This window comes from Rutidosis leptorrhynchoides, chromosome 9, assembly GCF_046630445.1.
Source record: "Rutidosis leptorrhynchoides isolate AG116_Rl617_1_P2 chromosome 9, CSIRO_AGI_Rlap_v1, whole genome shotgun sequence".
Classification (NCBI taxonomy): domain Eukaryota; kingdom Viridiplantae; phylum Streptophyta; class Magnoliopsida; order Asterales; family Asteraceae; genus Rutidosis; species Rutidosis leptorrhynchoides.
In genome coordinates this window covers 27174945-27247033 of record NC_092341.1, presented here as the reverse complement: position 1 = coordinate 27247033, position 72089 = coordinate 27174945, and the positions used below count along the sequence as shown (strand labels likewise).

Here is a 72089-nt window from a genome sequence, read left to right as displayed (position 1 = left end):
TCTGACAGCTATTCCGATATGGATATTCACCTGAATTCCGAAGACAGTGTAACTGGAATGGATCAACCAATTAGCCATCATCTATTCTGGATGAATTGGGGATGGGTTCGTAGCTTACTTAATTATTGGAGACAAGAAGAAGGCGATCCCTTCCATCCACCACATTGCCCTCTTGGCGAAGAACCTGAAGCACTTACCGGCGAACCTGTTCGAGACACCATTTTCTCTCTCATTTCCAGAGTATCTCGTCACGATAATATACTATCTTAAATTCTGGATCTTATTCATCAGCTCGTCCGAACCGCCAATCATCCCGGTGTAGTAGAAGAAGTCAACGAGCTTCGCGCTCGGGTAGTGGCTTTGGAGAATATGGTGCAAAGGTTACAAGCACCAGCAGCATCACCGGCATCAACAGTACCACCGACAACAACACCAACAGTACCATTACCACCACCAACAACATCCGCATCGCAAACCTCAACTTCACAATCTGTTCCACGAGCATCAACGTCATACGCACCATAATTACCAAGAAATACCAGCAACAATAACCGATGAAGTATTAACTCATTTTTCCCTGAAGAAATTTTATGTATATTTAATATATATGAATTTTGAAATCAAAATAAATCTTTTCGTACTAAGCTATTACGTGTGAATCTTAACTGGTAGGTACTACTCGGTTAGTTCATATTACTAATATGCAATGATGTACATCCTTCCTTAACAACTTAACCATAGTTAACTACAATCTCTGTTTCAACCCAATGAATTCCATTTCATAATAAACCAAGTGTATTAATCAATTACATAATTGATTTTACATTTTCAATTTCGATATACTCGAAACTTTTCAGAAAATATCATCTGTGCCTTGTAAGGTTCACAAAAATTCCACGAGCACCAACATCCTTCACTGAGGAATATCAATAAGAATAAATAATGAAGTATCGATTACATTAGCGAAATACTCCGCAAAGATTATGTAATCTTTAATGTTTTAGAGATTAATCATTTCTAAGTCAAGCCGAAAATTAAATGAGCTTAATATGATATTAATTCATTAAATCTGTGTTACATCTGAAGAAAATATACATACATATATTTTCATAAAGACGGTAATAAAAATTCTTTTGTATAAAGTATTAATTGTGAAATCTTTAACGGGTAGGTGATACCCGGGAAATATATAAGTTCGCAATTAATATGTTACACTGTACATTCTTCAACTTTGATTCAAAAATTATTAACTATGCTCACAGCGATATACAATCGTTTCCATACAAATTCAATTACATATTCTGATATTGACATAGCAGAATCCAAGTCAAGATTTAACAAGTGACATCATTCTTAGATCTCTACATCTTTCAAAGCTATAATTTGACTTCAAAACGGTGAAAGATCCTTTAGCATTGTTATTACCGAAAATAATCTTGCAATTTTTTTCAAAGTATCCAGTTTTATCACACTTCCAACCAGTCAACTTCAACTTTTCAGATTAAGCCTTATTGTAACCTTGATATATACGTTTTGTTACTGGGGAACCTTTCATGTTCCACCACATTAGCAGTAAATTTACCAAAAAACTTTATTAATCCTAGACCTTTCGAAAAATCCTTATACTCATTGAAATCCTATCATGTACTCATCCATATCTTGTAACAATAATTTCCATACCAACCACCGGGAATTAGCAATCAGTATTTTGAATCTCGCAGCATTTTCTACGACAACAGTTATATATATATATAACATCTATCTTCTAGACTTACATACTTCGAATGTGAAGTTTATGAAAAACACCTCAAACTACGAAACTAGTTCTCCGAATTTTGGAAAAATGCTGATGAAACAGCAAAAACTGTAAACGACTTTAACAGTCGAAAGTTTGATGATAAAGAGTAGTGTGTTGGAAAAGCACAGAAAAAGAGAAGGTTTGGAACTGGAAAACGGGTTGAGCAAAGTATGAAGGAAGCTGTAGACAAATCACAAGGACGAAATCTACCTTCAAAGAATCCAAATGATTTAGTGTCTGCTGAAACCATTAGTAAGAACCTTACTTCTTATTCTAAACCTTCACAGACAGATTTTTCGCATCATCCTCTAATATTAGAAATTCTAAGATATCATCGTATCTTCCATTATAAATATCCTCCATATTTCTGAAGATATTTTCATAACTATTCTTATCTAAAATCATTTATCTCTTCACGCTATCTGTGTTACATCATAAAAGAAACTATTTTAGTTTCTAATTTCTGAAAATTTCGAAAAATGGATGTTTTTGAAGTAGTGTTGGGAATTGAAGCATGAGTTAGTATAATATAATGACACTTGATCAACGTGATTATATTACAGTAAGTCATGCTGAGTTTCTAATGGAACTTGATAAAGGTTCACAGATCATACCCTCATCATGAACCATGTTACATAACTCTTTCATTCTATTTAACCTCTAAACATATCAAGAAAATATTTTTCTTGATGATTCGGTCTTTTTTCGAGGTATTCAGGTAATTTGACAAGTCAGATTGTGCCATTACCGTTTCTTTCTTAGAACATTAATTATGTTCATTTCAAAATCCATACCTACGAATTTTGGACCATTATTCGCTTGACTTAAAGTCGGGAAGAGAAAACGAAAGCATGAAGCTCCGAAATATAATGGAAAATATAAAGCCCGAAAACAACCCTGAAATTACAAACCGTGTATATCAATGCGTATAGCAATATAAAGACACGGGAGAATGAAAAACAATATAACCCCAAGGTAATAGTAGAAGAAAATAACCTCCTCTGGTGGCAGATGAAAAAGAAGAATGAATGATATGATAGCCAAGAAAATATCAAGAATCAGAACTGGATGAAGCATTTTCACAAATCTTTTGTAAGTATGAAATAAGAAAGAAGATTATAGGAGTGGTGAAAATAAATGAAACGGAAGAGGTTAATTTATAGCAAAATATTAGACATAGCAATCGAGGCAGATTACACATTTAATCAAAGGAAATCCTAATTTCCTTAAATTCCGAAGAATCAAATCTTATTTAAATTATGAAGATTTTCTATTCCTTAAATTCCGGAAATCAATCGTTACTACATCAAGAGATAAGACGAATCTCTATTATCCATTTCACTCTATTACGATAACTTCTCTCATACGCTTCGAGTAATCAGATTGTTTTATCCGTATTATTCAATGGTGATAAAATTCTATTTACTAACTCATATTCGTCATGAAAACATTTTTATTGTCAGCCATGACGACCTCACTCAAATTTCGGGACGAAATTTCTTTAACGGGTAGGTACTGTGATGACCCGAAAATTTCTGACCAAATTTAAACTTAATCTTTTACGTTTCTGACATGATAAGCAAAGTTTGTAAAGTTGAATCTCAAAATTTTTGAACTATTCAATTACCTTTCGATTGTTCTCAACGATTCACGAACAATTATATGTAAGTAGATACATATATATACCATAACTTGAAAACGTAACAAAGTGTTGAGTATATGATACTGTGCATTAAACTTATTGGTTTGATTATCTGATTGATATATTTAGATACAGAGTTAAAAGATTATGCCAAACGATTGAATTAAAAGATAATTATTGAGTCCCTTAAGGATTATGATATTATTACGGGTCTCTGTTGTAAGGTCCACGTTGATTTGGGAAATCATTCATTCTTAACGGTATTCGGAATAAATGGTAAAGTGTTTGTTTAAATAACGTAATTTGGACACATACAATAATAAGGAATATCAACTGTTGGAATTAGATATAGGAATAACTTGCGATATGTATTTTAAAATGTGTTTATTAATATTGAAAATATATATTTAACAATAAGATAAAATATAATATTAACTTGGTCATAAAAATGAATTGTTATTATATATATATTAACAAATAGCGAGACGATGATTTATAGAAGTAAATGATCAAAATACTCGAAAGTTTAAGATATACTTTGAGTGGTATAGTTTAGGGATAATTTAAGGCTATATTTTGACAAAGGTACGTGACACGAAATGTAAAATACAAGTTTTCTCAGCGTACGAAAGGACATTTGAAAAACCGGAACCGGGAAATAAGTCGAGTGATGACGTACGACTTATCGGAACAAAAATTACAAGTCAACTATGCCTGTGAATTTAATATAATATATAATTAATTATATAAATTAAATATATTATATATATTATATAAAATTATGTCGACAAACAAAAAGTTAAAAGTTTGTGAGCTGGATCAGAGGGCCATGCGATCGCATGGCCTTGAAGCACAAATCTCATGCGATCGCATGGGGTACTTTTTCAGAAAAAGTTCTATAAATTGCGCAGTTTTTGGCTCAATTGAATATATATCTCTTTCTCTAGTATTATTACTCCGTAATATTTATTTAATTTATTTTATTATTATTATTATTATTATTATTATTATTATTATTATTATTATTATTATTATTTATATTATTAAGATTAATATTATTATTAATCTTATTATTATTAGTATTATTAATTATGTATTATACATAAAATACTACGACGAGGTCATGAGTGGGTTATTTTCAAAATGGTTTTCAAGCGGGATAGAGCTAAGGAAATTATGGGTTATTGCCAAGGAGGTTATGGGTAATGTTCGGGGGTATATTTATGAATCAAACCTAGTGTTTATCATCTCCGTTACGTCTACGTACTTTCCTACAATATTGAATCTCAATACTGATACGTTGAGATCTACGATTAATTGGTAATCCGAGTTTCGGTCACATTTTGGTGAACAACTTTATATGCTGCTAAGGTGAGTTTCATTTGCTCCCTTTTTAATTGCTTTTGCAATCTATATTTTTGGGCTGAGAATACATGCAATTTATTTTAAACGCAATGGATACAAGTACATACTAAATTCTACACTGAGTTTAAACCGAAAATCCCTTAGCTTTGGTAACTAGTAACTGCCAGTTATAAGAACTGGTGGGCGCGAGTAGTAGTATATGGATCCATAGGGCTTGATATCCCCGTTCGAGCTAGAGCGCTAGCCTTTTAACGGACGTATGCTATATGAGAAGCGTACACGTTGGTTTGTGTGTATTATTAAGATGATTATACAAAGGGTATAAATTATATATACGTTAAGTTTAGTTACCAGGGTGCTCAAATTTGTAGAATATTTTGATAAACGTTTCTGGATGAAACAACTGAAATCTTGTGATCCACTTTTATATACAGATTATACAAAACACTAAAACTATGAACTCACCAACCTTTGTGTTGACACTTGTTAGCATGTTTATTCTCAGGTTCCCTAGAAGTCTTCCGCTGTTTGCTTACATGTTATACAAGCTATGTGCATGGAGTCTTGCATGCTTTATTCAAGAAAACGTTGCATTCACAAAATCATCACCATGTATCTTATTTTGACTGCATTGTCAACGAAATTACTATTGTAAACTATTATTTACGGTGATTGTCTATATATAGAAATCATCAGATGTCGAGAACCTTTGATTTAAATATTCATTGATGGTGTGCCTTTTCAAAAGAATGCAATGTTTACAAAACGTATCATATAGAGGTCAAATACCTCACAATGAAATCGATGAATGACGTGTTCCTCCATATGGATTTGGAGCGATCGTCACACAAACCCTAACCCATACATAAATCAAAGTAAGGAAATCCAAGTTAGAACATACCACTACAACCAAAACGTAGCTAGAGAAGAGATGAACAACTTTAAAACTCGAGCTAAGACCCAAAACTAGCTCCTTCTTCCTTTGCTTGAACTTTCTCACACAAGAATCACTCTCTCTCTCTCTAAAATTAAAATGGAAAGGATAAGGTTGTTGGAGTTGGAGTGAATGATACCCCAAGATCTGACCTACTGGTCTTAAACTCATCTACAAGTGAAATTACCAAAGAGCCCTTCAAAATATTAGATTAAAATAGGCAGAATCCGGCTACAGTAACCAGTGCGCCACGCGCACCATTTAGTGTGCGCTGAGCATACCTATGCCTGGGCAGTTTTTGACTTCTGTTTAATTACACAAAAACACCCACACTCTATGTACCCTATTTACACTGCTGTACAATAAAGATCAGGGTCTTACAACTCTCCCCCACTTGAATCGGAGCGCGTCCTCGCGATCCAAGCCGCATGACAAGAGGGAAGATAAACCAACACAAATTCTTCGGGCTCCCACGTGAACTCAGAACCTTTACTACGACGCCATTAAACTTTAAAAGTTCTCACTTCTTTATTCCTCAACCGTTTGACCTTCTCATCGAGTATAGCAATCGGCTCCTCAATATACTCTAACTTATTGTTTAGCTCAATCTCGTCTAAAGGTACCCAAGATGAATCATCCGCAAGACACTTACGGAGATGGGAAATGTGAAATGTATTATGGATCCCCGCAAGCTCTTCGGGTAATTCCAAATGATACGCGACTTCACCAACACGAGCTAAATTCTTAAATGGCCCAATAAATTTAGGAGCTAATTTTCCCCGTTTTCGGAACCGAATAATACCATTCCATGGCGAAACCTTAAGCATCACCATGTCGCCTTCTTGGAACTAAATTTGTCGTCTTCGCTTATCGGCATAAGATTTTTGTCTATCTTGGGCCTTTTTCAAATGAGTCCGAATCATATCAATCTTGCTATTCTTCTCTAAAACCAAATCGGTACTCCCGATTTCTCTTTGACCCACTTCGCCCCAAAAAATCGGAGTTCGACACCTTCGCCCATAAAGCATCTCGTAAGGTGGCATCCCGATACTAGTATGATAACTATTATTGTACGAGAATTCCACCAAAGGTAGGTGCTCATCCCAACTACCACCGAAATCAATAATACATGCCCGTAACATATCCTTCAAAGTTTGATTCGTACGTTCGGTTTGACCGTCCGTTTGAGGATGATACGCCGTGCTCAATTTCAATTGTGTACCCATATCTTCATGAAACTTCTCCCAAAACCGAGATGTAAAACGGGTATCTCGATCCGAAATAATAGATATAGGAACCCCATGCCTTGATATCACTTCCTTGATAAACAACTTAGCCAAAGTCTCCGACGATATAGCTTCCCGAATGGAAAGAAACAAGGCACTTTTCGTCAATCGATCAACTATTACCCAAATCGAGTCAAATTGGGTTCTCGCCGTTTTTGGTAACTTAGTGATGAAATCCATGGTAATGTGCTCCCATTTCCATTTCAGAATTTCTAACGGTTGTAACTTACCATACGGATTTTGGTGTTCGGATTTCACTTACAAACACGTGACGCATTGTTCAACATACTTAACAACATCACGTTTCATGCCCGGCCACCAATACTCTTTCTTCAAATCGTAGTACATTTTCGTCGTGCCCGGGTGAATGGAATACTTTGACTTATGTGCCTCATCAAGTAGCACTCGTCGGAAATCTCCCATTCTAGGCACCCACACCCGTCCTTGAAAGGACAACAACCCATGCGGGCCTAAGGTAATAAACTCCGTTTGGCCCACGATTCATTTTTCGTGCTTGTTATTAACAAAAGCTTCAATTTGAATCTCACCAAGCTTTACAAGAAAATCGTTAGTAATAATCATGCGTAACGATCCCACTCGTATCACCGGATGTTGACTCTTTCGACTTAACGCATCCGCAACCACGTTCGCTTTCCCCGGATGATATAAGATTTCACAATCATAGTCCTTCACCACATCCATCCATCTACGTTGACGATAATTCAAATATCTCGTTTCGTGTTCCTTTAATTGTCGAGAGGCATAAGCAATGACTTTACCTCGTTGCATTAGAACACAACCGATCCCATTTAAAGAAGCATCACAATAAACCGTCCTGTCATCTACACCTTCCGGCAATACTAAAATCGAAGCTTGACACAACTTCTCTTTTAATAATTGAAAAAAAAATTCTTGCTCGTTCTCCCAATTAAACCTCGCGTTCTTTCTCGTCAATTTCGTCAATGGAGAAGCAATTTTAGAAAAGTCTTGGATGAACCGACGATAATAACCGGCCAATCCGAGAAAATGGATTTCCGTAGGCGTAGTCGGTCGTCCCCAACTCTTTACCGTCTCGATCTTCCCCGGATCTACTTGAATACCATCTTTGTTCACAATATGGTCAAGGAATTGAACTTCCCTTAGCCAAAAATCACATTTGGAGAACTTTGCATACAACTTCTCCTTTCGTAACGTCTTCCACACACTCCGCAAATGATGTTCATGTTCCTTCATACTCTTCGAATAGACAAGTATGTCGTCAATGAACACAATTACCAACTTGTCCAACATAGGTTGGCACACTCGGTTCATAAGATCCATGAATGCCGTCGGTGCATTCGTAAGACCAAAAGGCATTACCACAAACTCAAAATGCCCATAACGCGTTCGAAAAGCCGTTTTCTCAATATCTTCCTCACGGACCCGCATTTGGTGATAGCCGGACCGTAGGTCGATTTTAGAGAAATATGTTGCACCTTGGAGTTGGTCAAACAAATCGTCAATCATAGGCAATGGATAACGATTCTTGATCGTTACTTTGTTCAACTCCCGATAATCGATGCACATCCGCATACTACCATCCTTCTTCTTTACGAATAAAACCGGAGCGCCCCATGGCGAAGCACTTGGTCGAATAAAACCCTTTTCAAGCAACTCTTGGGTTTGATTTAACAACTCTTGCATTTCCGTTGGTGCTAAACGATAAGGAGTTTTAGCAATGGGGGTAGCCCCCGGAACCAACTTAATGCGAAATTCAACTTGTCTTTCCGTCGGAACACCCGATAACTCATCCGGAAAAACGTCTTCAAATTCATTTACCACCGGAATTTCACGAATGGGTGGTGGCTCATCACTAGTATCAACAACATGGGCAAGAAAAGTCATGCCACCACTAACAAGGAAACGACGTGCCCGTGCAAAAGTGCATATCGGCACAATTCTTCTTCGCTTATCGCCATGAATAATTAACTCTCCCCCACTTGGGGTCTTCACATGAATAGATTTTTCATGGCATGCAATTTCGGCTCTATAACGATCGAGCCAATCCATACCAATGACAATATCAAAATCACCCAAAGTCATCGGAATGAGATCGATTTCAAAAGTTTCGGTACCAAACACAACATTACAATTTTTACAAACATCAACCCCTAGCACCGTTTTACCATCCGCTATTTCGACTTCTACCGGATGACTTAACTTAGCTAGCGATTTATTTAACTTAGGCACAAATCGAGGCGACATAAAGGACAAATTAGCACCACTATCAAAAAGTATCCGTGCCGGATTAGAGTTAACCATGAAAGTACCTGAGACGACTTCATTGGATTGCTTGGCCTCATCATTGGTCATTAGGTAATTGCGACCCCTAGCCATACCCGCCGCCTTCTCTAACTTCTTAACATGGTCATTATTCAAATCGGGACATTCCGGCCTCTTGTGCCCTTCTTTACCGCAATTATAACAAGTGAGTTTGGTTGTAGAAGGTGGGTTGGTGCAATCACGGGCCATATGCCCCTTTCGTCCACAATTGTGACAAGAAAAACGGAATTCTCCGGGAACACTCTTCTTCACACTACTGACACTCTCGATTGCACCCTTAACCCTCTTGTTCGAATGACTAGTAGCTTCGAACTTCATCTTGCCAAAAGTAAAGCCACTCTTTCTCAACACGAGCGCCTCAGGTCCTTTGGCCATATTGAACAACTCATCGAAACTTTTCACCACGTTCACACTAATCTTCTCTTGATAACTATCATTCAAGATTCGATAGAAATCTTCCTTCAACATTTTATCATTCCCGACATACTCCGGGCAAAATTGGGTTTTGGACAAGAAAACGGATTTGAGAGTGTTCAAATCCATCGACCCTTACCTCAAGGAACGTAGCTCGTCCTTAAGCCTTGTAAGATCGGCCGAAGTTCGGTATTCTTCGAAAAATTCCGCCTTGAATTCATCCCAAGTGAATTCCATGCATTGTTCTTCACCATAAACTTGGATCTTTGCGTCCCACCACAACTTTGCATCGCCCCTCAACATACTACACCCGTACCTTGTCTTCTTATTGAGAGGACATTCACAAGTACGGAAGGCCCCCTCCATATCGGAGATCCAACGGGCACTCTTAAGAGGGTCTCGTTCACCTTCAAAGGTGGGAGGTTGAGAATCCTTGAAGTTCTTATAGAAAAAGTCCCGTCTTCCCACATTATCTTCGTGAAGAACGGCCTTAACTTGCTTCTTTACTACATTGACTAGCTACTCGTCAATCGTATCTAGAAACATTTTCTTAACATCCTCGAGGAACTCCGCCTTTTGACGTTTAAAGATGGCCTCCACCTTGGCCGTAAACTCGGCGTCCTCACTCGTACCTCCATTATCATTTTCGGGTCCATTTCTCGTCTTCATTCTATAAAATGAAATAGGTTAAACGAAGAAACGAAAGGACTTAACACGTATGTATATATATATATATACCATACTACCCCATCTTGCTCAACAATCGTCGTACATTGCTTGTTTAACACGATTTGAACCCGTAGCAATGGTAGCTAATCATTGTTACGCGAGCACGTCGCATTAACTCACACGATTCAATAATAAAATAAGTTTTACGAAACCGGGCCCACATATGCCGTAATACGAGTTTCGTACAAAAGTATAAGTTTCAACCGAATTAGTTTAAATTCCAAACGACACTAGAGCATGATGTTTGGGGATTAAACTACCCAACTTCTCGGTCAAACTTCAAAAGCTAACACATCCAAAAGCGTCCCCTATCAAAACAAAGAGGGATCTCTAATCCAATCGAACGCCCTTACCCTTGTCAACGCCCGAGCCTATAAAAAGGTAAACAACGAGAGGGTAAGCAAAGCTTAGTGAATGCAATAATTATACATACACATATATAACCTACTTACTTGCAACACTTACACAATACCGCATACAAGCTAGCAATTCGACAACTATGCAAACATTGTGCATATACCAATAACCGCAATCATAATAAGCTAGCGATTCCAAAGCATATAGTTCACAATTAAATATGCTAGTACAAAATTCACACAGTCATGGTTAACCAATCATACTAGGGAACGGTACTCGGAAAGGACCGTCGGAGTTCATAACATCCATTAGTGTTACTTAAACACCGCGTAATCACTAATCCCCCGGGTGATGTCTTGAACACCGCGACTAACTCACCCCCATGACAATGTGGCGTCTTGAACACCGCGATGATTCCACATGTCAATCAAACAATGAGTGGTGCCTTGAACACCGCGGCATCCACTCCCATGACAATGTGGTGTCTTAAACACCGCGACAATACCACACATCAATCAAACAATGAGTAGTGTCTTGAACACCGCGACAATACTACTCGTTACTTAGAATGTGGTGTCTTGAACACCGCGACAATTCCACATTCATACTACACAAATAAATACATTATATATGCACACACAAAATTATTCCACTCACCTTAACGATTTGGTGACGATTTTATACTTCCGAATGCTTCAAAGCAGAGTACCTAATACAATAAGTACTCAATCAACACACACACTAGTTGGACTAATCACCAACAACTTACTCATGTGCATTTAATGAATTAAATTCATTAAACGCCCCATTTACATCAAAACCGACCATTTAAGGTCAACGCACCCATTTCGGGTCATCTACTAGCCCACATAATACCCATTCATTTTATTAACTAGGTGTGCTAGTAAATAACTAACCAATTATGACTCATAAACTCATTTATCATTTCAAAACCCTAGGTTAGCAATTCTTGAGTCCTCATGACTCGATCTTACCCAAGAACACCCAAAATCACCAAATATGGGTTTTATGTTCTTCATTACCCAAACCCTAACCCATACATAAATCAAAGTAAGGAAATCCAAGTTAGAACATACCACTACAACCAAAACGTAGCTAGAGAGGAGATGAACAACTCTAAAACTCGAGCTAAGACCCAAAACTAGCTCCTTCTTCCTTTGCTTGAACTTTCTCACACAAGAATCACTCTCTCTCTCTCTCTAAAATTAAAATGGAAAGGATAAGGTTGTTGGAGTTGGAGTGAATGATACCCCAAGATCTGACCTACTGGTCTTAAACTCGTTCACAAGTGAAATTACCAAAGAGCCCTTCAAAATATCAGATTAAAATAGGCAGAATCCGGCTACAGTAACCAGTGCGCCACGCGCACCATTTAGTGTGCGCTGAGCGTACCTATGCCTGGGCAGTTTCTGACTTCTGTTTAATTACACAAAAACACCCACACTCTATGTACCCTATTTCCGCTGCTGTACAATAAAGATCAAGGTCTTACACGACAGGGCATGCTGCACTTCACATTTTCACTTGTTTTGTTGTTTGTCTTCATCCTGATCTTGATTTTGGCTAAGTCTTCAATAAAATCTTCAATAATGATCCTTAATACCCAATTTTAACCTTTATCTTCACTTAAGCTGAAGCACACTAATATAATCTTCAAAATCCTCAAAATATTAACGAACAAACAAGATAACACATAAAATTGATATATGAATATAGCGTTATGAACACGATTATGGATTGACCCTGGGAAGGTTTTACCGACCCATATTTCAGGAATTCACCCCGCTCCGCATGCCCCTCGGGATGGTTTAAGGATCGGGTTCCTATAATACGGTTTGTGTTTCCATCCGAAAGCGCGTGTGTGCGTGAAAAATGCATGGGTGGGTGGTGTCCGATCCTCGTTAGTGATTTTATATATATATATATATATATATATATATATATATATATATATATATATATATATATATATATATATATATATATATATATATATATATATATATATATTCATACACACTTCAAAAAAGCGGAGAGATGATCCACTCGTGGCTTAGAGAAATGATTTTGCTCCATACACTAGACATTATTTCGTTAATAGAGATGACCCCGGCATCGTGACGGTAAATTGTTTACAGTAATACACTGTTCCACTATATACAATAAACACACTTTCGATAGTTTATAATTACAATACGTATTGAGAGTTTGTACCAACTTCTTATAAAACAAATATAGTTTTAAAGGGAATAAAAAGACCACATGGCCATGAGAAAAAAAAGAAGATAAAATAGAAACGTTAGCATTTGATATCTAAAAGCTACTAGAACTAGTGTTTGAGAAAAAGTTCATAATATTTTGTCATTTTACTTTTAATGTTAAAAGTTCCAGTTACTTTGTCAAACAACTAAATACATATAAAAAACTAACATCTATCAATTACTTTGTACGAACTACCAGCTAACATCTACAAACTACCAGTTAACAACTATTAGCTACTAGCAAGCTTTGACAAATATACCGCAAGTGATCGAATATATTACAGAGTATCAAACAAGTGTGATTAATTACACTTGATTAGAGATGGATCGTTTATATTCTATTGTAATACTAATTCTACATTTTTATTGTAATTTTAATTCTAATATATATATATATATATATATATATATATATATATATATATATATATATATTAAACATGTAAAATTTAGTTCAAAATTAAATTAGATGACCAAATACTTTTAATGCAATCAACAACTTAAAAGTAGTAGCAATGTGTGATATATATATATATATATATATATATATATATATATATATATATATATATATATATATATATATATATATATATATATGATCGGTTAATGTTCTTTGTATTTGATTTAACTGTTTTGAGATTGTTGTTAACTCTGACTGTGAGGTCAAAGTCAAATTATGTATTTTTAGTGATGTGACAATGTCGTGAAGTGAAATTATATAAAAGGGAGCGTCAAAATTGATTGTTAAATTTGTGATGAGTGATGTGATAAAATATGTTTGGTAGTTGGGTACCGGAAATTGGCTTCTGATGACTAGCTTCTACCGCTAGCGCTTGGACTTGGAAGCTCTCTGCAGGGGAATCTCCAGTCACTGCTTCCCCTAATATCCTTCAAAAATCCGACGTGGAATTGGGGCTTCTACTGAAAGACTTCGTTCAGATAATAAATATATTAAAAATATATAAAAATTAATGGTGAATTATGATTGGATGAAAAATCTGACACATTTTTTCCCCATAAGGTTATGGTCATTGACTTACGTCCCTTCAGCGTGCTGGGTGACGCCTCATTAAAGGTGTCAGAGGCTGCTACCAAAGATGTCACGTAAGTGACGGATAAAAAGCTCACACCCTTGAACAATATTTAACAATATTATGTTATGATAATTATGATAACAAATAACAAGTAACAATATTATGATAACTATGATAACAAGTAGTATGACAAATTAATGAAGAGACAATAACATTACTGAAACTCATTATTGCAAAATCAAGCCCAAATTATAAATCAAACACATCATGTTAAGGTCCAATCTTTCTAAAGATGATGACAATAGTACTCATAATCTTTTGCACTATCTCCATAAGAAAATAATCAGAACTAAAAACTAAAATGACAAAATGCATTGAATATGGTATCCATTTGTGTATTTTGACCATCAATTAGCCACATGGGTTGTTTCCTATAATTAGATAGTTTAACGTGATGCATGTAGCATGTCCTTTGTATTTAGTACAAATCATACAATTTGATGGTTGGTTTGAACACTACATTCTTCTGAATTTATTCCAAATACATAAAATAAATAATGATAGATGGATACATCCATTCCCATAAATAATTCTTAATAATTATATTGAGACATATTAATTAGTTGGTGATATGTTGATTCTCGCTTGTTAACCAATAGTGTTTGAGACATAATAATTGATGCTGAACATTATTCTAAAGTATTACTGTAATCCTTTGCTTAATTAATTGCACTTTTAGGTTTAGATAGTCATAATCGTTCTAGTAATTTAATTTTAGTACTCCCACACAAAAAAATAAAAAATAAAAAAGACACTACAACATGTAACATATTGTATTTTTAAGGATAGGTAATAGGGAGTATTTTTTATTTTTATCTCGAAAATAGGGAGAATATTTTTTACGAAGTGAGTGGGACCATACACCTTGATCGACGGCTAAAAGATACGACCAAAATCCCTATAAAGCACCCCCATATAAAAGCTGCACTCTCAGCTCACTACCCTCACCAATCTTGTTCTACTGTTCTCACTGAGACATTTTCACAAACACCTTCAAGACACCTTCATCAAAACCTCTTGAAATTAATCAATCCACCATGGCTAGATCTCAACAACGATACCGAGGTGTTCGTCAAAGACATTGGGGTTCTTGGGTCTCCGAAATTCGCCACCCTCTTCTGTAAATTCATAATCTCTAATGTTACTCTTACTATTTTCAGCAAACTGTTTGTTGAAATGCCTCAAAGAAAGTTTTTAAAACATGTTCTAATCTTTTATTTAATCAGTTTACAAAACATAACTAGTTTACCCATATAAAACTAGTACTGATGTGGAGCATGAGGCCATCAACAATGTAGTTCTAACTTCGAAAAGTGGATTTTCTTAATTATTTTTCATATAAAATTTGTTGTCTAATGTTTATATTAATTTGTTTGTGCAGGAAAACAAGAATATGGTTAGGCACATTCGAGACAGCAGAAGACGCAGCACGAGCATACGACGAAGCGGCTAGACTTATGTGCGGCAAAGGAGCGCGAACCAACTTCGCTTACAACGCAGAAGGATCACATTCATCGTCTTCAAAATTATTGTCTACAACATTGAGAGCTAAATTACATAAATGCCACATGTCATCACTTGAAATTACAAAGAAAACAGTGGTATGCAAAAAAGAACAAGAAACACAACAGCAGTCCACTTGTACTGAGACAGGGGAGTTTATGGAAGATAGGGGTAGTTTTGGAAATACGGTGAAATGGGAGGGTAAAATTGAAAATGTGGAACATTACAAGTCTCCTGAAGATGAACATATTGAGCAAATGATTGAGGAGTTACTTGATTATGGGACAATTGAGATTTGTTCTGTTTTGGGAAACTAGGCTACTTATGTTTCTTTGTTCGAATGAGAATGTTGTCACGTGAGGAGTACAAGTTTTGCGGTCCAACAATATCGGGTAACACCCGATGGCGGGTTCGAATTCGAGATCTTAAGAGTTAAGATGATACTAAGAAAGTAGCAAGCATTTGGACAAATCATATGAAAATGATGATAGAAATATTTGGTCATTTGTCATATTTTGGTTGTTAACTAAATTTCACACTTTGTACCAATGATAATACTTTTGAGTACCATTTTGATTTTTGAGTACTAACTGTGTGGTAAAGGTACCATGAAGCATAATATAAGATATTATTGTATTTTCATCTCTATGTGTGATGTGTAATTTTGTTGATTACCGGTTCTTGAACAATGTAGTTAGAGATAGTAAACTATGTACACAACCTCTCTCATATAGTACTATTTTTAGGTTAAAGGAATCAAACTCAAAATTATGTAGAATTCCTACTAATGTGAACAAGTTACTACATGCTTAAAAATAATAGTATTAGTTTGACTATTGTTACTTATATAATACTATGGTTTAGAGGTTGCAATTTACTTTTGACAAAAAGTGGTACTCCTATTTTCTTTTGACCCACTTATGAAAAAAAATAATAATAATATGGTCGGATATTAGATCTCTTTATCTTGGTTACACAAAAGCTAAAAGGAACAACTTATATTGCTAACACTTTTTTTAGAAGAAGAGACAAACTTTAAAACTCTTTTTTGTCAATTGTCATTCAACAAATAATGCTTTAATTCATTTTCAAGGATATATTTGTTTCAAATTATAATTTGATATAAGTATAATATAATATTGAAGTGGGATATATAAAGTTATATTGGTCGGTTTATGTTTTCTAAAATGTTATAATAATTTAAATTTTTTGTACAATACGTATTATCTTTTTTATCGTCACTAATTGTATATACACCATATTCACATATTAATATTTTGTATCGAATCAACAATTAATCACGCTACTTAGGATTGGGATATGTTGATCTAAGTCTGATTGTGAGCTTGAGTTTATTAGAATATTTAAGACTTTCATAGTTTTTAATATCAATAAATAATGCATTAATAAAATATAATTCTCTAAGAAAATATGTTTACAACGGTTCAAGAAATTTATTAGTTTCATTTTCAAACGAATAAATAAATTAAAAAATATATTATAACATAATCGAAAATTCGATTTCCACTTTTTGATAGCATTCATATAAAGTTACACATCAAAGCGTCAAAAAGTTTCATTAGCAAAGTTGAGCATTAGTTGCAAGTTGTATCATAATTCATAAGAAACTACAAAAATACTTTGTCATACGACTCTCGAACGGTAGTCTTACTATCAGCCCCAACACTATTATATTATGTTATCAGTTTTATGAGCCCGTGCGTTGCACGGCACTTGTATAAATTAGTATATGATTACGTTAGTATTGATACTTATCAAATGTATAATACAATTATAATAAAAAATTATTTATCACCGATAACATTTGTATCGAAAGTATTACTATCAAAAGCATTGTATACGATAACGTTAGTATCGCACACACTTTATATAATGTATGATAACATGAGTATAAAGTATTGAAAACATTAGTATCGTAAACGTTAGTATTGAATACAATTACAATACAACAATCAGTTGTTCTCATTCATCGTTGCAAAGGTATTTGAACATAGAGTTATGCATTTATGAGCCCATCCGTTAAAATACGTATCGCAATTGTTAAAAAGTTGATGATATACTTAAAATTTATTTAAATATCGTATTTTGTATTTAGTATAGATATTTGATTGTTTATTTAGAGTAAGTTATATACTTAATTTTATTTAAAATTTATTCATTTATTTTTTGTACATTTCACAGACACATTTGTGTTATAGGGTATAATTTATGCTCAAATTTAATCTTATGTATTAGGGTGCAAATCTTGTTTAGTACTTTATTTTATATTAGATAAACTAAATTTTAATTACTTATATTTGAAAAGTTTTAGATATATTCATATTACATATATATTATTTATTAAAAATAAATAACCTTCTTGGTGATATATTAAATTTATTTATTATTTATTTAAATAAAAAACAATTTGTTGATGAGATGGTGGCGGGATGATCATTGATCAGAATGGGCCGCCGCTAATGGGTTTTTAACGTGTTACGTTTTCCTATTTTATAAATATAACGATTAGAGAATTAAAGTTTAGAGATAAAACGTTACTTCCATTTTTATATTGATATTATTTTATTTATATAATTTAATATTTAAAGTAATTATATTTTATTTAGAAAATAAATAGTTTCCTTATTTGAAAAAATCAATTAAATAGATGGGAAGAACAATAGAATGACACGTGTCAAAAATAAATGAGGAGTTGACACGTCAGCATAATGGCACGTGCTTTATATAATGTATATTTTATTTAGAAAATAAATAGTTTTCTTATTTGAAAAAATTAATTAAATAGATGGGAAGAACAGTAGAATGACACGTGTCAAAAATAAATGAGGAATTGACACGTCAACATAATGGCACGTTGTAACACCGTCCATTTTTTTTATTTTATAAATACATAGCGGAAACTTTACTAATATAATAATTACATATCCATACTTATGTTTTATATTACCACACGGATATAATAAATCATTTGGTGGTACGTTGAACAACTATTATTATGTTATGCAAAAGACATCATAGTTTGATCTTCAAACATATCCAGCAAAACAAGCTCATCCCAAAACCCTAGCGTATAAGCCTACCTGCAGGGAGAAAGTGAGGGAGTTAGCACAAGACTAAGTGAATGGCACAGTCCTAACATGTATAAGCATATAGCATCAAGCTAGCCAATACACAAACAAGTCTTGATAACAAGAGGATCGGCGGCCTGGCCGGACCCTTAACTCCAATTGATCAAGCTGGAGTATACCGATAATTCCGGTTACTGTCTCCCTCGCATAGTATCCAGATGCAGGGGGTGCATCGTTCAACTATACTACGCGAATAGTAACTCCTGAACCAGAAAGACTCATTCATGCCTCTTGCTCAACTTACAAATTTGGCATAACTACAAAACCATACCTGCCCCACATGTAAGCCAGTTGCCGCTACAAAACCCGCAATCGGCAATATCACTACCAGACTACTAACCCGTAGTCGGCATCCAGGGTGGGCACAACAAGTCACAGAATATAGCACAATATATCATATACTAAGTATTCAGGTGAGTAAGCAAAGGAAACAGTAGCATAACCCGCTACTAAATACTTATAAATATTAGGATAGTCCCACTCACCTGGAAATACAAGAACTCAGTAGTCTTATTTCACTGAGCCTTCACCTTTTCCTTTATCACCTGAGAATATCATTTCTCTAGTTGGTAACCATTTCAATTAGATTATACATCGGAAGAAATAAACACATCAATATAGCAAATGGGTCAGAATAGCACTTGACCCAACCATACAAACCCTATCACCCGCACGGGTGGGGTCTCACTCGTGCGACTGACCAGCTCACTCGTACGGATGAGTATCCTCACTCGTACGACTGACAAACTACACCCACGAGTGAATTTACCGCTAGGACACGGGTATATCAATTAGGGGTTTCTTCACTATGAGGAAACCTCTCCCGTCTATCACACGGATATTTACCAGTTATCTAAAACTCAATGTACCTCATTAGGTGGCCCTAACAAGGTCCGATTCACATAACGAAACTTGTTCTGTGACCCTTGTTACAAAGCGCACATAACTAACTAATCAAATAATTATTAACCCATAATTATTAAAATCACTAATATTAATAATTAATATAAACTAAGGGTAATAGTCATTTACCGCTAGGCCCGATTCGAGGTTGTTACACACGTGCTTTATATAATGCATAGATATTATTATTTATTATGTATATATCATCAGAGGACTTTAACTTGAAATCAGAAAATATCATATCATATATACCGAATAAAATCTCAATCGGTTTTTGATTCCTAAACTATGTTGTAGCACATGAGTCACATGTATAAACATGTTACCCACATATATATAGTCATTTGCCATAATGTTTCAACTTGGCGTTCTGATGCACATGCATATATATGTGGCAATGTTCATATTCATTCAACAAACAATACACGTGATTGTTATAATAATAATAATAATATAGATATGGATAGTCAATTTTGGTGTATACATATAGTCAATTTTGGTACACAAAGTATGTATTTTTATATTGAGATTTTAGGCTATAAATACTCATGAATGCAAGCATTAAACTTGCACCATTTCTCACACTTACAAAGTGTTTCTTTCTCTCTCTCCATTATCATCTTTGTTCTTACACTTCATTATTAGTATTCTAAATCAAGAATCAAATCACTAAAGGTAGTTATAAGCCTACTGAATTATAACATCAAGAATCAAACCACTAAAGGTAGTTATAAGCCTACTGAATTATAACATCAAGAATCAAACCACTAAAGGTAGTTATAAGCCTACTGAATTATAACACGTTATCAGCACGATAATCTTAATACTAAATATGGTTGGCTCTGCCACCAAAATGATATATGGTCGGTTATACCACCAAAATGATATATGGTCGGTTATACCACCAGAATGATATAGGTCGGTTATACCACCTGAAAAAATATATGGTCGACACTGTCGCCAAATTTTTCATTTATGTTTACTAATATTTATATTTTTGTTATATAACATTTATTTATGATTGCTTACACATGGTCGACACTGTCACCTACTTATCATTTATGTTATATTAAATTTATGTTTAATGTTTATATACTTATGAATATAAATTGACTCTAATTTATCATGATGTTTGTTTTAATTTTTGATAATAGAAAATGTCGAATCTGGAAAAGCTTAAATTTACTCCTTTAGAATCAACTGGAAACAACTACATGCCATGGGTTATAAAAGTAAAAATGCATCTTAAATCAATGGGCATTCTTGAAACCATAAATGAAAACAACACTTGTTCTGAAAAAGAACAAGCTACGGCATGTTGCTTTATTCATCAACATATTGATGAATGCTTACAAAATAATTATGTGACTGTAGAAGATCCCCATGTTTTATGGGAAGGTCTCAAAAGCAGATTCAATAATCAAAGAGAAATTTTACTTCCAGCTGCAATGGAACAATGGAGAACATTAAGGTTCCAAGACTTTAAGAAAGTAAATGAATACAGCTCAGCTCTGTATAATACATGTTCACAACTTAAATTCTGTGGACATGAAATTAGTGATGCAGACATGATGGAGAAAACTTTCTCCACAATGAATGCTGCAAACATCACAGTGCAAAGAAATTTGAGAATGCTAAAGTTCAAAACATATCCTGAACTTAATTCATATCTCTTAGTTGCAGAGCAAAATGATGAGCTATTAATGAAAAATCAGCAATCCCGTCCTACTGGTACACTTGCAATCCCTGAAGCAAATACTGCAAATAATTATAAACAGGGACAAGGACGCGGGCAAGGTCGTGGTTATAATAACCATCACCATCATCATGCCAAAAGCCATAACTATGGTAGAAACCATCCTTATGGTAATGGTAATGGGCGTGGACGTGGTCGTGGTCGTGGCCGTGGTGGTCAAAGAAATAGTAATCCACGAAAATATAAATATCAACCACAAAACAAGCCCATTAAACAAGATGTTGAAGAAAATTCTTCTAAAAATTCTGAAGAATCTTGCTACAGATGTGGTAGAATGGGCCACTGGGCTAATACTTGCCGAACATCTAAACATCTTGTTAAGATGTATCAGGATTCGCTGAAAGGTAAAGAAAAGGAAGTAAATTTTGTGGATAATATTGATCCAACAGTCACTGAGAAACCATCTGATTTATATGAAGATTTCTTGAATGTTTAAGTTGTGTGTCTTTTGAAAAATAAACGATTTAATATCGTCTGTCTTTGTCATTATGTTTGCTAAATGTTTCAGTACTATCTATTTGCGTTTAAAATATTGTGTAATATTAATGTACTCACTATTTATTTCTTATATATGAAGTTCAATATGAATTTTGCTGGAATACAACATCAATCAAGTGGTGGAGATCTCTGTATAGCAGACAGTGGAACTACACACACTATACTTAAATCCGAGAAATATTTTATTGATCTAAAACCAACGGAAGGAACTATACATACAATATCAGGACCTGCTAACTTGATAAAAGGGATAGGAAAGGCAAATTTCATACTACCAAATGGTACAAAATTTTTAATAAATGATGCCTTATTTTCTCCCAAATCAAGCAGAAATTTATTGAGTTTCTCCGACATATACCTTAACGGGTATGATTATCAGTCAGTGACAACAGAAAATGAGAAATATTTAAGTATCACTGACAAGAGTCATGTGGTTGAAAAACTGCCAAGACTTAGTTCTGGATTACATTATACACATATAAATGTACCAGAAATACATATGGTAGTTAACGAAAAATATATTGATCCTGGTGTATTCAGTTTATGGCATAACAGATTAGGCCATCCAGGATCAACAATGATGAAAAGGATTATTGAATGTACTCATGGACATCCACTAAAGGATAGAAAAATCCATCATGATACAATGGTTCCATGTACATCTTGCTCTCTTGGAAAATTGATAACTAGACCCTCACCACTTAAGGTTGAGAAAGAATCACCAATGTTTCTTGAAAGAATTCAAGGTGATATATGTGGACCAATTCATCCACCATGTGGACCATTTAGATATTTCATGGTTCTAATAGACGCATCTAGCAGATGGTCTCATGTTTGTCTGTTATCAAGCCGTAATGTGGCATTTGCAAAATTTCTTGCCCAAATTATTAAATTGAGAGCTCATTTTCCTGATTACACCATTAAAAGGGTGAGACTTGATAATGCTGGTGAATTTACATCTCAAGCATTTAATGACTATTGCATGTCTATAGGAATTGTTGTTGAACATTCTGTTGCTCATGTGCATACACAAAATGGTTTAGCCGAGTCATTGATTAAACGTTTACAGTTAATCGCTAGACCATTGATAATGAGAACAAAACTCCCTGTATCTATATGGGGTCATGCAATTTTACATGCTGCTGCATTGATTCGCATCAGACCAAGTGCAAGTCATAAATATTCCCCCCTACAACTTGCTTTTGGTCAAGAGCCAAATATTTCCCATCTTAGAACATTTGGTTGTGCAGTGTATGTTCCAATTGCGACACCACAACGTACAAAAATGGGTCCTCAAAGGAGGTTGGGAATATATGTTGGATATGAAACATCTTCAATATTAAGGTATATTGAACCTATGACAGGTGACGTTTTTACAGCACGTTTTGCTGATTGTCATTTTAATGAAACATTGTTCCCTAGATTAGGGGGAGAAATGAAAAATAAAGAAAATGATGTTTCATGGTGTGAACCTCAATTAAAGTATCTTGATCCTCGCACAAAAGAATGCGAGACAGAAGTTCAAAAGATAATGCATATACAAGAACTTGCAAATCAATTGCCTGATGCATTTACAGATACAAAAACGGTGACAAAATCATATATACCAGCAGTAAATACTCCAGCTCGAATTGAAATTCCAAAAGCTGGCAATAACGTCACTCATGAATCTTTGCCACGTCAGAAACGTGGAAGACCAATCGGTTCAAAGGATAAAAATCCTCGAAAAAGAAAATCAGCTGATAATGAAGTAAAAGAAAGTGTTCAAGAAGAACCACAAATCAGTACTCCTACTGCAGAGGAGATTGATGATGTCAATACAGAAATTGCAATCAATTATGCATATTCAAAAATATTATGGAACCGAAATGAAATGAAAAATCTTGATGAGAAATTTTCATTTAATGTTGCATATGACATCATGAATAATGATGATGATCCAGAACCAACATCTATGGTTGAATGTCAAAATAGACATGATTGGGCTCAATGGAAAGAAGCAATACGAGCTGAATTAGAATCACTCAATAAAAGAAAAGTTTTCGGATCCATCATTCTCACTCCTAAAGATGTGAAACCTGTAGGATACAGATGGATTTTTGTCCGAAAAAGAAATGAGAAAAATGAAGTTACAAGGTATAAAGCTAGACTTGTAGCTCAAGGTTTTTCTCAAAGACCGGGAATTGATTATGAAGAAACTTATTCTCCTGTTATGGATGCAATTACTTTTAGGTACTTAATCAGTCTGGCAGTTTCTAAAAATTTAGAAATGCATCTCATGGATGTTGTGACTGCTTATCTATATGGATCACTTGATAGTGATATATATATGAAGATACCTGAAGGATTTAAGGTACCAGAAGCATCAAATGCAAAACCCAAAGAAATGTATTCGATTAAATTACAAAGATCTTTATATGGGTTAAAACAATCGGGACGTATGTGGTATAACCGATTAAGTGATTACTTGATAAGCAAAGGGTATACAAATAATCTTACTTGCCCTTGTGTTTTCATTAAGAAAACAACATCCGGATATGTGATCATAGCTGTTTATGTTGATGATCTTAACATCATAGGTACAAATAAAGAGATCCATGAAGCCATTCAACTTCTAAAGAAAGAATTTGAAATGAAAGATCTCGGAAAAACCAAGTATTGCCTTGGTTTACAAATTGAGCATATGCCTAATGGTTTACTTGTACATCAAACAACATATACTGAAAAGATTTTGAAACGTTTCAATATGGACAAGGCAAAACCATTAAGTACTCCTATGGTTGTTAGATCACTCAATGTTGAAGCTGATCCATTTCGTCCATGTGAAGATCAAGAAGACATTCTTGGACCAGAAGTACCATATCTTAGTGCAATTGGAGCTCTTATGTATCTTACAAATTGTACAAGACCTGACATTTCTTTTGCAGTTAATTTGTTGGCAAGGTTCAGCTCTGCTCCTACCAAAAGACACTGGAATGGGATCAAACACATATTTCGATACCTTCGAGGAACTACTGATTTAGGATTATTTTATTCTAACGAATCAAAACAAGATTTGGTTGGTTATGCAGATGCAGGTTATTTATCTGATCCACATAAAGCTAAATCTCAAACTGGATATGTATTCCTAAATGGAGGTACTGCAATATCATGGCGTTCTCAAAAACAAACACTTGTTGCTACATCGTCAAATCATGCCGAAGTGATTGCATTACATGAAGCTACTCGAGAATGTTTTTGGTTGAGATCAATGACACAACTCATTACTGATTCTTGTGGACTAGAACGCGATAAAAGTCCAACAACTATCTTTGAAGATAATGCAGCTTGCATAGCACAGATGAAAGAAGGGTATATCAAAAGTGACCGAACAAAACACATACCACCTAGATTCTTCTCATACACTCAAAATCTCATTAAGGACAACCAGATTGAAATGAGATATGTGCAATCTAGCAAAAACTCTGCTGATCTTTTCACGAAAGCACTTCCAACTGCTATTTTCAGAACACACGTTCATAACATTGGCATGAGACATGTTCAAAAGATGTAACAGCTGAAGCGATGTCTACTTGAGGGGGAGTCAACTCCATGCTGCACTCTTTTTCCCTTAGCTAAAGTTTTTTTCCCACTGGGTTTTCTTTAGCAAGGTTTTTAACGAGGCAGTAATTTATAGTTGATCTTCAACAAAATAAAATTGCTATCCAAGGGGGAGTGTTATAATAATAATAATAATATAGATATGGATAGTCAATTTTGGTGTATACATATAGTCAATTTTGGTACACAAAGTATGTATTTTTATATTGAGATTTTAGGCTATAAATACTCATGAATGCAAGCATTAAACTTGCACCATTTCTCACACTTACAAAGTGTTTCTTTCTTTCTCTCCATTATCATCTTTGTTCTTACACTTCATTATTAGTATTCTAAATCAAGAATCAAATTACTAAAGGTAGTTATAAGTCTACTGAATTATAACATCAAGAATCAAACCACTAAAGGTAGTTATAAGCCTACTGAATTATAACATCAAGAATCAAACCACTAAAGGTAGTTATAAGCCTACTGAATTATAACAGTGATCATAATATAAGGGTCCATCACTCGATCACATGATGCAGATATATTATGTTTTAAGGATCCACACGCATGGGTTGCCAATATTATACTAATACACTATTTAGATTTAGATTAGATAAGATCATAAATAAATATATGGACATTTTGCTACTTTTATTATTACTACAGGTTTGATACACACTGGAAATTAATAATACCGCATTTTACTTTTAAACAAAAAAAAATCTATATACTTTATTTGAATTATGTGTCAGGACACAGACATTTATTTTGAGACGTAAGGAGTATGTGTTACCATTTTTAAGTTAATAAAACAAGTTTTCTTCTCAATGGCACCTAGTTTAGCTGCAATACTTTAGGATCAATTGAATGTTGCAAGAGTTAAGTGAGGAGAATTAGTCACGTGTATAGAAGAGAATAATAAACGGTAATTTATTGGAATAAGTAAAAAAGGAAATGTAAGAAGTAGTGAAGTATAGGCATATGCGTAAATATAGTATCCTAAACTATTGGATCTTCTCCTAAATAACATCCATTAGTTTGAAAAGGTAAACAAGTATATAAACACACAATAATATTAACATATGCATGTAAATTGTGATGGTAAAACACTACGTAAATTGCTCAACTTATTTTCACATTATACCCCTCTGTATATTACTTCTGTTTAATTACCAACTTACTATATATCTCCTTTTCTGCCCATAACCTTTGAACAGAGCTTTTTTCAGACTCAAAAATGGCAGAGAGTGAAGGAATTACTTGGGAGGATATCATGAAGGAGACTGTTGATTTAGTACGATATTTCCATTTGTATCTTTCTTCATAGTTTTATTCGAATGTAAACGATTTACGATTGATGTGCACGGTTTGTATGATTGTTACAGGAACATATGCCTATGGACGAGTTATTTGATCAATTGAAATGCACAAAAGAGGGATTGACAAATGATGAAGGCAAGAGAAGGCTTGGTATATTTGGTCCAAATAAGTTGGAAGAAAAAAAGGTATATTCATTATTATTATTCAATATACTAAATACAAATCACGCATGTAGTTTTATTACTATATTACCCCTGTGAACGGTGACCTTTAAAAAGATTATGCACGGGGGTATTTTAGTACTATCATAATTTCCTTTTTCTTTTTTTGTTTTGCGTTTTTCCCGGAAACGGGGCCCACACACCCCTAGTTTCGATCTAAAGCTACAATGTGTATAAGACCACTTGTAGTGGTTGGGGGCGTTGGTTGCTTTTTGATGATTAGGACGTGTGAATTGTTTTTGTGGAGTAGTGGTTGTGTGAGTTTTTGGTGTGGGTTGGGAGTATTGTGATGATGTGTTAAAATATAATTGGATTGGATTAAATATTAAAAGGGGATTAAAATAACATTTTTAAAATAATAAAAAAAAAAAAATTGGAAACGAGCGTGACTTGGTACGTTGCTTGGCAACGGACAGACCAAAACTTGGCCCCTCCCACGCATGGATACAGCAAAAGTTTGTGTGGGTTGGTTGCCACATAGGATGGCCACGCCCTCCCCACTCAACCGATACAATGAGTCTAACTAATATTATTTCATGAAAACATTGTTGCAGGAAAGCAAACTATTAAAGTTCTTAGGTTTTATGTGGAATCCTCTTTCATGGGTCATGGAAGCAGCTGCTATTATGGCCATTGCTTTGGCAAATGGAGGGGTCTCTATCTTTATATGTCACTATTGAACTTTATGTTTATGTATAGTATACACACACATATATATACATATATGCAAGGTTGAAAAAGACGCGAGACGGGGCCGAAACGGTAGCGACCTCAAAACGTCGCAACGGAAAAAACGGGGCCGAGACGGGGTCGAAACGGATGTTGACTAATGTTGACTATTGTATATATAAATATATATTTACACATATTTTAGAGCTAAAAAATATTCGTTGACAAGTTTGTACCTATAAATACTATTAGCGTTAAATATAATACAAAATGGAATACTAAACTAAGTCAATTTTGATTGATTTGACCGACTTTTAATCGATTTTAACAGAATTTCTGACTTTTGACCTGCGTTGACCCAATTTTTCCTGCATTTGACCTGACTTTTGACCGTTGACCATCTTATAAGAAAACGGGACGGGGTCGAAACGGTTTAGTCATCAAAACGCCGCAACGGGCGTCGCAACGGACGCAACGGACGCCGTTTACATATATGTGATGAGTTGATGGTGAAATAATAATTGCAGGGGAAGCCACCAGATTGGCAAGATTTTGTCGGGATCACAACATTGCTATTAATCAACTCGACGATAAGTTTCATAGAAGAAAACAATGCAGGAAATGCTGCAGCGGCGCTAATGGCAGGCCTTGCGCCAAAAACAAAGCTTTTAAGGGATGGAAAATGGGCTGAAGATGAAGCTGAGTTTCTCGTACCTGGAGATATTATTAGCATCAAGCTCGGGGATATAGTACCGGCTGACGCACGTTTGTTAGAAGGGGACGCGTTAAAAATCGACCAGGCTGCATTAACGGGTGAGTCGTTACCAGTGACTAAGAAACCAGGTGATAGTGTGTTTTCGGGTTCGACTTGCAAACAGGGAGAGATTGAAGCTGTCGTGATCGCTACTGGGGTCCACACTTTCTTTGGCAAAGCAGCTCATTTAGTTGATAGCACAAATCAAGTGGGCCACTTTCAAAAGGTACTACGAGTACTTCATAATTCCTTAGGTACGAAATCAGCTAGATTCTAACAATCATGATGATATTTTTTGTTCATGTTCGTGTTAGGTGTTAACAGCAATTGGTAACTTTTGTATATGTTCGATTGCGGTTGGACTAGTTATAGAAATAGTGGTGATGTACCCGATTCAAAAACGAACCTACAGAGATGGAATCGACAATTTGTTGGTTCTACTCATTGGGGGAATCCCGATTGCAATGCCAACCGTGTTGTCAGTAACGATGGCTATTGGGTCCCACAAATTATCGCAACAAGGAGCAATCACCAAGAGGATGACAGCCATCGAAGAAATGGCTGGGATGGATGTTTTGTGTAGTGACAAGACTGGTACTTTAACACTCAACAAGCTCACAGTTGATAAATCTCTAATCGAGGTCGGTGAACAAGTCAACTGTCAAAAGTCAAAAGTCAAAATACAATATTGACTAATGACTTGTTGACTTTGTGTTTAGGTTTTTGTAAAGGATATGGACAGGGAGATGGTAATTCAATTGGGAGCAAGGGCTTCAAGAGTGGAGAATCAGGATGCAATTGATGCATGCATTGTAGGAATGCTTGCTGATCCTAAGGAGGTAACGAAAGGAGAAATTAATTATATTTACAAATAAGTCTTATTTTTATTAGCCAAAAGTCTTATTGTTATTTTTATTCAGGCAAGAGCAGGGATCACAGAGGTACATTTTCTGCCGTTTAATCCGGTGGATAAACGAACGGCAATAACATATATAGATCAGAGTGGAAATTGGCAGCGCGTGAGTAAAGGAGCGCCTGAGCAGGTACAATAAGCTATATCTAGACTGTTAATTATAAACATTAAACTAATCCTATTTTGGTCACATACTAACTTAGTATCTTCAAAGCTGTCAGATTGTGGAACTATGCGACCTAAAGGGTGATGCTAAGACTAAGGTTTTCAACATCATTGACAAGTTTGCTGAACGAGGCCTTCGTTCTCTTGCAGTTTGTCAACAGGTGAGCTTCTATATATCTAGTTAAGGGTGACAATTTCTACGCATTACTGAATGAGTCGAATTGAATTGCATTTAATCTTAGACGGATTATATAGACATAGATATATCAAGAGTCGGTTTATATGGCTAAAACGGGGTGAAAGTCAGTCTAGTTTCAAAGCATACAACTGTCACTACTGTTCTATTCAAATATCAGATTATTCTTGTGATATGACTTAACTATAAAAAAATATATTATAGCATATTATTGTGTTGAAACTCCATCCAACTCGACCGACCCAATTTGACCCATACTTAATCTTGACCCATCCTGACACATTACCTCCGACCCGTCCATTTTACCACCTTTGTTTCTAGTTTATGGAGCTTGGGTCATTCGATCTAAGAAGTTGGCTTCCTTGTTTTATTTATGCAGACGGTACCTGAAAAAACCAAAGACAGTCCTGGAGGGCCTTGGGATTTTGTCGGTTTACTACCGTTATTTGACCCTCCAAGGCATGACAGCGCTGAAACCATTCGACGGGCCCTTCATCTTGGCGTTAATGTTAAGATGATTACGGGTGACCAGTTAGCTATCGGGAAAGAAACGGGTCGGAGACTCGGAATGGGAACAAACATGTATCCATCTTCGTCTCTACTTGGCCAACACAAAGATGCAGCTATTGCCAATATGCCTATCGAGGAACTAATCGAGAAAGCTGATGGCTTTGCTGGTGTTTTTCCGGGTACGAACTCGTAAATAGTAAATACCTCGTTTTCAGATATATATGTATATGTATAGATATAATTTGGAACTGATAATGAAGAATGGGTTGAGTGCAGAGCACAAATATGAGATAGTGAAGAAGCTACAGGAAAGAAAACATATATGTGGGATGACAGGAGACGGTGTGAACGATGCACCGGCACTAAAACGGGCCGATATTGGTATTGCGGTTGCGGATGCCACTGATGCAGCCCGGGGTGCGTCCGATATAGTGTTGACTGAGCCAGGACTAAGTGTGATTGTCAGTGCAGTACTTACCAGCAGAGCCATTTTTCAGCGGATGAAAAATTACACAATTTATGCAGTCTCCATCACCATTCGTGTTGTTCTAGGGTTCATGTTAATCGCTCTTATTTGGCAGTTCGATTTCTCGCCTTTCATGATTCTGATCATTGCCATTTTAAATGATGGAACGATTATGACGATATCCAAGGACAAGGTGAAACCTTCACCGATGCCTGATTCGTGGAAATTAAAGGAAATATTTCTTACCGGGATCGTTTTTGGTACTTATTTAGCTGTTATGACTGTTGTTTTCTTCTGGCTAGCTCAAGAATCTGACTTTTTTACTGTAAGTTAAACTGTAATATTCTTATTTCCCAATGTTCAGCTCAAGGTTGCAAAAATCGCCACTCGGGGAGTACTCAGTCGAGACATTTTGGGAGTACTTGGATGTTGACCAAGTTTGACTTGGAGTGATTTTGATCAATATTAACTGATTTTCCGAGTAATCCCGAGTTTTGACCGATTTTCCGAGTAATTCAGAGTTTGAACGAGTTTGACCAATTTTGACTGGTCTTCCGAGTAATCTCGATTTTGACTGAGTTTGACCGAGGTTGACCGATTTTGACTAATTTCCCGTGTAATCCCGAGTTTTGATTGATTTTCCCAGTAAACCCCATTTTGAACGGTTTGACTGAGTTTGACCGAATACTCGCTGAGTACTCCCCGAATATCAACAACGAGTACTTGCCGAGTAATTCCGAGTTCTGCAACTTTGGTTGAGCTGAAATTTCACGGATCTAAATATAATCGTACTTAACGTTCGGATTTCAGGAAAAATTTGGTGTAAGATCTATTAGAAACAATGACTATGAGCTTACAGCAGCTCTTTACCTCCAAGTTAGCATCGTCAGCCAGGCACTTATTTTTGTGACTAGATCGAGAAGTTGGTCGTATGTTGAACGACCCGGACTTCTGCTCTTGACAGCCTTTTTAATTGCACAACTGGTGAGCTTTTGTGGAAATTAACATCACAGTTACCACTTACCAATTCTGAATTTTTTTAAAAAAATTGTATGGTAATTTTTGTTTTATATAGATTGCTACATTGATCGCTGTCTACGCAAACTGGGATTTTGCAAGAATCAAAGGAATTGGTTGGGGATGGGCTGGTGTTATCTGGATCTACAGTATACTATTCTACATACCCCTAGATGTATTCAAATTCATCATCCGATATTCATTGAGTGGGAAGGCATGGGACAATCTGCTACAAAATAAGGTAGAAATGTAGAATACATCTTTTTTTTTTTTTTTTTTTTTTGGTTAATGCTCAAAAAAAATGTTAGCTCTAAGTTGACTGAGTTATTTTTCTTTCTTCTATTCGTATGAGAAACTAGACCGCTTTCACCAACAAAAAGGACTATGGACGGGGCGAAAGGGAGGCCCAATGGGTCATGGAACAACGCACTGTCCATGGTCTCCAACCACCAGAACAGGCCGAAAGTTTTAATGATAAAAATAGCTACAGGGAGTTGTCCGAGCTTGCTGAACAGGCCAAGAGACGGGCTGAGGTGGCTAGGTACTCCAAATATATTCATACAATGTTATTTGTTTTATTATTTTAATTTTAATTTAATTACTTCTTCATACAGATTGAGAGAGCTTCATACACTAAAGGGGCATGTTGAATCGGTAGTGAAGCTAAAGGGCCTTGATATTGAGACCATTCAACAGCACTATACAGTATAAAGTTACTGAAGTGGTAGTAGTTTAGTTGTTGGCCTGAGTAAATATTTTGGCAAAGAGAAATAAGAATTAGGTACATTGGTAAGGTTTCATTTTTAGCTTGAATCTCATCCAAAATTGGATAACAAATGGATGAGATGGTGGAATAAATCCAGCAGACGAGATCAGTACAGATGATCCGCAGTTGGCGAGAAAAAGTAATAAGACTGGGTCATTAGAAGCATAAAAAAAGGTGACACCGGGGTGCACCAATGGCCAATACCCCTCTGCTTCGATGAATTAGTCAGTGTAGGCAGCCTTTGTATATAAGTTTATTTTATATTCCTTGCTAAAATTATTGTACTTATAATCACAGTTCTCCCTGTACAAATGTAACCTAATATTCATTTTGGCTCTCTGTACTAGTTCGAATAGCAGTTATCCTGTTCATACAAACATGCCAATCGCATAACAGTCTAACGCGTGCAAGATGAAGTCGAATCCTAACTTACAAGATCAGAAACCAAACTACATATTGCTTTGATAGAAATGTAATAATGTAATACAATGCAGACATGCAATAGCAGATAAATGAAGTTTCCACTACACGACAACATCACAATGACTGAATAAGTTTAGACTAAGCTACAATCAGTCACCTTGATTTTTTGGAATGGCTAGGTTTTTTGGGATAACCTATACGCGCAAGGTACCATAAAGCTCCTTCAGCGGCTGAATCTGCTGCACTTTTCTTGTTTTTATGACGCTCACCGATACACTCAATCGTGGTTGTTGACCTCGAGCTTTCTTTCATCTCAACAATCACCTTGTAGGTAAACCTGTTTCAAGTAAATCATCTCTAAGCTTTACAGTATATAAGGAATAAACTCTGTGAGTAAACATATTACTACAAAATTACAAATTACATAATTTATAATTTACTGAAATTATATTATAATGATAATTATAAGTATGGTCGATTAACTTACAATCTGTGATTACTCGGGCCTTCTTCGTCGTAACAAGCGAATACCGGACGTTTCCAGTGACTTTTCGCACAAATTTCGTACAAGGATGACCTAGATGTTAATTTAACTGGACCTATTTTCAAAACAAGATCAAAATTGTATAACCCAAAAAAGCAATAAATATCAAAAACCTAAAAACGATCAGATATATATCGTCAACAACAAATTCGTGGAGCTTAAACCTATCAGCAGGCAATTATGATCAATTAAAGTTGTAGGATAATACCTTGAGGAATAGCGGAAGATGAGGAATTGATTGATGGAGAACCGAGCGATAACGGCAGAGCTGAGTGATTAGAACTCCGGTTATCATCATCGGCATCGTCGCCGGCGGTTGCTGGTTGAGGGAGCGGCACCTGGTTCATCATATTTATTTTTTATTTTTTTTTTTTCAGTGACGAAAACAAAGGTTCACGGAAGATCTTTGCAATGTTGTAATCTGCTGGTTGATTATCACACCTAACAAATACTCAACTAACAAATACTCAACTGAATATCGTGTTACGTTTATACGGAGTATTTTATTTTTTATACAGTATATTTATATTTATATTTATATTTATACGTATTTTATATACTGTAAATTAAATTTAAATATTAAATAAATAGATATAGATAAATCTTTAACATTCTGACATCCTTCATTCAACAGTCACATTAGCGATACATGATAACGAGTCGTGGATGTGAGAGTGAAATTGATTTATTTTTTTATTTTTTTTTCTTTGACAAAGAAATGAAAACTTTTAGAGCACTCGGTGCCCGAAATTTTTTCCACCGTCCATCGAAAATCGACGGCGAGATCAACCGTCGATCGACACCGTGACGGCGTCGATCTCACCATCGATCACCAACCACCCAAAACCGACGGTGACAAAAAAGAAGCCGTTTGAATATTTTTAAAAAATATAGCCGTTGAAACGGCTAGTTTCTTTTTTTTTTTTTTTCAGTTTTTTTTTTTTTTTTTTTTTTTGTATTTCTTTCTTTTTCTATATATACACACATTCACTACAAATCTTCTTCACAAATCATCTTCCAAATCATCTTCACAAAAATGAATTTCAATTCTTCCGACCCAAATTCACCCAACTACGTTTACGACGAATCAAACCCGATGGGTCACAATTTTAATTGGCACGAATTTAACGTAGCTCATCCCGAACCCGAAAACACACAAACCCGAATACCACAAATGTCACCCGAAAATTACGCTAGTTGGATGGAATGGCAGAAGGAAAAAAGTTTGCAACGATCACAACAATCATTCACTCGATCTTTTGAAGACGAGGTTCCGACACCCACATCCGAGAGGGCACGAGCAAAGGCAAAGGCAAAGGGAAAAGGAAAGGCTAAAGAAGTCGAAAAAAGGCCAAGAAACACACCCGTAAACATCACTCAAAACACTTGGAACGAATGGGATGAGTTACGTTTGGCGGAAAGTTGGCTTTTGGTTTCCGAAGATTCGTTTGAAGGAAACGCACGGACGGGTATATATATTATTTATACATATTCGCGTTTATATATATATTTTTATACATATTCGCGTTTATATATCTATTTTTATACATATATATTATTTGTACATATATATTATTTATGCATATATATTATTTAAGTTTATATATTATTTATATTTATTATATTCGTTGTAGGGCAAAGTTTTTGGCAAATGGTGTGGCAGCATGAGTATCACACACGGAAACCGCCATTTGATCGATCAAAGGACGCTTTGTCTTCCAAATGGACAAAGTTAAATGCGGAATGCAATAAATATAATGGTGTTTATAATCGTTTGAAGAATGATCGAAGAAGTGGCTCTTGATCTTCGTGATCGGTGTGACACACAATATAGAATTGAAGAGCACAAAAAGTTCACTAGTCATCGGACTTGGAGTTTTTTGAAAACCAAGCCAAAGTGGCTACATCCGGATTCGGTGGTAATCGGTACTCGAAACAGGAAATTTATGCCGACGGTTGAAGAAGTGGTTGGAAATAGTTCGGTTAACTTGGATGAAGATGTTGAAGCCCCAAACAAAGAAATGTATGGTCGTGATCCAATACCCCGTCCACCGGGTAAACCGAGAAAGTCAAGGAAAAAGTCAAGTGATTCTACACCTTCGGGATCTTCACGTGAGTCGTTGCATTTGTCGATCAAGGAAAATCATGATGAGGTTGCGGACCGGAAAAAACAGTATTATGAATCAAAGAAAGTAGAAGTGGAAATGAGGATGCTAGCAATTGATATGAACGAGGAAGACAAGATGATCATCGAGAGGCAGAAGGCGTTGATTAGACGCAATGCGTTGAAGAGGTTCGAGGAGGTCCAAGAGTTGTCTACGGACACAGACGAGGAGTAGTTTGTTTCTTTTGTGTGTTTGTTTGAATAAGCGTGATCGTAGTGTTTTTTAATTTGTATTTTAGGAATGTACGTTTTTTTTATTAATGAATTATGTTTGTTTGATGTTTATTATTATTTGAGTTTTTTTAACAATTAAATACAATATTTAAAAATCAATTAAAAAAATTAAATAAAAAAAAATGGACACTGAAATTGACACTGAAATGGACACTGTTGACACCTCCACCTTACACACCGTCAGTCAATTTCAGTGTCAAAAATGGACACTGAAATTGACACTGAAAAATTGACACGGACACCTCGTGCTCTTATAACCAATCTAAATCTTGAAAAGAGCAAAAAAAAACAAGAATACAAGTGAAATTCAAAGGCCGAGGCTCGACAACAGAAAACTCGGACATACAAAGAAAGCGACCAACCATTATCTAACGACGAGCCTTGATGATCATGCATATTTTAACCGAGGGGTCTTAACATGCTTGCTCAACGTAAAGGAGGGGTTTAAGGATCTTAGAACGTGGCTCTCCGGTCCGGCTACCGTGAATAACCCTGGCCGACATGATGATGTCGGCGGGGTGGCCAAGTGATTAAGTCCACCTTCGATGACGTCCGTCGATCAGAAGGCCCCAAGCAAGGTTGTAGGTACCAGTTAATAAAGAACTAACCTGTTAACCTTTAGAAGATGATAGAGGATGTAAGTTACGTAGGATGTGTGGTAGAAGATGGCTACGTAACGTGGTATGTTGCTAACGACGATTAGGGTTTGTATTTATAGGCAAACCCTAATTCTAGAACCGTCATAGGATAGTGATAATCGTTTCCATAACCATCTCCCCCGAATCACGGATATAATTATGGAAAAGATATTTGCTTGTTAGCTAAGCAACCGCCGTAAAGGGACCAGATACGGATCCGCATGCCGCATGACGCATGAGAGCACCCCGCATACGCACCATAGCGCATGCCCGTGTGTATGTTACATGCGCATGCGGGCTGCGGTATCATTAAGTCCCCCCAGTTTGATGTTATATGACGCAAGTCATATGATATCAAACTATTAAGCGAAAAAGAGAAAACAAAAGGACGACGAGCATTTAATGTCCTCGCGTGCGCCTCGATGCCTGTCACAATCGCAGAAGCCCATTCGGCTGACAAGACATAAAGTAACAGTGCCGCAGGCGCGTGCGAACCACGCGCGTGTTTGTAATCATTCTTAACTGACACCACGCGCGATCAGCAAATGCTACCCGTCGATTGCATTACACGTGTATGGCCACGATCACACCATTCCAACCCACGCTCCCCCAATCTTGCCTATAAATAGCCCCAAATCACACACATTTTCACTTTTCCGGTGTCAAGCTTCCCAAATACGCTCTCGCCTCCAAATCCTATCAATTCCGATCAACTCCGTCATATTCCGATCGTCATTTAAAGGTCAGTCGTTCTCCATTCATCTAAAAATGACCAAAGCTAATGAAACTTTCGTAGAGAATGTAGAGTCCAACATAGGCCAGAAAAACATCGACCACTTAGTTAAGCAATACCCCCCTCTAGCGGGTTACAATCCGGTACCACCACTGCCTAGCCAGCGAGCCCATCAGCCACCAGAGAATAAGGTAGCGATCTACGAACATGCTTTTAAGCATGGTAATTTTAGGGTTCCACCCTCCGACTTCTTTTTAGGCGTACTAGATCATTTCAAAGTAGGGCTAGGGCAATTGCACCCGTATGCTATAGGCAAAATCGTTCTATTCGAGATGTGGTGTGTTGCACTCAACACAATACCATTGGTGAAGGTTTTTTGCCACCTATTCCGCTTAGCCAGCCACCATAAATCTTGGTTCACCTTCTTCGCAAGCCAAAATTTCACAAAAACCCCGAAATCTAATGCGGGAAGTTGGAAAGAAACTTTTTTCTTCGTCGACCAGACCGTAGTAGGCACTGGCTTCCCGCAGACGCTCATTTGGTGCGAGAAGGTAGAAAAAGATGTGAACAAGATGCCAGCGTTGGATGACGAGGAGAAAAAGTTGTTGAAGCAGTGCGTCAACGCACAACTGGTGCACCGTTCGTATGGTAATGTTATGCTGCGGTTGGGGAAGATCTCCGCGTATTGGCCTTGGGAGGATGTGCGGCCGGCCATAGTTGGCCCCGATGGAAAGGGTAGGAATAGCATAAACGCGTACTTACATAAATTTTTGTATATTTTCTAACGCAGGCGTTTATTGTTTGCAGAGATGAGGATGAAGAAGGTGCTTACCGCGGAGGAGATTGCTGGGATCTCTTTCCGCAAGCAGGATGTGGACAAACAGCTAGAGCAGGCAGCTGCTAGCGAACATGTGGAGGAAACGCCGGCGGAGTCAGGCAATAAACGCAAGGCGGCTGGGACGTCCGAGGCTCAGAAGAAGAAGAAGATGACTCCTAAGCAGCTGGAGGACATGCGCAACGACAATTTTGTTGCCATCGAGCCGCGGTCCGCAGACCTACCTCCCCCCATTAATGGTGAGCGTTTATTTTTTCGCATGTATACCGCGTAGAAAAATCTGCGTACTAATCTGAGTATTTTGCAGAGCATGTGGAGGAGACGCAGCCAACAACATCGCGGGTCAACCCCGAGCTGGAGGCCACTGCCACATCCAAAGACAAGGCGATACCCGTCGAGTCTGAGTCTACATTACCTCCTCCGCAAGGCAGCTTCCGTGTTGCCAACCTCCGCCAACTTTGCCAGTCCTCCGCAGAAAATGCTGCGGAGCAATCTGCATTCTTGCAGCAAATCTTCCCAGCAGAGTTCCGCGAGCAACTGGCCGCGCTGCCGTTTAACCAGGCGCTCAACGCCTTTGTCCAGAACGGGCTGGTATTCTTTGGGATGTTTGCGGATCAAGCCCGTCGATCCTCCAGCCTATACGATGTTGCACTGCGCAAAGAGGTGGAGTTGGGTTTGCTGCAGGCGGGTGTAGATCAGGTCAAGAAGGACAGGGACGCTGCTGAGGAGGCCCGAAAAGCTGTTGAATTGACTGCGGCCGAAACCAAGACCCTCTTGATTCAAGAAAGAAAAAAGAATCAAGAGCTTGTGGGTGCGGTTGATCAGGCAAAGGGGGAAACTGAGCGAGTGAGGCTGGAGTTGGAAAAGGTGACGAGGGAGAGGGACGATGCGGTTACCAACCGCGAGCTGGCCGAGGCAGATATGACAAAGCTGCGCACCGCACTCCCCGCAATTGCGCAGAAAGTGATGGACTCCGAGCCCGTGTCCGACCGGTTTAATGCCTATGTCGATGCGGTCAAGGACCATGAGGTGAACAAGGCTGTGCGGGAAGTGATCCAGGCATGCGGCCTAACTCCACCGTTCCCCGACATTGTCCAAAAGAAATTAAAGGAGGGAACGGCCGCGGCGCTGCTGGAGGCGGAAGAGGCAATCAAGTCCATCCCTATCCCTTTGATCAATGCGTTTGCGGCTGACCCGACGATGCCGCTTGATGGGTTTTTGAAGGAGGATTACTAGAGTAGTTTGTGCCGTAAGCCCTAATCTTAGGCAGGTAATTGTAAATGTATTTTGGAGCCCTAAGTCCCATGTTGGGCAGGCATGTGAAACAATTACTTATGTAATAATTTATTTGGATGTGTATATATGTTTGTCTGTTATGCATGCGTGATGTCCTTGTTTATATATCGCGAATCAAAAAAAATTATGAACCGCATGCGCATGCGCATAGTTAACCACAACTTATGCGTATGCGGATGGTACTGCGTAAAATAAACCAATATTTTAACTTACCTTTAATAATTTGGACTCAAAAGCTACTGCGCTATTGCTTTGTCATGTACTAGAGGTGCACTATTAGTTGTATGGTAAGCAAACGCAACTAAAAACAAACCAATGTTTTTATGCTTAGGAGTTCCTCAAGCAAACCAATGCGAGAGCGATTACGCACAAGCAAACCAATGCTTGTATTTTTTTTTTTAAAGTCGACTTTGCAGCCATCTAGTCTGCGTGGCGCTTGGCTAGGGGAAAACCAATTCCCTTCGCCTGCCGTTATTGTCTAGCCTTGTAACCAAACAGGCTTCTGCCGCACGGGGGCTAGAGGACACCCCTTAAGTAGGCAGGAACCGCATACAAAAAATATAAATGGACAACAAAAGTATGCGCATGTAATTATTTTTATTTGGCATTAATTATGATTACAACTGCGACATATCCGAAAGGATGAAAAATACAAAAAATAATGTGCTAAACAAATTGGAGTGATCAAGTCCATCTAGCTACATGTAACATTTTTTCAATAACGTCGCATGCCAAGTGCGTTTCACAGGTTTGCCATCTAATGTCTCTAGATGGTATGCCCCGGTGTTGCTTGCTTTTGCTACCCTGTATGGGCCCTCCCAACGAGGTCCCAGTTTTCCAGTATCTTCCGCATGACTTGCATCGTTCTTGCGCCAAACCAAATCACCGCACTTATAAGTGCGTGAACGCACACGCTGATTGTAATACTTTGCGATTTTCTGCTTGTTATTTGCTTCGTTAACAGCCGCAGAGAGTCTGCGTTCTTCAAGCAGATTAAGATTTTCCCGCAGAGCTTTAGAGTTATTTTGCTCATCAAAGTTTTGTATGCGGAACGTTGGTACCCCAATCTCTGCGGGTACAACAGCTTCTGACCCATAAACCAAACTAAACGGAGTCTCACCAGTGCTTGCTTTGGGTGTGGTTCTATGCGCCCATAAAACCTTTGGAAGCTCATCCACCCAACCAACGCGGTCATGACCCAACCTTGCCTTGATTCCAGCAACTATATCTCGGCTGGTAACTTCGCACTGGCCATTCGCCTGCGGATGCGCAACTGAAGTAAAAGTTTGCTTAATATTAAGCTCCGCACACCAACTGCGAAAAGGATCGCCGGCAAATTGTGTACCGTTATCACTAACAATTTCATTGGGTATGCCGAATCGACAGACAATGTCTTCCCATACAAAATTCCGCACTCTTTTCCCTGAAATTGTTGCCAGCGGTTTCGCTTCGACCCACTTCGTGAAGTAATCGATTGCAACAATTAAGAATTTGACATTTCCTGCGTGTGCAGAGTATGCGTAAGATAATGACGTAAGTAGCATATTTAGCAAATGAATGGCAATATTACCTTGGCCTTTGGGGAATGGTCCGACTATGTCGATCGCCCATTTGCAGAATGGCCATGGTGAGGAGACCGGTATCATTGGATGCGCAGGTGCCCTGCTGATAGGTGCATGTATTTGGCATGATTCGCATTGCTTGACAATACGCGCCGTGTCTGCGTACATAGTAGGCCAATAATAACCTAACCGCATGATTTTTGACACAATGGACCTGTGTCCCGAATGAAGGGCGCATGCACCCTCATGCACCTCGCGTATAACTTCCTCTGCCTCTTTAGGACCTATGCACCTTAAATGCGGTCCCAAATAGTTTTTTCGATACAAGACGTCACCCTCAAGGGCATAAAGCGGTGCCTTTGTGCGGACTTTCTTCGCATCAGAGGAGTCCGCGGGTGAAGTGCCGTCCCGTAAAAAAGCGATGATGGGCGTCATCCACGTTGGGCTTGATTCCTCAACCGGTGCCACTAGAGGCATCATGACAATAGATTTTGCGTTGAGTTCCTCTATTAGAATTTTCTTACCCATATGATCAAAAGCCAAGGCAGCTAGTTTGCTTAGCGCATCCGCCTTCTTATTTTGCCCCCGCATTACGTGCGAGATTTGAAAAGCCTCGAACTGGTCAGCGAGATTATGAACAAGCGATAAATATTGCTGCATAGCAATGTCGTGCGCTTCGAAGTCTCCGCAGACTTGATTGCATACTAGCTTTGAATCCACGTAAGCGTGCAAGATTTTAACATTTAACTTATGCGCGATGCGCATACCTGCTAGCAGAGCCTCATACTCTGCTTCATTGTTTGTGATAGCAAAATTAAACCGCAGTGCGTACGTATGTTCCTCACCGCCTGGACCTGTCAAAATTACACCTGCGCCTGCGCCAGATGCGCTACACGCACCATCGGTGTATAATTCCCATGGTGATAGAACAGGTGCGGGCGGATCTTGATGTTCTGCTGACGCTTCGACATCCGCAGGTATTTCTGCTAGGTAGTCAGCAAGTATTTGACCCTTAACCGCACTGCGTGAAGAAAAGTTTATTTCATGTTCTCCCAATTCGACTGCCCACTTGGCCATTCGGCCAGAAATCTCGGGCTTGTACAGTACCTGAATGAAATAAAATGATTGCGTTAGTTAATGCGGTAACCCCGGTCATTGCCGCAAAGTAATCATGTACCAACCTGTTTGATTGGCTGATCAGTTAGAACCACAATCGGATGTGCTTGAAAGTATCGGCGCAAACGCCGCGCTGTATGGACAAGCGCATATACTAGCTTCTCTATTGGCGAGTAGTTTACTTCGCTTGATGTCAGCGTCTTGCTTACGAAGTAGACCGGCATTTGTGTCTGAGAAAACCTCAGCGTTAAAGTTCTGCGAAATAAATAATGCAAGTAAATTGATAGGTTACCTTTTCGCGGTCTGCGATGAGAACTGAACTGATTGCTTCCTTTGATGCCGCAAGGTACAGCGTTAACGTCTCCCCAGGGACTGGCGCAGTAAGTGTTGGTAACTCTGCAAGCACCTTTTTCATCTCCTGAAAGGCTGATTCTGCTTCCTGAGTCCAGACAAAATCCTTTTTCTTCAAACAGTTTTTCAAAGTGTTAAAGAATGGTAGCTGACGCTCTGCGGCTTTTGACAAAAACCGCGTGATTGCTGCGAGCTTCCCAGTGAGACTCTGCACATCTTTCTTTGTTTTCGGAGATGGTAAATTATCAATAGCTTCAATCTTTTTGGGATTAGCCTTGATACCCCGCGCTGTCACCACATGACCTAGAAACTTGCCTTCCTCCTCTCCAAAGCTACATTTAAGCGGATTAAGCTTCATGTTGATCCTTCGCAGAGACGCAAACGTTTCTAGGATGTCTGCGAGCATGTCTTCTTCGGTGTTGCTTTTGATTACCAAGTCATCGACATACGCTTCAAGATTTCTGCCAATTTGAGGCTTGAATGCTGCGTCAATTACACGCTGATAGGTCGCGCCCGCGTTCTTCAAGCCGAAAGGCATCTTTGTGTAACAATAAATACCCTGCGGCGTATGAAAAGCAGTCTTGTCTTCGTCTTCCGCAGCCATTAGAATTTGGTGATAACCTTTGTATGCGTCCAGAAAGCACTTATATCTGAATCCAGACAAGGATTCAACCTTCCAGTCTATCTCCGGGAGAGGGTAATTGTCTTTAGGACATGCTTTGTTAATGTCTTTAAAATCAACGCACATTCTCCAGTTACCATCAGCCTTTTTCACCAACACCGGATTGGCAACCCATGTTTGATAACGCACTTCGCGTAGAATGTTTGCTTTGACAAGGTTGTCTACTTCTGCGCATAGCCAATCACTGCGGTCTAAAGCCATATGCCGCTTCTTTTGTCTAACAGGTGTGAGCGATGGATTAACATTCAATTTATGTTCCGCAATGTCCCGCGGGACACCTGTCATATCTGATTCGCGCCATGCGAAAACATCTGCGTTTGCGGACAATATACCATGTAACTTAGCCTTGGTTTCAGCTGATAAACCTGCGCCGATTTTTATACCCTTATCTGGATGCAAGCGATTAGCAATGACCGCACTGCTTGTAATCTGCTCCCCGACGCTAGGGATGTTAATTTGCACAACTGACGCACATATCTCAATCGTTTGATGTGACGCCATTGTGGCAACTCCTCCCTTAGTAGGAAACTTAATCAAACCGTGCACTACCGAAGGTATGATGTTAAAACGCCGTATGAAATTTCTTCCCAGTAGCGCATTATATCGCGAAGTCGAGCGAACCACATAAAAGTCAACTAATTCGTTCCTTATTAACTGCGGATTCTTGTCATCTTCGAGCTCTATTAATAACTCTATCCGTCCCACGGGCCATGAGCTTTCTCCGGAAAAACCAGACAGCGTGATATCAGACGGACGTAGCTGCGCCTTCACGTGTTCGGGAAGAAATTGATAGCAATGCTCGTACATAATGTCAACGCTGCTCCCAGTGTCGACATGCATGCGCTTGACCTGCACCCCGCAAGAAGGAATGCGGCACTTGATAATGATAGGTTCATTCACCCTGTCAATTGACATCACAGGAGGGAAAGTGATTGGAAGAAGTTCCCAATCCTGATGATCGTTATACTTTCTTCGCTGACCTAATTTCTCTGCGTCAACCATGTTAATGGTTAAATCAGCATTTTTGGCCTTATCCACTTTCTGCCACGCGAAGGTTTTAGTTTTTGACCCCTCTTCTGCGGCTTTCCCTTTATCTTTCTTTGGCGGTTTGAGGTGATCCAACTTACCCGCACGGAGCGCCTCCAGTACCCGTTCCATCAAGTTTTTACACCTATTCGTATCGTGCCCGTAATCATCGTGAAATTCACAATACTTTGTCTTATCCCGCTTACCAAATTCTGTAAGCGGAGTTGGGACCGCGAAGGTCGCGCATACTGGCTCCGTCGCCAAAATTTCTTTGGGCGTTTTGGATAAGCTTTTAAGAAGCGCATAGTTCTGATTGTTGATGCCGCGCTGATTATTGCTTCGATAATTGCCATTAGATCTCCCCTTTTCACTTCTGATAGGACCGCCACTATGGTAACGCCCGCGAGAATTATTTCCGCGGTTTTGATCTCGTGAGCGGTCATCATCATCCTTTTTTTCATTTCGCGAGCTGCTTGTGGGAACATCGTTATCTTCGCCACTCCGCATATAATCGTGACATTCTTTAAGCGCCTCAGCGTAAGTTGTTGGCACCGTATGACGCAAACGCTTGACTAGCGTTGGGTGCCGTTCTGAATTGATGCCATGTATGAGTCCTGATATCTGTTGTTCTGGCTTGAGATCTGGAATGCGCAAACATTCATTAGTATACCTTGTGAGATACTCTCCCAAAGATTCCTTGGATTTCTGCGTAATATCATGGCATTCAATGTGAGTGCGCTTGCGTGGTCTTTGATTCTGATACTGCAATAAAAACTTTGTTCGCAGATCCATGAATCCGGCAATACTGCCCGCCGGGAGTTTATTGAACCATTCGCGAGCAATGCCCTGCAAGGTCATTGGAAATATTTGGCACGCAACCGGATCCACCCAACCTTGAGTGCGCATTGCACCCTCAAAGCGCTGTAAAAAGTCATCCGGATCGGACAAACCATTGTAAGTACCTAGCGTACCAGGTATCTTTGGTGCTGCTGGAAACGGATATGCAGTTATGTGCGGAGGAAATTTGTCAAAAGTAGTCGGTAGCTCGAAAGGTGGTTTAACAGGATCCCCTTTTAAACCCGCAAAGAAACGCCGCATCATGTCCTGAACGAAGTCAGGCTGCGAAAATAAGTGAACCATGTCAGGGGGTGCGGCCTGCATAAATTGCCCTGCAAGATTAGCCTGCCCCTGAATATTTTGCCAAGGTTGACCCTGCATCTGCGGATATACCCACGGCTGCGGTGTTGGAAAAGAGGGATTACTTGAAGATGCCGAATACACAGGTTGTAAGGGGAGCGAGACCTGTGGCACAGATGCCTGCGAAAACTGAGGATACACACTCAAGAGCCCAACCGTTTGCGCTGTGCTTTGTTGTTGCGCTGTTATTGGCGCCCAATGAGAGTTTGCGTCTGGAATGACACCAAATCCCCAGCTGTTAAGTAACGCCTGCGCATCCGCAGGGGTTAAGAATTGAGAAACTGGGCGCGGTGGTTGCCAAGGTTGCAGGGGTGTAAACGACGAGTTTTGCTGAATAGTCTGCGTCTGCAGAGGTATCGAAACAGTGGTACTGTAAATAGGTACCTGGCCGCAGCAAACTACATGTGGTCCCATGGTTTTGCCACCAGCGTTTATCGGGATAACCCTTGGATCCACCGATGAAAAATCCAACCGCGTGGTTGTGACTGGTGAGTTTGCTCTTGGCGGTGTAACCCCATCCGGATATATCGGCTTAAACCGCTGAAAGGGTTCGCCGGATACAGGTGGGGGGTACATTGTGTACCCTGCTTGAGCAGCCGCCTCCGTAGTCAAAACTGGCGTTTGCTGACTACCAGACGGCGCGTGTTGAATTGCTGTTTGAGTATGCTCCGATGATTCCTCGGAAGTCATGATACTGTTAAAAAGAAAAAATTCAAAAAATTCTGTAAATAGCGAATCATAATTCAAAACCTAAAAAGAAAGAACAATTAAACAGTTTTGAATTAATTCGACTCTCAATGAAAGCACCACTTGATCATGCATATTTTAACCGAGGGGTCTTAACATGCTTGCTCAACGTAAAGGAGGGGTTTAAGGATCTTAGAACGTGGCTCTCCGGTCCGGCTACCGTGAATAACCCTGGCCGACATGATGATGTCGGCGGGGTGGCCAAGTGATTAAGTCCACCTTCGATGACGTCCGTCGATCAGAAGGCCCCAAGCAAGGTTGTAGGTACCAGTTAATAAAGAACTAACCTGTTAACCTTTAGAAGATGATAGAGGATGTAAGTTACGTAGGATGTGTGGTAGAAGATGGCTACGTAACGTGGTATGTTGCTAACGACGATTAGGGTTTGTATTTATAGGCAAACCCTAATTCTAGAACCGTCATAGGATAGTGATAATCGTTTCCATAACCATCTCCCCCGAATCACGGATATAATTATGGAAAAGATATTTGCTTGTTAGCTAAGCAACCGCCGTAAAGGGACCAGATACGGATCCGCATGCCGCATGACGCATGAGAGCACCCCGCATACGCACCATAGCGCATGCCCGTGTGTATGTTACATGCGCATGCGGGCTGCGGTATCATTACTTGACAACACCCTAAGTCCCTAACCAAACCTAAACATGAATGCACAAATAACCAAAAGACACCAACCACACAGCAATCTACCAAACTCTACAAGAGTGAAATTGATGGCATTCTCAGTATGGAGGCCATTATGATGTTTTGATTCTTGAATGGTATAAGATTTGACGTCGGCTACATCATTGCTAATATAATGCATCGTTTCATGAAAACCATATGCTTCTTACTAAATTATTCCGTTTTCTTGACCTAAACAATAATGGTTTGTATTCTTATAATGTACCTCGTACGCAATTGATGTACTAGATTTTATTGTCTATTTTTATTGTTGTCCAAGTCGCAATGCCTAATCGCAAGTCTTCCTTGCGTACTTAACGACTGTCAACTAACCGAGTACACATGGAAATTCGCAAGATGTGCGTCGCCGAGTAAAATCGGTCATTGTTGCTAAATTATGAGTCTCGACCTAAAATATCGTTCATGCACGATAAATAGGAAATCACAAGACCGGAAGACAATCTTGTGACTTGCGGAGGTATTTTGACAATATTTATTTAAGTGCTTGTAGTTATAATTTACTTGAAAATTGGTGTTTTCGTTAATAACCTTAAATATAAACTTTAATTTGCACCATGAAACATTTTACAATTAATGGGCCTTTTCCTATCAAACAAATCTTATATGAACTCATTGAGTATAAGTGTATAACCTTCATACATTAATGGGCTGAATTTGTTGAGCCCAATTTGCTAACCGATTTAAATATTTTAACGAGCCGATTATAAGTTATAACTTGAGATTTGAATATCAAACTGTATGAAATATAATCTTCCCAAAAGTTTATTGTTTTAGCTTTTACAAGTAACCAAAATGTATAGTAATCAGAAGTGAAACAGAAGCCAGTGGTGGAATTTGGATTTTTTTTTTCAGCAGAGGCGAATTTTTTTAAGCACTCACATTTAGTGTAAATTTTTTTCTTTCATTCTTCAATTAAAATACAACCCATTCGGTCACGAGCTTTTGGAATATGAAGACTTTTGGGCAAAATACATTTTTTTCCTTCTTTAAAGTAAAGAGAAACAATGAAAAATATGAAGGCTTTTGTGTCATAAATTTTTAAGTTAGGGGCAAAATAAAAAAAATTCTAAATTTTAACCTTTAAATTTTCAAATTCACCGAGGGCAAGTGCCCCTTGCCCCACTCTAGTTTCGCCCATGAACACAAGTACATATGTTAACACTAATCACTAAGCCAAAACGGTATCTTCGAAACAAATTACCTAAATCACATTATTGAAGATAAAATGCGTCCTTTGAATCATCATTCCATAGTCACCATGTTAAACAATTTTTTTTATGAACGGCGATTTTTTAGCATCAGTAGATCATTTATTTCAACGACCATCATCATTTGCACGTATTACACACGTTAAGGCAGAAATCCGAATCCAATCGACGGTACATGGGAACACATCCATTCGGGCAGTGTTCAGGAGTAAAGGTCCGTGAACGAATCCGGTAAAACCTCCCTATAGGGTCAATATATACCACCATCATTGGTGTTCAATTGTTTTAAAGAAAATCATGTTATCTCTAAGGAACGAACCCATGACTTCTCCCTATCTCATGACACAAAGTACATGGAGAGAACCGTTGGGCTATACCTTGGTTCCTCAAACAATTTGCATTTTCATTTGAAGGACAAAACAAAATAAGTTGAACTGAACTTTCAAACCAATGCACCGATCTACATTCGGTGAGATGCCCAACTAATAACGAAGATCTTGAAACACTTGATTGTGCACTATTAAATGGTAAATGAGCTTTGGAAGTCTAAAATCAAATATATGAGCGGTGGTCCTTAATCGGGTCCATTCCTACTGTTATTGCCGATTCCTTCAATTGGGATAATCTTGGGTTGAAATCATCTATTGGAAGCAAGCTTTGGCAAGTTATCGAATAGCTAATCGAGTCGGTGGAAAAAAGGAAACTTCGAATGGCATAGATGGTTATCGAAACCAAAATTCTATGATTTCATGCTACAAACAATAAGGGTATATGTTAAGCCTTAGCTGATTATCTATTTTGCTTAATAAAGTTTTCCTGCATCTATATATAGCATAGCTGAGGATTCTCGGTTTTATTCCTTTGTAGTTGCTGTTGTATTGGGTCTTTGCATAATTTTCATATTAATAAAAGTTTGATTTAAAAAAAGTTTGATAACACCAATAAGCTTGTAGCTCAACGGTACTCGATTTTTATAATCTCTGGGCTCACCTTGTGTTTGGCTTGCATCATAAACAGGCGCAAGTTCGAACCTGCTCCTTCACATTGTGATTTTTTGGAAGGAAGGCAAATTAAAGGCACAGGTCTCATTTGGGATGAGATTACTGCATGTCAAAGGCAAATACGCTTAGGGTGTCCCTGTCAAATTACATCGACCTTTTGCTTAGAAGGACATATGATAACAGGGTTTAGTCTCTTCGTTCTTTAAACTTTGTTAGAAATTTTCTAGTACAATACAATAAAATATGAGATTGTATGTGATATTTGGGCATAGAATTTGTTCTTATACATCAGTAATTTAATACGGCGTAATAACTTAAATGAATAATGTGAAACCTGTCATACGTGTGGATTATAGGTGTAAAAGACTAAATGGAATGAGCCAAAAAAGCAATAAATTTGGGCACATACAACTAGGGAGAAGTTAACGAAACTTTTAATCAAAACTTGAATAAATTATGTCACCAAGTGTACACACATTCCATGACACCATGCATTTATGCCATTTTTCATCTACATCTTCTTCTTCAATTCGATCCCTTCCATAATATTTAGGTTTGTTTTCCAATGCAATTTTACTATTCAAGATAATACAACATTCATTATGTATCTATCATCACAAACTTACTCAGTGACAAAATTAATATAACATTCTAAATTTGTTACCATCATCGTGACATATCTCATCCGTAGACAAAATTAATCAATTATTTTCTTACTGAATAAGGTTATTAACGAGTCAAATGGTTGTTAACGAGACAAACATTAATAAGCTTATTTTAGCTTGATTTTGAACTATGAAATGAGTTTATCTAGACTAAATTCTTATTAACACAAGAGCTTTGAATTCAAATATTTTAAACCAAGCTAATATTGTAACTTTTAAAAGTTCGAATCGAGCTTGTAGACTAATCAATAAACGAGTTGTCTAACTTTAACTAAAAATATTTTTACTTTCTTTGGACGAGTAACAAATGGAGTATTTTTTTTATTTACACAATAAGATAACTTGCATGATTGTGTAACTAGAGAGCTATAAATTGCCTTGATATAGGAACATAGTAAATCAAAAGGTCAAACATGGTTGTCAAGCAACACCACATTCTACTATCAACATGCATTGCATTACTTTTTATAACTACCTCCATTTCACAACCCACCACCGAATACCACCATGAATACGACGACAATAAACGCCACGCAACCGCAACTCCACCAAAGAGCCACGGTAAAACACGCAGCCATGGTGGCGGTAAAAAATTAGGCGGTAAATCAAGAAACAAAAATGGATCACCATCAAATTGTGATCCATAATATCAATATCTATTTTCAAAATGTGGTCAATGGCCATTCTCTCGTAATTCACCAAACAACCCCTTTACATCCCGCCGACCACCACCTCCACGCCGGCCACCACCATTACCTCCGGCGCCGGCACCAGCACCTACTCCACCACCATCTCCGCCGCCATCACCACCACCACCACCGGCTCCACCACCAGCATCTCCTCCGCCTCCACCACCACTGATTCCGTCACCTCCACCACCAACCCCGTCACCTCCGCCTCCGGTTGTTCCATCACCACCGCCACCGGTGGAAACTCCGCCACCAGTATTATTATCACCACCACCTGACTACATTCTACCTCCGATGGTACCTGAGCTACCACCTGATGGTCCATTTCAAGCACCACCATTAGTTCCGATATTTTCGCCGCCACTTTTTGGTGATCCTAATCCAAATCCGACGCCGTATGTTCCGATATTCTCACCGCCGGCTGATAATAACAATCCGCCGGGTTACACACTCCCGCCACTTGTGCCGACACCAAATTTCCCGCCACAAACAAACCCCGGTCAAAACTTTCCGCCACAAATAAACCCTGGACAAAACTTTCCACCACTTATAGACCCTGGACAAAATTTTCCTCCACAAATAGACCCTGGACAAAACTTTCCACCACTTTTAGACCCTGGACAAAATTTTCCACCACAAACAAACCCGGGGCAACAATTTCCTCCACTTATAGACCCCGGACAAAATTTTCCTCCACAAATAAACCCCGGACAAAACTTTCCGCCACTAATTGACCCCGGACAAAACTTTCCGCCACAAATAAACCCTGGGCAAAACTTTCCACCGATAATGGACTCGGGACAATTTCCGCCGCAATTTCCAGGGATTGGGCAGTCGCCGGGAGTTATATTGCCACCGCCAGTGGATACCAACCCGATGACAGGAGGACAACCGTTCTTTTCAACACCAGAGACACCATTGGTTCCAATCAATTTGCCCTGATACGATAACGTTGTTGTTCATGAGTAGTTAGCTTTAGTGTACTGATGTGGAACTTTGAGTTTTACTTTAGAGCATTTATGTAAAGTACACATAAGGTTTTAATAATGTACAGCGTTCTTCTTTTTTATTAGCCTTCTAATGAAAACAAAATTTAGATATTAAAATGCTAATTAATTTGTTTTTAAAGAAATGTGAAAACAAAATTAGATATTCGCGAAGTTAAAAGTAGGAGAGATTAACCACTGAAATTATGTTGTTCATAACTAAACCTAACACTAAATTCATCTTTCGTCATCACCAGAGACAAAGTCTAAGAAACTTTATTAGCAAGTTCATATAAAGATTACTTAAATTTGTATACAAATTCAGCAAGTTCATAACTAAACCTAACACAAATGTTCTTTGAAAGAGTCTCCAGGGATCGCAGATATTCATTAGGCGTCGTTTCGGAGGAATGAATATCAGGTCTCAAAATAAAACCCTCAACTGGCTTAATTATGCAGACATTGCATTTCTTAAACTCATAACTAAAACACTATTCAACATATTACTGCAAACTTAGATCTTGTAATCTACACTGTCACGAAGACCGAGTTCTCTGAGACAAAAGCAATACGAATCCCAGTCGGTTCTTCTAAGGTATTTCAATAATTTCTTCCTTTTCTGTACCATTCCTTGAAGACCCTTTTGAGAGTGTTTATCCTGCACCATTTTCATCAACATTCATGAATCTTAGTTAATTAAAATAATAGTATCTGAAGAGCGTTACCCTGTAATAAACTAAGTATAGGCGATCAACTATCCTAAGTTTACAAGGATGGAGTAGTAAACAATTACTCTATACGAAAGGAGTGTGTTGCTAATGATTATGAGCATAGTTATCTCTTAATAGGAAAGAATAACCGAAGCTTCATCAAATTTTTATCATTAGAAAAACTACCAATTGGGATGCGGAGCAACTTTTTGAAAAATATGATGATGCAACCTTTTTATAAGTAATCAAATATAACCTTTTTATGCAGGACAGTAGCAAGGTGCTTGATCTTGGTAGTGAGTTGGGCCACTGAAAACATAAAAAAAAAAAACAATAAACTCATATAGATGTAAGCAATAAACTAATAAAATTATACACTTGTTGCTAACATCATGTAGCTTAGAATAAAAAAGGGTTAAATTAATAAACAAATAACATATACATAAGCATTAACAAGTAACATGAGAAAGTAGAGCCCTTGCTGATAACATCATGGCTAGGATACAGTGAAATATGATTCCCCAGAATTAAAAAAAAAAATAAACGTACAAGAAAATTTTCATAAACCATCTATTTCATCTATAAACAACAAAACTACTATAAATCATCATGAAAATATAATCCAGCGACCAGCAAGATATACATAAAGATACCGGGACCCTTAAAATAAAGACTGCAATAGGGGTGTTCATGGGAGCTTTAACCTCGGATTTTTATATAACCTCAATCTAACATCCAATGCAGACAAAAAAGCTTAATCTAAACCTAACCTCATGTTGCAGCTAATCTTTCGTTTGATTAATAGTCAGGGCGTGAAAATTAAAAATACTAAGCATCTGTATATCTGTATTACTAATATTTCCATTCCATTGGCGAATAATATTAGAAAATTGATCATATTACTAAACCTTAAGTATCGATTACATGTCTACTACAAAGAATGAAAATCTATGAAAAACTAGCTGATTATCAATTTTAACATGATAAATGAGCATAACAAAATCATATTATAACTACAACGTTCGATTTTCGAAATAAAACTTCGAATTTATTACTCTTCTTACATTACCAATCTAGAAAAGAAATGTGTGTCAATTCATGATCATTCATTAGCAAGTGTGAGTTTTGAAATTTTGTGACTTACTGGTCATATGACCATTAGAATGTTCCCATTGACAAAAAAATATAATAATAAAAAAAAAAATCACGGTCATACATCAATAACATTATTGATGTTGTATTCACATACTTAAGATTATAACATATCTGAACTGTTCTATCACACATAAAATTTCCTAAACAGAAAAATAATCAACATTCAGAATTCCACATACCTTGAACACGAGCTGATCCACAGTCTGATTCAGAAATTTTGAATTTCTCTCTTACATTTTTAAGCTCAATCTTTTGTTTCTCTGCAGATGACAAATGTAAATTCAGAACGTTTTACAACAGCAACAAAAAACTTCAGTGGTTGCAATATCTTACAAGTCACATCTATATCAGGGGTTTTATAGTAATTAGACATGCACACTTTGATTGCTATATCAGTTCCACTAAAACAGCAAAACCATGATAGTCTACCAAGTTCTAGAGACAGTTGCAAATAACAATCACTAAAAGAGGACTTGAGTCTGGTCATCATCAACCAGAAGGTTGGTGTTACAAAAAATAACTGTAACATCCAATTATTACAAAAAACTTATAAATAAATCTGAACAATTGAGTAAAGAGTCATTTGTTTTTCAATCTGCAGATCATTATTATGTCTTATGTCTGCGGAGGCGTCCGCAGATGTTTTTATGAAGGTTTGTTTTTCTCTGCAAACTCACGAACTTAGAAATATGCTTCTAAGTGCTGGCGTGCTTGCATACAGTATTAGTTTATTTAGTATTAAGTTATTTTGCAGACATTAAAACAATCTTTACTATTCACCCTTCAGACCACATCTTCTTTACAAAAAACATATTAAAAAACAAACACCACCTAAGACATAGAACATAGGAGACTTTTGTAAACATAAATACTCAATGATAAAACCTCACTCAGGGTGTGTTTGGGTGACGAGCTTATTGGAGCTTGAGCTTATGATTTTAATAAGCTCCAAGTCATAAGCTTCGTTTGGTAGAGAAAAAAAAGTAGAGCTTATAAAAATCATAAGCTCTGAAAAAATAAGCTACGGGTTTGTTTGGCGCGTAGCTTATTGGAGCTTATGGAAGCTTATTGGAGTTTGAGCTTATGATTTTAATAAGCTCCAAGTCATAAGCTTCGTTTGGTAGACAAAAAAAGTAGAGCTTATGAAAATCATAAGCTCTGAAAAAATAAGCTACTTGTAGTTGCTTATGAAAAAAAGTAGAGCTTATGAACTGAAAACTAAGCTCCAGCTAGTTTACCAAACATTTATAAAAAATAATAAGCTCCAGCTATCAGCTTCAAAAATAAGCTCCAGCTCAAGCTCCTGCTCATAAGCTCCAGCTCCAGCTATAAGCTCCAGCTCCAGCTACTTTCGTCCAAACACACCCTACTTTTAGTAGCTTATGAAAAAAAGTAGAGCTTATGAACTAGAAAATAAGCTCCAGCTAGTTTACCAAACACTTATAAAAAATAATAAGCTCCAGCTACCAGCTTAAAAAATAAGCTCTAGCTCCAGCTCTATCTCATAAGCTCCAGCTCCAGCTCCAGCTACTTTCATCCAAACACACCCTCAATGTGAGCTTTGCTTGGGTGCTTGACCCCTGTTCGAAATCTCACAAAAATTTCAAGAGCTATGCGAAGTATGAATGAGTAAAACAATTCAATTTTAGGGTATACATAGAGCGCACCTTTTTAAACGATCGAAACCTTTCCGACCTAATATCAAGGCAGACAGAGTACAGATGTGTTTAAAGGACAAATCCATCGAGTACATCGATATCTACAGTTTCTTAACATAGTAAAATGATGCGAAGAAAATACCATATATCTCATCGTAATCACTCCCTCAAGAAGAAGAAAATGGTGAGTGTGATGGTAATTTTAACATTCTAACATGTATACAATCTTAAACCTTTAAGTTCCCTACTGGTCTTGTTTACTTTGAAAACAGGGCCAAAGATTTAGTTTTTAGCGAGAAAACAAAGACGTTTAGACATGCTAACACAGGCAATGATCCAGTTTCAGTAACTCACACTAATGCACATAAAAGAAACTACAAAAGCAAACAACAAAGCACTTGCCTTTTCAACCAAGTCCTCTTTCGGTGGAGCTAACATAAAGTGTGGAGTTCCAAGCTCACTCAATACACTTCTTTTACCTACATATGTACATAACCCTATAATGTGACAACTTAAATAGCAACCACTTAACAAATCCTATTAACTTATGAAAGCATAGAACATCAACATCAACATAACATTCAAATTTACAAACTATATCGATCAAAATCGTAAGTACCTGCATTCTTTTTTTGAATTTCCTCATTCTGCAACTTTGCAAGGCTCTCCCTTAAGTGACTAAACTTCAAACCACTCGTATTTTGCATCTCCTTATCATCCATTTCCCTCACCTTCTTCAACCTCTCATTCAATTCAGATAATGAAAATTCATTGTTCTTAGTCACTGGCCTCAATTTCTTCAACTTACTCCCTAAATCTAAATAACCATAACTCCTCATAAAGTCCGGTTTCGTCTCATTCGATACCGAACTCCTCTTATTATTCTTCATGTTTGATCCAGGCACTGCATTCTCAGACGTAGGTCTCAAATTCAAATTCAAATTCAAATTAAAACCAGTTTTATCATACGGTGAATTCCGACGAGCATCTTCAGTTGACTTAGGCGAATCCATTCTCAGATTTTTCAAACTCATTCGGATTGAATCTAACGGAGCCGGATCTCTTTTCACTTCGGATCCGGATCCGGATCCTGGATCGGGTTTTGGCATCGCATTTTGGCATCGCATTTTGTTTGTAAAGCTCTTGGAATGAAAGAACAGGTGGAGATGGATTCGGTGGTTGTACGGTGGACTGACGACGGTACTCGGAGAGATTTTTACGGATCTCATCAAGAGAAGCAGGATTTTGAGTGCTAGGGTTTGAATTGATAAAAGAAGGACGGCGAGGCTGTTGAGATGATGATGATGACGTAGGTTGCTTCAGACTGGCTTTAACGTCAGCGAAATAAGATTTCGATCGTGAATGATTTTGATTGTTGTCATCGGAATGAGAAGATGATGATGGTGAATAGAAGTGAAATGAGGAGGTAGTGCATTGAAGCTGTAGCTGGAGGTGTCTGTGTGGACGGAAACGAAGGTAGATCGCGGTTGCCGCCATAGACGACGGTGGCTATCTGGTTAGGGGTGTTGGTGGTGTTTCAGAAACCCTAGTTGAACCCTCAAAAACGTGCCTTTGATTCGTTCCTCTGCTCCTCTCTAGTGTTGCTCCCGTGTCACTTTACGTTTTTTTTTTTTTCTTTTTTTTTTTTAATTTTAGAATTTATTGATTTATTATTAAAAACATTATTATTAAAAACATTATTATTAAAAACATTATTATTAAAAACATTATTATTATTATTATTATTATTACTATTATTATTATTATTATTTTATTTTATTTTATTTTGGGGAAAAAAAAACACACACACACACCCACACACACACACACACACACACACACACACACACACACATATATATATATATATATATATATATATATATATATATATATATATATATATATATGTATATATATATATATATATATATAAAGAAGATCTGACGATCTTGTGGTGTTACAATTGAGACAAATTATAAAATCTGTTTGACAGACGTAACACAAACCGCCCTATTGAACTCACATATACAAAGACGAGCTAACGTACAGAATTAATAAACATTGAAAGCAACAGCACAAACCTGGAAGAAAAATCCCCAAGAACCAAACAAACAAGCAATAAACTTCGTGCATGTTGCAATTTGACGTAACCACCACGAAGAAAGTCAGACCCCAAAAAAGGTCCTCACCTGAATCGAAGCCTGCAATCGCGAGCCAGAACCCACGAGTCCCACACCAACCGCACCAACCCCTGTACGTGAAGGTGGTGTAATGGTGTTTGTGGTCGTTTTGGCCGCCCCACTTTATCAAACGACACCCAACCAAACCCAACCCCCAAAAACGCAAAACACCCCCTCAACTATAATCAACTTACAAAAACTACACCAAACTCCAGGAGGTAAAATATAAATTCTCTTACTTAATATAAAAACTCTGCCCAAACGCTTCGACTGCCCGTATCTTCCTGCTCGACACGAGTTAAATTCCACCGCCCACACCGGTAAACTCGAAAATTTTTCATGAACAAAATTAAACTAACTACGTTCGAAACAGACATTTTTTAAAAAACGCTAAACACAACGACAGCTCGTATCTTCCTTCTCGCCGCAAGTTAAATTTTTTCGACAGCACCGTAAGGCTCGAAATAATTTTATAAACAAAACGAAACTAACTACTTTCGAAACGGACACTTTTTAAAAAAACGCTAAACAGAACGACAACCCGTATCTTCCTGCTCGCAGCGAGTTAAATTTTTTCGACAGCACCGTCAGACTCGAAATAATTTTATGAACGAAACGAAACTAACTACGATACGGACACTTTTTAAAAAAACGCTAAAGACAACGACATCTATAACGGCGCTTAACACATGAGGCCTTTTCCCTTCTGTAAATACAGAAAGCTACGTTAAATATGAATACGCAGGCCGAAAGTCCCCGCCGCATTGCGCGGCCGGATCCGGACTAGTTAAAGATTAAAGATAAAATATTAATAGAAATATTTATTTAAATATACGGAGTATTAGCAAAAAGACATAATTAAAGATGGAGTATGAATGATCAAAACTCCTACACCAAATGTAGAGAGACTATGAGCCAAATGATATACAAATATACGATGTTGTTACTTGAATCCAACTTTCAATTTTCAAAATATCCTTGAAGCATTAGGGATCCGTTGGTTAGTCATAGATGTTATAAAAACTTAAGATTCGCCGTAAGGTCTTCATTTAGAATTGATGGTCTCGAATTAAGAGGTGAATGCACCACTTTGTTTCTCCATTTGCATATTAACCATAAGATAATGAACCTTGTTGCTAAAAAAAACATTGCTAGCATTTATCGAATCAAGATTACAGTTTGTTGCACTAGTCATGATATTTAAATCATTCAAACGGTGGGGAAAGTTGAACATTTGTATTGGGAGGGCCACACATATTAGCGAAATTTGAAATGTATTTCTTGATCGATAATAAACCCTTAAAATTGCACTGACTGGTGCAGTTTTACTACAAGTACAAATATGAAATTGTAACTCTTTGAGTTGCGAGCGTTTAAGTTTTGAAATCGACTAAATATGAGTTCGTATGAAAATGATATGATCAAAACGATGACAACTCGCAAATTCTGCGAGTCTTGACCATTTTTGTCGTATCTTTTTATACGGGCTCTGATTTGGTTGATTCAAAAGCTCAAACATTCGTAACTCATAAGACTACAAATTTAGTACTTACTAAATTTTTAGAGATTGTCAAAACAATTGTTTTTATCTTTGTTTAACAAACAAATCTAAATAACTACAATATATACGGAGTAGAATACCAGTAGCATTTTCATTGTCCAGTTATATACAGCGGCGAAGCTTGAACATAGCTTTTGAGGGGGCCGATTTATAATGTGTGAATTTTGTTTTATGTTGTTCGATTATGTGTAAATATTTAGTAATAATAACAGTGTTTAACGACATTAGATCATTGATATATATAGTTTATAACAAATTCTTGCGTATGATTGGATTTCTCGAAGACATAAACAACGCAATTTCGATTGGCTTCTTTGGATTTCTACTCCATTTTCGTGTTGAGGCTTGTTGTGATCTCGGCAACGGGTTCTCTGTTTCTTTACTTCGTGTATTTGCATTTGTATAATTTTTAAGTATTAGCTCTATGTAACTCTATGTAATATTCTCGTGGTTTAATAAAATTTGCTTGCCTTAAAAAAATATACTTGTTATATTTACTATAGACTATGTATAAAGCAGAAAATATAATCATTTTGAAATTAAATTTGAAGTGTCATCTAAAGTATTATTAAAAATTTCACCTATATGGGAACAAACTACAATTTTAAAGCTTATCAACTAAAGTTCTTTTTTTTTAAAAGCAAGCTATATTGATATCAAACGTCAAACGTTTAGTACAAACCGAGTTGGGATGAAAAACCAACTACACGAAAATAAAAAGCGAACATGAAAATACATAAAGCAAAATATGTTTGCGAGTAAGCAAACACCAAGACTAAAAAGTAACTACACGACTAGCTAATATTGAGGTAAACACTAGGATTGTCTAACCATGAGCACCAATCGATCGTCTTTTTTGGCATCCGATGGGAAATCCATTCAAATGACTTGAGTTGGATTTCGTTAAATAACACCGGGGTAGTCCATTTTTCACCACGAAATACCATGTTGTTTCGATTTTTCCAAATGTAATACGCACTCACCCAACCGACCGCTTGCCAAATTTTGCTTCCAAGACTAGACATAGGGCTTGTGGCATTACCTTTGTAGATTTCGATGATACTATAATTCGAGAAATTGCCGAGCTTCCACCAATTAATCACGCGATTCCAAATCTCCATAGAATGTTTGCAAAATATGAACGAGTGGTCTACCGTTTCTAGATCATCATCACATAGTGGGCATCTTACGCTATGTAGGTCAATACCCCTCTTGTCGAGTTCGGTCCTGACCGGTATTCTTTTTTTCGATGCCCGCCACATGAAAACTTCTAACTTTTTTGGTACAAGAGAATTCCTGAGTGTTTCTTGTGCTCGGTCATTGGATGACAGCAAGCATTCATCAATGATGGAAGATAATACCTTGACAGTGAACATACCGCTAGCTGATAAGGACCATCTCCAAGAATCGTTGCTTTCTGGATCGAAACAATAGCCTGCAATTAAATGAACAAGCGAGGTTAATTCTGAGTTTGTGCGACCAGCAGAAGGTTGTTGACGTTCCATCTTCCTCGGCTGCCACCCGTACCCGATCAATGATTACAACATCTTTAAAACGCTCGAGTCTGTACAACCTGGGAAATCTTTCGCTCAGCTTAATACCCCAAATCCACACATCATTCCAGAAGGCAGTCGTAGATCCATTCCCCACAGTTTTCTCGAAGGATGACCTGAAAGTAATACCCGAAGCATCCAAAAAGTTTCCTGCCATAATTATGTTATACCAAATACCAGATGATGAAAATCGAGTGGACTCGACTTCCAACCCCAACCCCCCTTCCGAACCATAAATGCTGCGAATTAACTTGACCCAAAGAGAGTTGGTTTCGGTTTTAAACCTACACCACCATTTACATAATAAGGCCAAATTTTTGCTTTTTAAAGAACCAAAGTTTAAACCCCCCGCCCCGTAAGGTGAGATGACACTTTCCCATTTAACCCATGCAATTTTGGAATCAAATTCTGTCCCGCCCCACACAAAAAACGCCTCACTCTCTCAAGTATATTTAGCACGCATTGAGGAGCACGAAAGAGCGAGAAGTAGTACAATGGAAGACTATTAAGAATCGATTTAATAAGAGTTACTCGGCCGCCAAAAGACAACGTTCTCATTTTACAATTCGATAACCTTGATTTATTTTTTTCAATCAAGACATCCCAATCCTTAACCTTCTTCATTGACGACCCGATGGGAATTCCAAGGTAAGTAAACGGGACTTTCCCGGCTTGACATCCAAACATATTGGCCATATTGAGGACCTCATTGAAATGTCCCGTTCATATTGATTATAAACATTCTATATTAATTGATTTCGTTGCGAGGTTTTGACCTCTATATGAGACGTTTTTCAAAGACTACATTCATTTTTAAAACAACCATAACCTTTATTTTATCAATAAAGGTTTTAAAAACATTACGTAGATTATCAAATAATGATAATCTAAAATATACTGTTTACACACGACCATTAAATAATGGTTTACAATAGAAATATATTACATAGACATATGTTTCTTGAATGCAGTTTTTACACAATATCATACAAACATGGACTCCAAATCTTGTCCTTATTTTAGTATGCAACAGCGGAAGCTCTTAGTATTCACCTGAGAATAAATATGCTTTAAACGTCAACAAAAATGTTGGTGAGTTATATGTTTAACCTATATGTAACACCCCAACTTAACATGACCACAATATTGTCCGCTTTGCCCGCAGGCGCACGACTTTTCTTTGGCAACCACACACGAGAAGCACTTTCCCAGGAGGTCACCCATCCTGGTAGTGCTCTCGCCCGAGCACGCTTAACCACAACGTACTCGCACACCTGCTCTGCCTGTGGTCCCAAAACGCGTTGTTTCATTTAAGCGTGAGTATTACCTTATAATCTCATGATCACTCATGTCCATGGGCGATGTGAGATTTGCCTAAGGTGTTACATTCACCCCCCCTTATGGACTCATCGTCCTCAATGAGGTTTGCCCCACCATCCCCAATGGCACATGAGTGGCTCTGATACCATTCTGTAACACCCCAACTTAACATTACCACAATATTGTCCGCTTTGTTCGCATGCGCACGACTTTTCTTTGGCAACCACACACGAGAAGCACTTTCCCAGGAGGTCACCCATCCTGGTAGTGCTCTCGCCCGAGCACGCTTAACCACAACGTACTCGCACACCTGCTCTGCCAGTGGTCCCAAAACGCGTTGTTTCATTTAAGCGTGAGTATTACCTTATAATCTCATGATCACTCATGTCCATGTGCGATGTGGGATTTGCCTAAGGTGTTACAATATATATATCAAATCGTAACAATAGACCACAAGATTTCATTTTTCAATACACATCCCATACATAGAGATAAAAATCATTCATATGGTGAACACCTGGTAACCTACATTAACAAGATGCATATATAAGAATATCCCCATCATTCCGGGACACCCTTCGGATATGATATAAATTTCGAAGTACTAAAGCATCCGGTACTTTGGATGGGGTTTGTTAGTCCCAATAGATCTATCTTTAGGATTCGCGTCAATTAGGGTGTCTATTCCCTAATTTTTAGATTACCAGACTTAATAAAAAAGGGCATATTCGATTTCGATAATTCAACCATAGAATGTAGTTTCACGTACTTGTGTCTATTTTGTAAATCATTTATAAAACCTGCATGTATTCTCATCCCAAAAATATTAGATTTTAAAAGTGGGACTATAACTCACTTTCACAGATATTTCCTTCCTCGGAAATAAGACTTGGCCACGGATCGATTCACGAACCTATAAAAATATGTACATATATATCAAAGTATGATCAAAATATAATTACAACCATTTTTATTATGTTTTAAAGATTTGAGTGTATTAAGTCAGCTGTCCTCGTTAGTAACCTACAACTAGTTGTCCACAGTTAGATGTACAGAAATAAATCGATATATATATTATCTTGAATCAATCCACGACCCAGTGTATACACGTCTCAGGCTATATCACAACTCAAAGTATATATATTTTTGGAATCAACCTCAACCCTGTATAGCTAACTCCAACATTACTGCATATAGAGTGTCTATGGTTGTTCCAAATAATATATATACATGGGTCGATATGATATGTCAAAACATTTGCATACGTGTCTATGGTATCCCAAGATTACATAATATATTAGAATACATGTATAATACAATATAAGTTAGCTAGGATATGATTTGTATAGATTTGTTAAACATTTCTCGTAGCTAAAAAGATCAAAAATATCCAATCTTGTTTTACCCATAACTTCTTCGTTTTAAATCCGTTTTGAGTGAATCCAATTGCTATGGTTTCATATTGAATTTAAGTTTATGAATCTATACAGAAAAAGTATAAGTTTATAGTCGGAATTACAGGTTACAAGTTGTTTTTGTAAAGGTAGTCTTTTAAGTCGAAAGAACGACGTCTAGATGACCATTTTGGAAAACATACTTCCACTTTGAGTTTAACCATGATTTTTGGATATGGTTTCATGTTCATATTAAAAATCATTTTCCCAGAAGAACAACTTTTAAATCAAAGTTTATCATAGTTTTTAATTATCCAAACCAAAACAGCCCCCGGTTTTACTACGACGGCGTATATCCGATTTTATGGTGTTCATCGTGTTTCCAGGTTTTAAATCATTAAGTTAGCATATCATATAGATATAGAACATGTGTTTAGTTGATTTTAAAATTCAAGTTAGAAGGATTAACTTTTGTTTGCGAACACGTTTAGAATTAACTAAACTATGTTTTAGTGATTACAAGTTTAAACCTTCGAATAAGATAGCTTTATATGTATGAATCGAATGATGTTATGAACATCATTAATACCTCAAGTTTTCTGGATAAAACTACTGGAAATGAGAAAAATGGATCTAGCTTCAAAGGATCCTTGGATGGCTTGAAAGTTCTTGAAGCAGAATCATGACACGAAAACAGTTCAAGTAAGATTTTCACTCGAAATAAGATTGTTATAGTTGTAGAAATTGAATCGAAGTTTGAATATGAATATTACCTTGAATTAGAAAGATAACCTACTGTAAATAACAAAGGTTCCTTGATCTTAGATGATTACTTGAAATGGATTAGAAAGCTTGGAAGTAGACTTGCAAACTTGAAAGTATTTTTGATTTTTATGAAACTATACTTATGGAATTTATGAAGAACGCTTAGAACTTGAAGATGGAACTTGAGAGAGATCAATTAGATGAAGAAAATTGAAGAATTAAAGTGTTTGTAGGTGTTTTTGGTCGTTGGTATATGGATTAGATATAAAGGATATGTAATTTTGTTTTCATGTAAATAAGTCATGAATGATTACTAATATTTTTGTAATTTTATGAGATATTTCATGCTAGTTGCCAAATGATGGTTCCCACATATGTTAGGTGACTCACATGGGCTACTAAGAGCTGATCATTAGAGTGTATATATGTCATAACCCGTCCTTAACCATAAGAACGTGTTAGATAACGTATGATTTCATTGCGAGGTATTGACCTCTATATGCGACATTTTTAAAAGAACAACTGCATATATTTTACATTACAAACCATAATTCTTATTTTGATACAAGCTTTAGACAAAATAAAGATGATTATCGTTTAGCGATAATCTTAGACTTACAAACTTTACAAATGATGATAACAACACGATTTCTAGCATATTTTACAATACAAATCCTCGGATATGCAGTTTTATTTTTGACACAAATATGAGTACGCAAGATCCTGCTTAAATTCAACATGTTGCAGCGGAAGCTTCTAATTATCACCTGAGAATAGACATGCTTAAAACGTCAACATAAAGTTGGTGAGATATAGGTTTAATGCCGGCAGCAATATATATATATATATAGACCACAAGATTTCATATATAAACGTTTTAATAAAAATATTCTAAGTGGTTGAGCACTTGGTAACCATACTTAACATTTAATCACGTCGCATATTCCCTTTATTATGAAATCTTACTACACCGTACCAAGTGTAGTCACGAAACGAAGTACTGTGCAACCGTTGAATACTGGTCGTCCAGTCCGGTTGGGGTTGTCAGGCCCGATAGATCTATCAACAGGATTCGCGTTTACAATACCGCTGTAAATATTAGTTACCAAGCTACAGGGAAGTATGCCAGTGGTACAACTCAACGTAGAATATATTTTTCAGTTACTTGTGTCCATAACGTAAAACATAAAATACATGTATTCTCATCCCGAAATATTTAGAGTTTAAAAGTGGGACTATATACTCACTTTCGTCTTGAAGATATGTAATTTCGACTTGGTCTCCGATTGATATCACGAACCTATCCATATATAGTTTATCAATATATTTCTATTTTAAACAATCGTCACATATATATACTTTTTATACTTTTAATAGTTTTAATAATTTCTTAGTCCGTAGTTAGCAGTCCGATGTTAGTAATTCAATTTTAATGGTTCATTTTTAGGTGTTTAATAAACCCCCAATGAAATAAATAAAAACCCCCATCGTATATGTATTGGTCGAGATTAATCTTGACCCATGGTACCGGTGTTGTCAAATGACGTGTTGCGTACATAAAGTACCGGTGTTGTCAAATGACGTGTTGCGTACAATCATGGGATCTTATGATTAATCTTCTCGTATTGTTTACGGGTGATCCTGAACCATATAAAATTAAATTATGAGTACATATATATAAAATATCATGTTATTTTAAAAAGATGTGATTTATTTAATTTTCTCCAATTATTTTCGTAGCCAAACTAGTCTTAGATATCCGATCTCGTTTTGGTCATAGTTTCTTCGTTACAACTCCGTTTTCGTTGATTCAACTTGCCACTTCCTTGGATCGAGTCCCTCTTTAAGACTATGAACTGTAAATACCTTAGTTTGTATTCAAAATCACAGGTCATAGGTCAAACTTTAGTGAAACTTATGAAGTTAATCATTTTCCATCATGTAAACAACCTTAAATGATTATTTTTCTAAAAATACTTATACTTTGAGTTAAATCATGAAATTTTTATGTGTTATCATATTCATAGTAAAAATCATTTTTCCAGAAAATAAACCTCCAATTCAAAGTTTAAGATGGTTTTTAATTATCCAACCCAAAACAGCCCCCGGTTGCACTCCGACGTCATAAAAATAGTTTTTAAGGTGTTCTTTGAAAAACCAAGTTATACCTTGTTAAATTAGCATATTTTTAAGTTATATTACAGGTCTTGAAGTATTTTAAAAGTTAAGTTAGAAGGATCTATTTAGTTTGCGAACAAGTTTGAAATCATTCAAACTATGTTCTAGTTTATAAACTCTTATATATATAGCTATAAATATATGAATTGAAAAAGAGTTGAAGTAGAGTTTTTACCTCAAGTTTAAAATGTAAAGTTGCTGGAAAGAAGTAGTAAAATAAAAGTTGAGAGAGTTCTTGCAAGTGTGTGTGAAAATTGGAAGTAAAATTTGGAAAATGAATGTGTAAAAATGAGTTAGAAATGGTGCTTATTTATAGGCTTGAAAATTTGGTTTTTAGTTAAAATATCTAAGATAAGTTAAAATTTATTATGTCATGAATGACATATTATTCCAATAATTGAAGATTTCTATTGGTATATACCAATAGTAAATACTTCTAGAAGCTGTGTATAGTACCCTAGATATACGTATAGGATTATTGAGGAAACGGAACGAGAATTCAAATATAACTATCTTTTGTAAATATACTTATATTGTTTTATGTATAAAAGCCCTTTAAAAATGATTAAATACATTACTTATACGATATATGTATAAACATTATAAATCATCAGTATTTATGTCAAATAACGTTACGTATGGTTATTGTTTTGAAAACTTAAGTTAGTAGTTTCAAAATATACTTATGACTTTTTGTTATTAATACAAAATGAGATATTAAAACATCCTTAGATCATGTTAAATATGTATGTATAATTATCATATATTGTATAGTTCGTGATATCATCGGTCAAACTAGACGGTCAAACGTTGTGTAAAACTCTTTTCAAAAACATAAATCTTAACAATTTGGATTGCTTATCATGTTGATAAGGTTTAATTTATATAAATATTAATCTTATAAGTATAGAACGATCGAAAAAGTGCGGGTCATTACAGTACCTACCCGTTAAATAAATTTCGTCCCGAAATTTTAAAATTGTACCTATTTTGCGTCATCGGAAAACAAGTGTGGATATTTTTGTTTCATTTGATCCTCTCATTCCCAAGTAAACTCGGGACCCCTTCGAGCATTCCAACGAACCTTAACGATCGGTATGTTGCTCTGCTTGAGCCGTTTAACTTCACGATCCATGATTTCGATTGGTTCTTCGATGAATTGTAGTTTCTCGTCGACATGGATTTCTTCAAGAGGAATGGTGAGGTCTTCCTTTGCAAGACACTTCTTAAGGTTTGAGACGTGAAAGGTATTATGTACTCCGGCGAGTTGTTGCGGTAACTCGAGTCGATAAGCTACCGGTCCAATGCGTTCGATGATCTTGAACGGGCCTACATACCTTGGGTTTAGTTTACCCCTTTTTCCAAAACGTATTACACCTTTCCAAGGTGACACCTTTAACATAACCATGTCACCGATCTGAAACTCTAATGGTTTCCTTCGAACATCGGCGTAGCTCTTTTGGCGACTACGGGCTGTTTTCAATCTCTCCTTGATTTGTACTATCTTCTCAGTCGTTTCGTGTATGATCTCGGGACCAGTTAATTGTCGATCTCCTACTTCATTCCAACAAATAGGAGATCTACACTTCCTTCCGTACAATGCTTCGAATGGCGCAGCTTTAATGCTCGCATGATAACTATTATTATACGAGAATTCTGCTAATGGTAGATATTTATCCCATCCGTTTCCAAAATCGATCACACATGCCCTGAGCATGTCTTCAAGAGTCTGAATCGTTCTTTCACTCTGCCCGTCAGTTTGCGGATGATACGCGGTACTCATATCCAAACGAGTTCCTAGGGCCTCCTGTAGTGATTGCCAGAACTTTGATGTAAATCTACTATCACGATCGGATATAATGGAAATAGGTATTCCATGCCTTGAAACAACTTCCTTTATATACAATCGTAATAGTTTCTCCATTCTATCCGTTTCCTTTATAGGCAAGAAGTGTGCAGACTTGGTGAGACGATCAACAATCACCCAAATGGTGTCGTATCCCCAGGCAGTCTTTGGTAACTTCGTGATGAAATCCATGGTAATACCATCCCATTTCCATTCTGGGATTTCTGGTTGTTGAAGTAACCCTGACGGCTTCTGGTGTTCAGCTTTGACTTTGGAACAAGTTAAACATTCCCCAACATATGTTGCAACGTCTGTCTTTAAATTAGGCCACCAATAATGTGTCTTAAGATCTTGGTACATCTTTCCAACTCCAGGATGTATCGAGTATCTTGTCTTATGTGCCTCATTTAATATCAACTTCCTTAATCCACCCAAATTCGGTACCCAAATACGATTTGCAAAATATCGAATTCCATCTTCCCGCATAACGAGTTGCTTCTCATACTTCTTCATTATTTCATTTCCTATATTTTCTTTAGTAAGTGCTTCTCGTTGAACTTCTTTGATTTGTGAGTTGAGATTCATGCGAATTTTTATGTTCATCGCTCGTACTCGAATTGGTTCTCGTTCCTTTCTGCTTAAAGCATCGGTCACCACGTTCGCCTTCCCAGGATGATAACGAATTTCACAATCATAGTCGTTTATTAACTCGACCCACCTACGTTGTCTCATGTTCAGCTGTTTCTGATCAAAAATATGTTGAAGGCTTTTATGATCAGTAAACACAGTGCATTTAACCCCATACAAGTAGTGTCTCCATATCTTCAATGCAAACACGACTGCTCCCAGTTCTAGATCATGCGTCGTATAATTCCGCTCGTGAATCTTCAATTGTCGGGATGCGTATGCAATAACTTTCTTTCGTTGCATAAGAATGCAACCAAAACCTTGTCGCGAAGCGTCACAATATATTTCAAAATCATCGTTCCCTTCTGGTAACGATAAAATAGGCGCCGTAGTTAACTTCTTCTTTAGTAATTGAAATGCACTCTCCTGCTCAGAAGTCCATTCATATTTCTTCCCTTTTTGCGTTAACGCTGTCAACGGCTTAGCTATTCGGGAAAAATCTTGAATAAACCTTCTATAATAACCGGCTAAACCCAAAAATTGACGTATCTGCGTTGGTGTCTTAGGAGTCTCCCATTTTTCAATGGCTTCAGTTTTTGCTGGATCAACCTGAATTCCTTTGCTACTAACAACGTGGCCAAGAAATTGAACTTCTTTCAACCAAAAAGCACACTTAGAAAATTTAGCATATAGTTGTTCTTTTCTCAACAACTCTAATATCAACCTTAAATGCTCTTCATGCTCTTGCTCACTCTTGGAATAGATAAGAATATCATCAATGAAAACGATAACAAACTTATCTAAATACGGACTACAAACTCGATTCATGAGGTCCATGAATACAGCTGGCGCATTCGTCAATCCAAACGGCATAACCAAAAATTCGTAATGACCATAACGTGTCCGAAAAGCAGTTTTCGGTATATCTTCTTCTTTGACACGTAATTGATGATAGCCCGACCTTAAGTCAATTTTTGAGTACACACATGATCCTTGGAGTTGATCAAATAAGTCGTCAATTCTCGGTAGTGGATACCGATTCTTGATAGTTAACTTATTTAATTCACGATAATCTATACACATCCTAAAAGATCCATCTTTCTTTTTAACAAATAGAATCGGAGCTCCCCACGGTGAAGTACTTGGTCGTATGAATCCATGATCCAGTAATTCTTTTAACTGACTCTGAAGTTCTTTTAACTCGGACGGTGCAAGTCTATATGGAGCACGAGCCACTGGTGCAGCTCCTGGTACTAAATCTATTTGAAATTCTACAGATCTAAATGGAGGTAATCCCGGCAACTTTTCCGGAAAGACTTCAGGAAAATCTCTTGCCACAGGCACGTCATTGATGCTCTTCACTTTTTCCTTTGTTTCGACTTTATTAACATGTGCTAAGATAGCATAGCACCCTTTCTTCAAGCACTTTTGAGCTTTCAAATAACTAATGAGTTTTAGCTTTGAGTTACCCTTCTCTCCATAAATCATTACTGGCGTTTTATCCTTACGAGGAATGCGAATTGCCTTCTTGGCGCACACAACTTCAGCTCCTATTTTGGACATCCAGTCCATGCCGACTATTACATCAAAACTTCCTAATTCTACGGGTATCAAGTCAATTTTAAACGTTTCTCCGGCTAAATTTATTTTACAATCACGGCAAATTTTATCGGCTTTAATTAGTTTACCATTAGCTAACTCAATCATGTACTTAGCATCGAGAGGTAATGATGAACAATTCAATTTAGCGTGAAAGTCTCTACACACGTAACTTCTATCAGCACCAGTATCAAATATAATAGATGCGGATAAGTTATTAATGGTAAACGTACCCGTAACAAGCTCCGGGTCTTCACACGCCTCTCTAGCATTAATAACAAATGCTCTTCCACGTGCAGATCCATTATTCTTCTCTGGATTCGGGCACTGGCTCTTATAGTGACCTTGTTTTCCACACCCATAACAAGTAATGGTAGCCAAAGCAGTTCTATTTGCATTGGTGGCAGGAGTCTTGGTACCATTTGTATTCGTCACGAGAGCCCTACAATCTTCAGCAAGATGACCCTGTCGATTACATTTGTTGCATACCACACTACAGTAACCAAAGTGATGTTTGTGACATCGGTTGCATAAAGGACTTTGTCCTTTGTAACCAAAACCTGAACCACTACCCGCACCTTTCGGGGTTTCTTGTTTCTTAAAAGTTTGTTGTTGATTACCTCGATCATAGCTTCCATTCCACTTTCTCTTGTTACCTGATACCTTCACATCAGTATTGAATGCTTTCTTATCCAAAATGACCTGATCCATTAGCTCGTTTGCCATGGTTATAGCTTCATGAATTGTCTTAGGTTTCGATGCTGTAACGTTTGCCTTGACCTTTGTGGGCAAACCATCTTTGTACATTTCAATCTTCCGTTCTTCGGTTGGAACCAATTCAGGACATAGTAAAACTAATTCCATGAATCGCTGATTGTAGTTGATGATTTCAGTACCAACAACCTTCAGACTTCGTAACTCATCTTCCAACTTCCTAACCTCATTCCTTGGACAATATTCGTGAATTAACATTGTTTTAAACTCCTCCCATGGAGTATCATAAGCTACATCTCCTCCTACAGCCTTCACATAATTTTTCCACCACGTAAGTGCACTATCTTGTAAAGTGCAGGATGCATACTTGGTCATGTCCTTTTCATCACAACCACTGATTTTAAACACAGTTTCCATCTTTTCTATCCACCGGGTTAAACCGATCGGTCCTTCCGTTCCACTGAATGATGAGGGCTTGCAAGCTTGAAAAGTCTTGTAGGTGCATCCTACACGAGGATTTGGGTTAACTGCAGCACCTCTTGCAGCCTCGACCCATAACATTCTGTCGTTCACTCGCTGATTGATGAGTTCCTGGATTTCTTGTTCCGTCATTCGATTCAATCGCGCCATTTCCTAATGAAAGAAAATAATTATTCACATGGATTATTATAGATGTAGTGTGTATTTATAGTACATTATAGCTTGTTAATAATATGAACCAGGTATTATTATAAAAGCCTTTTCTTCTTATTAGCGTTTTATAATTATATCTAGGGTAGTACCTACCCGTTAATGTCCATACTTAATAGCTTAGTACAGAATCAATTACTACCATCTAAATAATACTTAACCATGGAAAATTATTGCATTTCACACTTCACTATTTTACATATGCTTATCTTACATCGAACATTAAGCAAACCACACTAATAATATTATACAAAACATTATATGATCCCATGGTTTAATACGGCAGCGCATCGTTTGGTCTATTTTCTAGGACGTTTAGGTTCAAGGAATGGCCTAACGCTTATCCTAGCTGTCTGCCTATATTTTGGCGGTGGGGCTGAAGAACTAGATGCCGGGATAGAACGAATAGGAATAGCGGGAATAGGGATGGTAGTGTTTAGTGGAGTTGGTGCCACATCATCCTCACTAAACTCGGGATTTGAATTTTCTAATTCATTAGCCTTTCGTTTCTTTCCTAATTCGAACTTGTCTTTCGTAATTTCCTGTATTTCTTCCTCGGGTTCACTTTCCTCCTCGGGTTCACTTTCCGGGTTCCCTATAGTTGGTTCATCCGGAATTTGTGAGTCTTCCCCAAAGATATTATTTTCGTCATCGGATAGGTTAATGACTGAAACGCCATCTGAAGATTCTGATTCGGAGTCGCTGAATGTGATA

At 37.2% G+C, this 72089-nt stretch overlaps 5 protein-coding genes across 5 annotated transcripts; 3 read left to right on the top strand and 2 right to left on the bottom strand.

The window, feature by feature from the left end:
* The first annotated feature begins 15188 nt into the window (after nucleotides 1-15188).
* On the top strand, nucleotides 15189-16371 carry LOC139867199 (ethylene-responsive transcription factor ERF003-like). The gene is made up of 2 exons (XM_071855529.1): nucleotides 15189-15346; nucleotides 15608-16371. Exons 1-2 carry the CDS (start codon nucleotides 15264-15266, stop codon nucleotides 16044-16046), a joined length of 522 nt encoding a protein of 173 aa, XP_071711630.1. The 5' UTR covers nucleotides 15189-15263; the 3' UTR covers nucleotides 16047-16371.
* Nucleotides 16372-28456: 12085 nt separating this feature from the next.
* On the top strand, nucleotides 28457-32565 carry LOC139865566 (ATPase 9, plasma membrane-type-like). The gene is made up of 11 exons (XM_071853638.1): nucleotides 28457-28813; nucleotides 28902-29228; nucleotides 29307-29426; nucleotides 29508-29630; nucleotides 29722-29826; nucleotides 30241-30550; nucleotides 30648-31162; nucleotides 31648-31821; nucleotides 31913-32095; nucleotides 32214-32395; nucleotides 32469-32565. The coding sequence occupies exons 1-11, from the start codon at nucleotides 28472-28474 to the stop codon at nucleotides 32563-32565; spliced, it is 2478 nt and encodes an 825-aa protein (XP_071709739.1). The 5' UTR covers nucleotides 28457-28471.
* A 497-nt stretch (nucleotides 32566-33062) lies between these two features.
* LOC139869445 (ribonuclease 3-like protein 1) lies at nucleotides 33063-33951 on the bottom strand. The gene is made up of 3 exons (XM_071857760.1): nucleotides 33796-33951; nucleotides 33531-33642; nucleotides 33063-33380 (listed from the first exon to the last, which is right to left on the bottom strand). Exons 1-3 carry the CDS (start codon nucleotides 33935-33937, stop codon nucleotides 33197-33199), a joined length of 438 nt encoding a protein of 145 aa, XP_071713861.1. The 5' UTR covers nucleotides 33938-33951; the 3' UTR covers nucleotides 33063-33196.
* Nucleotides 33952-37841: 3890 nt separating this feature from the next.
* Nucleotides 37842-38465, top strand: LOC139867861 (uncharacterized). The gene is made up of 2 exons (XM_071856209.1): nucleotides 37842-38091; nucleotides 38164-38465. The coding sequence occupies exons 1-2, from the start codon at nucleotides 37929-37931 to the stop codon at nucleotides 38463-38465; spliced, it is 465 nt and encodes a 154-aa protein (XP_071712310.1). The 5' UTR covers nucleotides 37842-37928.
* A 16486-nt stretch (nucleotides 38466-54951) lies between these two features.
* Nucleotides 54952-56502, bottom strand: LOC139869426 (uncharacterized). Its single transcript, XM_071857744.1, has 2 exons — nucleotides 55565-56502; nucleotides 54952-55424 (listed from the first exon to the last, which is right to left on the bottom strand). The coding sequence occupies exons 1-2, from the start codon at nucleotides 56172-56174 to the stop codon at nucleotides 55288-55290; spliced, it is 747 nt and encodes a 248-aa protein (XP_071713845.1). The 5' UTR covers nucleotides 56175-56502; the 3' UTR covers nucleotides 54952-55287.
* Between the last annotated feature and the right edge of the window lie 15587 nt (nucleotides 56503-72089).

Bases quoted from the DNA above. Each gene is read 5' to 3' on its own strand.
- LOC139869445 (XM_071857760.1), bottom strand. From the start codon at position 33,937: ATGATGAACCAGGTGCCGCTCCCTCAACCAGCAACCGCCGGCGACGAT. The intron at 33,643-33,795 runs GTATTATCCTAC...TTTTGAAAATAG, and splicing joins ATCTTCCGCTATTCCTCAAG to GTCCAGTTAAATTAACATCT. The intron at 33,381-33,530 runs GTAAGTTAATCG...TACTTGAAACAG, and splicing joins GGCCCGAGTAATCACAGATT to GTTTACCTACAAGGTGATTG.
- LOC139867199 (XM_071855529.1), top strand. From the start codon at position 15,264: ATGGCTAGATCTCAACAACGATACCGAGGTGTTCGTCAAAGACATTGG. The intron at 15,347-15,607 runs GTAAATTCATAA...TTGTTTGTGCAG, and splicing joins GAAATTCGCCACCCTCTTCT to GAAAACAAGAATATGGTTAG.
- LOC139869426 (XM_071857744.1), bottom strand. From the start codon at position 56,174: ATGAGATCCGTAAAAATCTCTCCGAGTACCGTCGTCAGTCCACCGTAC. The intron at 55,425-55,564 runs GTACTTACGATT...GTACATATGTAG, and splicing joins AATTCAAAAAAAGAATGCAG to GTAAAAGAAGTGTATTGAGT.
- LOC139867861 (XM_071856209.1), top strand. From the start codon at position 37,929: ATGCCAGCGTTGGATGACGAGGAGAAAAAGTTGTTGAAGCAGTGCGTC. The intron at 38,092-38,163 runs GTAGGAATAGCA...TATTGTTTGCAG, and splicing joins AGTTGGCCCCGATGGAAAGG to AGATGAGGATGAAGAAGGTG.
- LOC139865566 (XM_071853638.1), top strand. From the start codon at position 28,472: ATGGCAGGCCTTGCGCCAAAAACAAAGCTTTTAAGGGATGGAAAATGG. The intron at 29,827-30,240 runs GTGAGCTTCTAT...TTATTTATGCAG, and splicing joins CTCTTGCAGTTTGTCAACAG to ACGGTACCTGAAAAAACCAA. The intron at 32,096-32,213 runs GTAGAAATGTAG...ATGAGAAACTAG, and splicing joins ACAATCTGCTACAAAATAAG to ACCGCTTTCACCAACAAAAA.